Source organism: Lontra canadensis, unplaced genomic scaffold (genome assembly GCF_010015895.1).
Source record: "Lontra canadensis isolate GAN:19392208 unplaced genomic scaffold, GSC_riverotter_1.0 scaffold64, whole genome shotgun sequence".
Taxonomy (NCBI): domain Eukaryota; kingdom Metazoa; phylum Chordata; class Mammalia; order Carnivora; family Mustelidae; genus Lontra; species Lontra canadensis.
The window spans coordinates 4,315,975-4,388,063 of NW_022631058.1; positions in this window are offsets into that span (position 1 = coordinate 4,315,975).

Consider the following 72,089-nt stretch of genomic DNA (forward strand, 5'->3'; position numbering starts at 1 on the left):
TCTCTGTTGTGTTAGATAGTTACATTTCTCTGTTTATTTCCCAGTTCTGCTTTAATTTCCAGCAGACACTTAGCAAAATAAGAGCCAGACTGCTAACACTTATTACTTATGTACTTTTTTGATTGTTTAAGCTCCATTTTTATTTTTAATTATTTTGTTTCATATTATATTTGTCTAAGCACTCTCAAATCTTTTAGGTGTAGATTTTTTTTTATATATATACATATGCACTGTGGTACTCTCTCTGAAACAATCAATATGCAGTAATAATACACTCAATGTTGAAGGAAAATAAACCTACTGAGAAGAGCTCTTTTCTCCGTATCTTTGAAAATGGATAGATTAAGCACTCTAAGAAAGAAAGTCATAGGGGAGGTAGGAGTAGTTTAGAAAGTAAGATGGGAGATGACAGGAAATCATTAGAAAAATCAATATGTTTAAGTGATGAGAGATCAAAGCATCGTATTTCTAAGAAATGTACAAATATCAAATAGAGAAGTTTCATTTTCAAAAAGCAGGGTTATTCTACTCTGGGGGAAAACATAGGATCAGGGTATAAAACATGGCAATAAGGGACCTAAAGTAAAATTTAGTGCTTTGCAGAGAGTGGAAACAGTGCCGAGTTCCAGGAAAGAAGAAAAATTGTGATGGATTGCAGCATTCCATTTGAGAGTCCTGTTAATAGCTGTTCATTTTAAAATCTGTATCTATATGTGTGTTTGTGCATGTGTTGTGTACATTTATGCATGTGCTTCTGCAGGAGAAAGTGAAAAATAGAAAGATCTGAATATGTGAGTTTATACAACTTTCCCAATTTTTAAAAAATAAAGTTTAATATACATATATTCTAAACCAGTGATTCTAATCCTAGGAACTTATCCAAGAGAAATTAATAAAGATGTCCACAAAGTAATACATACAGTAATCTTTATAATAGTTTCCTTATAATAACTCTAACCTAGAAACAGCCAGTGTCCACCAACACAAAAATGGGTAAGCAAGTTGTGGTATTTATTAGTAGAAATATTAATTTCATATATTTTAAATTTATGCATTTCACTGTATGTTACCTAAAAAACTATAAAGAAATATTAAATTCTAGTTAATAATATGAGGGCTCAGGGAATTTTGGAGTGAGGCATCTAGTTGTCTGAAACTTAATAAGGCATATTAATAATGGCTACATAGAAGGGTTTGTGTGCAATAAAAATTACGAAAAAAAACTAATAATTATGGAATTTAAGTTGTTGGAATATGTCTATTTACTGGGCAGTTATTTCAACTTTTATTTATGTTTAAAATATTAATGGTAAAATGTGGGGGATAAATTGAAAGAAAATAACTCAAAAGAAATAAGATCTTTTATTCTTATATCTACATCTATATTTATATTTGTACACATCCAATACATCTAGCAATAAGAGGTAATTTTAGAATTGTTTTTACAAATTAATATATAAGAAAAAACATAAAGGCAATAAAACTTATTAAACTTTAGAAAAAATATATTTAGGGTTGATGTGCATTGTTATGCAACTTTCTTTGAAACGCTTGAGGTGGTACCTTCTGGGTGCTGGTCATCTCTACTGGTTACCTAAAGTGGACCCTTCTGTGCATGGGTCTCCTTTACTAGTTATCTAAAGTGGGGACTTTAGGGAAGGCCACACACTTTAGTGTGTGCCATTTTAGGGAAGATCAGAGTAAGCCTTCCAGCATTCTGGTCAAGGCATACATGGGTCCTGGACCACATAGGCCTGAGGGAGGTCATTGTGTGGGCATGAGCAAGATGGATGTCCAAAGGTGGAGCCAATGTTGTCAACACTTCCACTACATGGGGCCCAAATTCTATTTACCAAAATAGAAATATGCTGGAAATGAAGCAAGAATATATTACTTTACCAATGTGAAGTTAAGATGGATAGCATTAAAAGGTAATTAGAAGATATCAAATATTTGGAAATTAAGTACAATATTTAATGAAAATTATCAATTGATCTGTACTCAGTGAAACTTAAAATATGACATTTATATACTTGTTATGAAGACTTTGCTATATTTAGAGGAATATTTTGTAGCCATATATATATATACACACACACACACACATATATATACTGTTTTAATATAAGTAAACAATGTATATGAAGTCATATATATGTATATATATAAAGTAAAGAAAGAATAATTATATCACTATTTTATCATCATTCATTGTAAAAGAACAATGATTTAAGTGAAAAATAATGGAATCAAGGAAATAAATGGAGAAGGTATGTTTATCAGAAGCGAGCATATGGATGGCATGATGGAGTGTCAGTGATGTTCATTTTTTTATCTTGCTTGTTTTTAAATGTATAGTCATTTTATTTTCTAATAATTCACTTAGCTATGTTGTTTTGATTTATGGAATTATCTGACAGAATGCTACATTATATGAAATAATCCAAACTTTGCTATTTTGATGTTTTTCCTTCAATAATTCTCCAAACTTCTTCCCATTCCAGATTGACGAGATCTAAGGGAAAAACACATCTCAAGGGTGGTGACATGGGATTCGGAGTGGGTTAAGGATGCCTCTTAGTCACAAGCACAGAGGGTGTAAAAAAGGAGGGGGCAATCATGAGAAACAGGTTTTTTACATGCTGTTATGTAAAGGCAAGAAAGAAACCCCAAACATGGAGCAGTCCAGCCAGGGAAACAATGGGATTCAAATCAGGATGGAGATAGAAAAACAGGACCAAAGGATTTTTTTTTTTTTTTTAAACTGCAAAACCAGATTATGAAAAAATGTTATTCTATGGCTTGTTCTCAAGCTTGGAGATCTTGGGAAAACACTAGGCCCTCAAGAAGCAAAAATATTTGTGTTTACCTTGCAGAGTTTCAACTGTTCTGTTTTTGTGGTGGCTTTAATTTTATTGGCCATTACCTGTCAAGTCATGAGTAATCTGGAACTCTGGTCGTCTATTTATCTCTTCTCTCCCATTCCACCCTCTCCTCTAAGAAGTATCTTTCCTTATGCTTAGAAGAATGTGTACCACATCACTTCATGGCTAATAATCTTTGGTATGGCTTCATAGAAACTCATTATATCCATTTTTCTAGGATGAACATTGGAACAATATTGGCTAAAATATACACATAACAAGTTAGATGTTTCAGAATACATGTGAGCTCCATCACCACCATCACCACCATCATCATCATCATTACCTCAAAGACTTTCATAGTCCTGTTTATAAATCAAAGTCTGCTCTGAATGCTCAATCCTCCCCATTTATACATGAAGACATGTAGGCAGGAAATGTTAGATTTCCCTGGCAACAGAGCTAATAAATGGTGACCTAATTTGAAACAAGTTAGTCTAGCTTAAAAATATGTCCCCAGCTACTGCGTTATACTGCTTCTTACAGATGTAGAATACACAAATATGCCAAATATATGCATTTTTTTACATCAACTGCTAACTTTTTTTTTCCCCCAGTTAGGATCCTTGAGTTTGTTAATCTAATGATCCTAATTTTTTACTTTATTAATTAAAAAAAAAAAAAAGAATCTTTGGGGCACCTGAGTGGCTCAGTGGATTAAAGCCTTTGTCTTTGGCTCAGGTCATGATCTCAGGGTCCTGGAATTGAGCCCAGCGGCATCCGGCTCTCTGCTCAGCGGGGAGTCTGCTTCCCCTCCTTCTCTCTCTGTCTGCCTCTCTGCCTGCTTGTGATCTCTGTCTGTCAAATAAATAAATTAAAAAAAAAATCTTTGACTTTACTGCACTAGGTTTTTTTTTTTTTAATTAGAGAAAGTTAACCAGAAAGTGATTAAATATTTACTGACTAGCTCTTTGCCTTTTACCCTTTAATCACATGTTAGTATGCAGCTAGAAAGGCAAATGCCTGCATTCAAACACCTTGACTTCCCAGTCTTAGGGATCTTGCAAGTTACACAAATGTCCATTAACTCTGGTTCCCCCATGTATAGAATTAATATCATATTCCCTGTTCTTGAGGAAAGTAATAAAAAATAACACAGGTAAACATGTAAAAGTCTTCATGCAGTGCTTAAAAGAGAAACACTGGGAAAGATACACTGAAAGATAAAAAGATACACTGAAGCATATTAAACATTTTAAATTTATTTGATTAAGAATGAATTCTAATTGGGCATAATCCAGTCTAGTAGACAGAAAGGAACTTGGAGGAGCTGTACCAAATGAAAGGCTTTTATGTTTCTCCTCTTTCTTATTCTGAAACTGTTTATTTTACTTTCCTTACCTGCTTTTTATGCATAGTAGTGTCCTTTCACCCTTATTATTTCTAAGTAGTCTTAATTACAGATATTAGAATCCTTAACTCTTAGATTCCTAATTCTTGTGAAAACTGAGAAGGAAACAACTGTGAACTTTGTTACAAATTGGCAAATTTATACATATGTTTCATAATTTTTAGAAGCATATACTTCTTCAAAGTCAATTTTCAAAAAGCAAAACACGTTTATTAATAGATCCAAGTATCTTTAGTTCTTCTGTAAATGTAAGCCTAAGGTGAATAAACCTATGTTCAATAGTTAATGTTTCAGCATTTTATCTGGATATTTGATGAATATCTAGATCATTTAATTCATCTCAGTGTTATTTGAAGGTTTCAAGTCACCAAGAATATCTTGGAACCATTTTTAAGTAGATATACCATCCAATACAGTTATTGTTGCAAAGTTTATTTTAAAAAAATCCTACCTACATCTATTTAATATCCTTGTTCTCAATAATTATGGCAATTTCACGAGCCATCAAACAGCTAAGGATCATTGTAAGTTTTTTCCCTTGCTGACAAATTCTGTAACAGAGATATCTGACTTTTAGTAAATCGAGGTAGAATGTAAGTCTTATATTTAATGCTGATAACTCTGAAGACAAACTTGATTTAATTAAGTCAACAAACTTTAGTTACCTTTATTTACTGAAGATTCACTAGATCATGTAAAATTGAAAAACCTTCCCCCCTTACATTTCTGGGAGTAGACCTGTTTGTCTTTAAGCTAATTAATAGAGTTCTTTACTAATAGATTTTGGCAATACCATCAGAAGTGGAAAAAGAATCAATCACACATCTATGCCATAACTACATAGATATAACATAAATATATAGACAGATATAAAGAGATCTTATGACTCTTGTTTAAAAAGATTTGGCTATGAGACAGGTATGAATATACAAAACTCACTAATTTATAAAAGAATAGTTAGATCCAAATTACATTTCTGGCAAATGGAGTGAGTTAAGATTACCTGCTCGGGGGAGCCTGGGTGGCTCAGTGGGTTAAGCCTCTGCTTTCGGCTCAGGTAATAATCTCATGGTCCTGGAATCGAGCCCCACATCAGGCTCCCTCCTCAGCAGGGAGCCTGCTTCCCCCTCTCTCTCTGCCTGCCTCTCTGCCTACTTGTGATCTCTCTCTGTCAAATAAATAAATAAAATCTTGAAAAAAAAAAAAGATTACCTGCTTAAATAGCTTTTTACTAATCATTGTGAAAGAGACTTTTCAGATTTTTTGTGGGTCTAGTTTTCAAAATAATCTTCCTGTCTTTCCCCTCTCTTTCTGATAAAAATTACCTTAGATTCTAGAGAAGACAGGGAGAATACTAACATCCCAAAAGGCACAGAAAAAGAATGCAAATTCTACCAAAAGGACTTTTTTTCCCTCCCTAAGTCCAGATCTTTCATAGTATCTGCAAGCCTTTAGACATGGGCAGGGGAGGTTTAGGGATTGGTAAAAAGGATAGGTAGGTTTTGAACTATTTCTAGACCTGCATTTCTGTTCTTGTAAACATTCAATTTATAAGACAAATTGGTTGTTTTTAATTCCTCAAAGATTTTGGTTACAAATCTTTCAAAACTCACCCACCTATCTAACTACATTAACTTTAATTTGGGAAGAAGAACTTTAGCTAAGATAGAAATCAAAAGATTTTTATGTTCTAGAGTAAAAACTGTGTATCTTTGGAATGTTTTAGTAAATTCTTCCATAAAGTCTTAAGAATATTTTTCTTTGCCTTTGGGTACATAGTTTCACTTTAGCTTAGGGAGAAGGGCTTATAAAAACTTCCTATAAGGCTCTGAATATCAACTTTTAAGTTGACTAACTTCTGACAATACAGCTACTTAATTTTTTTTTAAATATTTTGTCAGGTTTCAACTGAGACAAACAGTAGAATATTCCAGGCACCATCGAATAACTCCATGGATGTAAGAGGCATCCCCCCAAAAAAGCGCAAAAAGATACTACTCTCCCCAGATCCAGAGCCACTCCCAAAGATAAACAAAAGAAAAAAAATGACTTAGACAAGTCCCCTACAAGAACAGTCCGTAGAACCCTAGCTGTAAATAGAGTGCAACCTACATTTCTGTTCAGCCATATCTAGTGGCAAATGTTCAGAAATTCACATTTTTGTCTGGCCATATTTGAAGGCTTCCAGTCTGACAGTTGCAAAGCGAAGTTCTCAGGACACGAAATGAGACAAACATGAGGGCAATAGCTGTCCCTGAGAGAAGAAGTCTCAACAACTATTAGGTACCAAAACAGAAATTCATGAGATAGTTCAAAGATCTGCTTGTTACAAATGTTTTTTGTCTGCCAATCTGGATTTGGGACAGGCACCGGAAAGGAAAGGTAGTATTTTACCTTATTTTCTCACCTAGGCACCAGAGACAGATATCCAGGGGCACTGATTTTTATAAGAATTCTCACCCATTGCCACCTTATGTCACTTTCTGAGGATTCCATCTTTAGGCTTTGAAGTGAATGGGGTGGGCTATTGGGTCTCATTAGGGTCACCAGAAATTGTAGAGGAGGAAAAAGAATTTTCCCTTTACTGTTTATGGTGACAGATGTTTGGCTGAGATCTTTTTCCTCTAGGGCATCTCATAAATGAATAAATTTATCTAGATTAATTCTTCACTGCAGCCACTGTAATTCAAGATTATTTCTAATAAGGTTAACTTGCTTGTTTAGGCTCAAAACAAAATTTTATTATCCTGATGCTTTGCAGTAGACCCAGTCCAGTCTAATTTGGGTCAGTCTGGTTTCCAAGTTGGTCTAAGTCTGAGCTGGACCAAGTCTGGTCTTTAAGTAAGATCCAGTCTAACTCCAATGTTTCCAAACCCAGTCTAGAAAAAGAAATGCTCAAATAAATTCTGAGAGCTCATAATGCAAAAAGGATAGAGCTAGGATGTAAGAGGGTACTTACATACCACCTCCAGAGGCAGGGAGAAAACTGTGAGCTTAAGGGGATGATTATTTGTTGATCCTAGCTAGGGGTCATTAGGGTTTCCTTCACTCTCCTTTTCTGACACCAGAACTGTTTAAAGATAAACAGAGGGACATTAAAGAATTTAAGAGTTTGAACAATTGACTCAAATTGGGTAGCATCCAGTCTAGGAGATAGAAAGGAGCTCCAAAGAGCTGTATGAGATGAAAGATTTGTATAGGAAGAAGGAAGTTATACTGGACAAAAGAAGGTTGGTTATTCCAAGGTTACTTTCATTTAGGGGATGGCAGGTGTCTGTCGGCAGATTATATAACTAGTGCTGATCAGGTGACTCCTTATTGATTTAAGATTCCATTTCTGGGACAGCTGAAATTATAGCTAAGTCTCAACTTGGTGACATAGAGCTTAGGGTAAGTCACTACATTTTGAGCCTGTTGGCTTGTTTTTTGACAGAGTAAACAATGAAAAATCAGTAAGTGAAAAAATGTATTATTACACTGGTTGACACAGTGCTAAGTGCTATGAAAGATATAGAAAGAAGTATGGTCTAACCTTCACAGAGCTTCCATTCTAGTTGAGCTATGAGATCTAAAAAAAATTTGAAATAAATCTACAAGCCAAAATTTATAAGGACATATGAATTACAGTGTATGTGGGGAGTCCTTACATTTAAATATATATGGTTTATAAGACTCTATAGCTTGGCCTCTATCTAGACCAACATTTTTGGTGCATAGACTCTGTCACTTGTGACTATTTTGTGACTATTCTCTGTCACTTGTGAATTTTTTAGTGTTGCCTCAATGAATGATAGGTATCGTCTTAAGGTCTTTCTTTGAGGAAACTATTGTTATCTAGTCTTCCAGAAAAAATTCTTTTTTTTTTTTAAGATTTTATTTATTTATTTGACAGAGATCACAAGTAGGCAGAGAGGCAGGCAAAGAGAGAGGAAGGGAAGCAGGCTCCCTGCCGAGCAAGGAGCCCGACGTGGGCGGGGCTCGATCCCAGGACCCTGGGAGCACGACCTGAGCTGAAGGCAGAGGCTTTAACCCACTGAGCCACCCAGGCTCCCCTCTAGAAAAAATTCTTAACTCTCCTTTGAGTTCAAATTTAAGTGTCACCTTCACTATTAACTTCTTTTTAACCTGTTTAAATTTTTGTTCTAGTGTTTGTTTGGACAGCTACACTACATCAGCAGACTATTCACTGTTGCACTAAATTGGAAGATGACTTTCTAAATTGAAATTCTTACGCTCGAATCATTGAATCTAAAAATTACCAGTCAAATGACCATAGGCAAGTTAGTTAAACTGTTTACAGCTTAGTTGATTCATCTATAAAATGAAATTAAAAATTCATCAAAATCTTAGGGGAAGCATGAGATTATGTTAGCTAGACCTAGGGAAGTAAACAATAACAGCTAACATTGTTGAGTGTTTTTGGATCTGATATTGCTCTAAACTCTTGCATATATTACTTAATGCAAACTCAGTATTTGTATTATTGTTTTCTACGTATCACCGTCGAGAAATCTGAGGTCCAGAGAATTTGTGAAGTCATAGAGCAGTGCCATAGTTTTAAGCCCTATAATGTTCCTACAAAGTCTACGCCCATAGCCTATCTAAAATTTTTGATTTTTAAAATGATATAAGATGCACAAAGTGATATATAAAATAAAGTAAAAATGATAGTAGATATTTTAACTTTTTGGAATCCGTTTTCAGAGAGTTAAGTGTAACATTGTTTCCTTCTTTTGGTTTTCATGAATGAGAACATACTGTCTTTTATATAAAGAACCAACACTTATTTCTAGTTCCCCTCTGAGCCCATGCAATTGCATTATGTTTCTCCAGTTAGGAAGCAACTGTGTTTGAACATGATCAGGCTTGAACAGTCAGATTTTCTGATTTAATAGGCATCACTAAGTAGTTTATAAATTCAATCTATTGTAATGAGTTCACTGAGGAAAATTGTGTTGTTTAATATTATCTAACCTGAACTAAGAGGTTCATCAACAGTTATTTTGCAAATGAACTATGCTATGTTTTACATAATCATGTAAATTACCATTTTATTTATCTATTCTATGCAGTGAATGATTTCTAAAGTGATTCTGCACTTGTTAAGACTTAAATTGTAAGGACATGTACCAGTTGTCTTATGGTAGAAGTCAAATAAACAAAAGTTATCAGGCACATTTAGGAAATATAGATATAGATATAGATAGATGATAGACAGATAGATAGATATAAAATATCAAACCATTTAGTGTCATCTTAAGGTACAGTTAACTTTATGAGCCATGATAAAGAAAAAATACCCTTCAGATGGATGTGGGAAGACACGGATTACTTTCTTAGAAAATTTGATCAGATAATTTTACCATGGTTAGTATGTCAAACAAATAAGTACTACCAAACTCCCTGGCACTTTGTAGAAATATATAAACCAGATTGGAGTTTAACACCACTCCAGTGTTATCTAATATATATGTGTACCTAGCATTGGGATATATATATGAATGCCGGCTCTGTAGGCTCACGAGGAGTTTATGATATAGACCATCACTTAACTGATTTTAATATCTCTCTAACTGAAAATTCCTTAACCACAGGGGCATATTTCTATTTTCATAACTGATTACCTAATATTTAATTATGGGAACAATTTTAGAAATGCCTATAGCATAGATTTTTTTTGCCCAATCAAATAAAATTTTCTTTCCGTTCATATAATTTCTGAAATGAGCCTACCTAGCATAATGTAACAAAGTCTTGTATGATTGAACTAGAATTTTGAGGAGCTGGGATAAGAGAACTGCATGTGTGTGAAAAAAAGATGTATGAAGTCTATATATGGGAAAGGACTTGGTGCATTGAAATAATAATAATAATAAAGAATCTTGTATATGTGGGTCTGGGAGTTAATGTGAAGCAGAAGTTATATAATAGAAGATGAAGTCAGAAAAATTATTGTGAAGAGTTGAGATGGATCCTGTTGGCTATGTAAATAAAGAGATGGAAAAACATTCTATGCTCATGGATTGGAAGAATAAACATCATTAAAATGTCTATGCTGGGGGCGCCTGGGTGGTTCAGTGGGTTAAGCCACTGCCTTTGGCTCAGGTCATGATCTCAGGGTCCTGGGATCGAGTCCCACATCAGGCTCTCTGCTCAGCAGGGAGCCTGTTTCCCTCTCTCTCTCTGCTTGCTTCTCTGTCTACTTGTGATCTCTGTCTGTCAAATAAATAAATAAAATCTTTAAAAAAAAAAGTCTATGCTGCCCAGAGCAATTTACACTTTCTTTTTCTTTCTTTTTTTTTTTTTTAATTTGTTAGAGAGAGAGCGTGAGCACAGGCAGATAGAATGGCAGGCAGAGGCAGAGGGAGAAGCAGGCTCCCTGCCGAGCAAGGAGCCTGATGCGGGACTCTATCCCAGGACGCTGGGATCATGACCTGAGCCGAAGTCAGCTGCTTAACCAACTGAGCCAGCCAGGCGTCCCCAATTTACACTTTCAATGCAATCCCTATCCAAATACCACTGACATTACTCACATAGTTGGAACAAACAATCCTAAAATTTGTGTGCAACCAGAAAAGACCCCAAATTCCCAGAGGAATGTTGAAAAAGAAAACCAAAGCTAGGCACATCACAATGCCTGACTTCAAGCTATATTACAAAGCTGAAGTCATCAAGACAGTATGGTATTGGCACAAAAACAGACACATAGATCAATGGAGCATAATAGACCCAGAAATAGCCTCTCAGCTCTATGATCAATTAATCTTTGACAAAGCAAGAAAGAACATCCAATGCAAAAAAGACAGTCTTCAAAAATGGTGCTGGGAAGACCGGACAACCACATGCAGAAGAATGAAACTAAATCATTCTCTTATGCCATACACAAAATGAACTTAAAATGGATGAAAGACCTCAATGTGAGACGGGAATTCATCAAAATCCTTTAGAAGAACACAGGTAGCAACCTCTTCAACCTCAGCTGCAGCAACTTCTTAGAAACATCGCCAAAGGCAAGGGAAGCAAGGGCAAAAATGAACTATTGGGGCTTCATCAAGATAAAAAAAATTTTGCACAGCAAAGGAAACAGTCAACAAAACCAAAAGATAACTGACAGACTGGGAGAAGATATTTGCAAATGACATATCAGATAAAGGGTTAGTATCCAAAATTTATAAAGAACTTATAAAACTCAACATCCAAAGAACAAACAATTCAATCAGCAAATGGGCAGAAGACATGAACAGGCATCTCATCTTTAATTTTATAACATTTTGCTTACGTGTTAAATTTAGAACAAGCATAAAAGATGTCACGTTTTTAAATTTTGTTATAACTTTAATTTTTACATTTCTGTCCTTCATATTTTTGTCCTTTTATGAAGAATTGCTACTTTCCAGATTTATTTAACTTATTTTCTCTTTCTAAAGCTATATTAAAACATAGAATAAAGGGTTCATAGAAAAGAATCAGTGAAAAAACCCTCTAAATATCGTGCTGACTCCTGTAATGTGAGTAGTTTGATTGAGAAGGTTCAGAATTCAATGAAGGAAATAAAATTTTATTGAACTTAAAACGATTCAACTGCATGAAGAGAGTTGGTATAGGTGACAGAACAACTTCTTGGCATACAAGGAAATTTTTATAAGTAGAGAAAACTAGCTAGTGTTAAGTCAAGAGTCTTTTCTTGGCTGGATGTTCTATATCACTTAGGAGAATCTAATAGAAGGTCTTCAAGAGGATACTCTTCATTCCTGTTTCCAAGAGAAATCACACATGGGGCATAGATAACTTGACAGACAAGATGCAGAATTCTTATGCCATAGAAAAGATGTAACAAGTCCCAGCTGTTGTAAAGACCATTTAGCAGTCAAGTGTGACATTTTGAAAGCACAGAAATAGAGTCATGGTGACCGTGGGCATCCTATTATTAGCTATGGAGTGTGATAAAATCAATTAGTATCATTGCATTTAAATTTCTTCATCCTTAAAATTAGTGTACTCTAATCATGCTACTTAATGCACTGGATTATTCTAAGGAGCCAGTTACATTAATTTACATAACAGTATTTTTAAAGTATAGTCCCATTGCATTTATATATTTTTTACTGACAAAGGTTTTTATTGGCTATGCATTAAAAAAAAAAAAAAAAAAGGTCATGAACTGCAATGGGTAAGGAGAGTGACAAGACAAGAAGGTCAAATAAAGAATAAAAACACATGATCATTCAGGAATGGTCATGAATGAAACACAATAGGAATAATGAGAGAAAAGGCTTTGAAATGTAGGAAATCAGTTCAGAGTGGACTTTGAATGCTAGGTAGAGTTGTCCGCATTTCATAACATGTGAAATAAGGAGCTCTATATCTATTAATGGAATCGTATACAAAAGTAATTTTTTTCTTTTATTTAAATTCAATTGGTCAATATCAGTAGTTTCAGAAGTAAATCTTTTATAGGCACTCTAGTAAAAACCAACTGAAACATTTTAAATTTATTTTTATTTACTTGAAATTTCTAAGTTTCGTGTATTATTTTGATGATATAATAGCTTACAATTCAAAAGACTAACTGTGGTGATGAACTTTGACTAAATGCTTCAGTATCTTACAATTCTTTATGGTTATTTTCATTCATTTGTGAGGAAGCTAGCTAGTGGTTGGAGCGCAGCCTGTTTCCATGGAGCAGAGCAAAGCTCATTGACCTTTAATGCAATTAAACCTATGAGTTTGCCTTATTAGTCACATATTTAAATTACAAAAGTTAGTATATTTATCTAACCTAATTACCCTGTAGTCTACATTAGAGTAAATAAGGTACAATCAACTTTGTAAGATTATTTCATGCAATATATTCCTACCTTAAAATAATTAATTTTTTAAGATTATTATGCATTTTGTTTTTATGTAATTTTCTCATCCAAAACATACAGAAAACCTGCATTACATGGAATACAGCTTGAAAGATCTAAATTTCTTTTGAAAATAAAAATCCTAATGATCTTGAGAACTATAATACAAATATTAATAATATAAACATCTCAAGATTACATTTTCTCTTTCAAAGTCACTATGCTCAGCTGCAGATGAGCCCTGAATTTGGTAAATACTTTCATAAGTGCACTGATATTTCTTTTTTTTTTTTTTAAGATTTTATTTATTTATTTGACAGACGAAGATCACAAGTAGGCAGAGAGGCAGGCAGAGAGAGAAGTGGGGGAAGCAGGCTCCCTGCTGAGCAGAGAGCCCAACGCGGGGCTTGATTCCAGGACCCTGAAATCATGACCTGAGCCGAAGGCAGAGGCTTTAACCCACTGAGCCACCCAGGTGCCCCATGCACTGATATTTCTGACATGTGTGCTGGGTTAAATGATGGGTCACATAATTAAACGCATAACCTGATGAGTGGGAGCTATTGACATAGTAAAAATTTGACATAAGTAGAATACAGTAATGGTAGCATTAATGGCATTTTGAAACTGAACATTAATATTTATTCATTTTTCTTAACTTATTGAAAGCACAGTAATAAGTAGCGGACATTTCTTGATCAACAAATCTATCCCTGGCAATGAACTAGAATCTTCACCTACAAATAATACAGATAATTGAGGAAGGGGTCAATTTCATATTTTACAGATTAGCCATCTCAGGAAGGGGAAGTATTGTCATAGCCTCACCTAGCTCCTGAAAGAGAGAGTCAAAATTGCCATGCAGACATGGTGAATCCAAATTCAAAATTCTTAGCATTTTGATAATTTTTTTTCAGACTTAAAATGTCAAACTACTAACATGAGTAAATGCAAAAGTGCTTGTATTTATTACGTACTTAGTAATATATAAATGAACTATAATGAACTATTGTCTACTGGTGTATATATAGAAATAGAATAATGCCACATTTTATCAGGAAAAATGGCACCCAGATTGCAGGTGGTTTTGGCTTGAGGCTCTGAGCCGGAAGCCATGTGCCTCTGCGGGCCTCTCTTTTCATCTGATCACCAGCAGGTTATTTCTGCTTTATCTGTTTCATCTATTTTGATGTCACATAATATTCAGTTGTAAAAAGAGTGTGCATACTGACTATCACTATTTGTGTTATGTCAGGTGAGTTGCATGTATAGTTCCTTTTCTGAAAATTGGGCATTATCATGATATTGATGACAATGATCTTAAGGATGGTGTGAGGATTAAATAGTATAACTAATATAACACGTGCAGACTCTTTAGAAAATGTCTGCCACAAAGTATTCCCAAAAAAGCCTAATTTTTATAATTATAATATATATTATTATTGTTTATTGTTTATTACATTACAGTCTAGTAAATAATCACTAAATTTATAGAATTGCATTTAGATAATATATTTATACTTTTATTTTAAAATGGTGAAATATCAATCTTCATGTTTCAACTAATTTTCATCCTGATTAATTAAAACGTAAAATTCCTACTTTCCCCATCTCCTGACTGCTCACTTTTGTAAAAGTATTCTAAGAAAATACCTAGTATATTAAAGATAGTGCATATATAAAATATTAATTTTTTTAGAGTTATAATGCCACTTTATAACAGCATCAAGTCTGGCCAGAACTAGTTCTTTTATTCAATTTATTCACTATTAACAATAGAAGAATAACAGAAAATGTTCAAGTATTTTGACTCACCCATAGGTATACAGGGAATATTTTAGTTTCTTTTTTCTTCTAATTTTTATTTATTTATTTGAGAGAGAGAAGGAGAGAAAGCACGAGCAAGGAGAACAGCAGGCAGAGGGAGAAGCAGAGTTCCTGCTAAGCAGGGAGCCAGATGGGGGGGTCCCTGCGATCCTGACCTGAGCTGAAGGCAGATGCTTAACTGACTGAGCCACCCAGCTGTCCCATGGGAAAATTTTACTTTTGTGTAAGCTTGGAAGGAGGAAAAGCATCACTTACTACTCCATGAACTATGCAACCAAGGGAAATTATTTCTCTTATCAAAGTCTAATAAATGTATGTTATGACTAAGGCTCATTCAGAATATGCATATTTTTCATTTCCTAAAAATTCAGAATCAAGGCCTCATTTAGTAAGTTTCTTTTGAGTACTGCTCAGGGCAGGCTGGACACTGCACGATGCTTACAGCCCAGGGCAGCTTGCTGGTGTTCATGCCTTCAAGTGAGACAACAACAACATAGAATTACAAACCTTATAACACTTCAGTGGTACAACCAGCAGGTGTTAGAAATAGTACAGCTATGAACGCGCAGAATAGAAAGGACCCATTGTATCATGGCATGGTAAACAAAGTACAACATGAAAACACACTGGTCATTCTCTGTGGGTATAATGGAGAATTGGTATGATTATCAATTAGGGATGTTTTGCTAACTGGTTGTCTTCGCTCATTCATGCTGCTGTAACAAAATACCACAGACTGGTATTTTATAAATAGGTATTTTATATTGGTATAAATATAAAATAAATATAAAATAACTGGTATTTTATAAAAAAAATAGGCTAAAAAATTATAGCCTATTTCTCACAGTTCTGGAGGCTGGTACATTCAAGCTGAAGACAGGGGACGATTCCATGTGGTGGCAGGTGACGGTCTTCTGCCTCTTTAGGAGATAGGACCTTCTTGCTGTGTTCTCAGGCAGTGGCAGAAGCAAGGGATCTCTGTGGGGTCTCTTTTATAGGGCACTAACCCAGTTCCAGAGGGCTTTAAAACTTCCCACAGTCCTCATCTCCTAACGCCATCAAGTTTGGAGATTAGGATTTGTCACATGAATTATGTAGGAGACACGAATGTACAGACTATATAACTGGATTAGGATAATTCTTTAAGTCGAAGTTTCTCAACCTTGACACTATTGAAATTTGTAGCCAGATATTCCTTTGTTTGGAGGGGGGTGACCTATTCACTGTTGTAAGATGCTTAGCAACATTGCTGGGCTCTACTCACTGGACGCCGGCTGTATTCCATCATGACAGTCTAACATGTCTCCAGACAGTGCCAGATGCCCTCTGGCACGCAAAATCCTCCCCTCTTACACACACACACACACACACACACACACACCCCACAGTTGAGAATCACTGCTTTAACATAGTAAAACATAACATACAGTCATTGAAACCAATAGATTTATTTTGCTCCCCTGAGAAGAAGCTGCTGCTCACATTGGTTCAGTGGCTTCCCTCTGTCGGGCTCTAAGAGTCTCCTGCATTTTCTCTCACTCATTAGGATGACTCCCTTGGCATCAGGCGTCATGTCGATATCGGAGAGAAAAATATAAAGTGTGGCACAGTGAAGTTGTGCCTTCCTAAGCTTTGAGATGAGATAGGAATACAATGTATTTTTAATTTACAATGTTCTTACTCTATCATGATTATATTTGGAACTGGTTTCCTGATCCTTATCAACTTGAGTTTGATTTTTATCCCTTTCTTTTATGAAAAATCATTCCTATATCTGTGTATATCCTCCTCCAGATGATATCTGCTGATCCTACCCAACCAGATGAAATGTAAATCTAAATTTCTGAAATCTAGATCTCCACCACTATTTGGGGTGATTATTTTTGCCACCTACTCTCTGCATACGATCTTAAATTTACAAGGATATATATTTTTACATTTCTCTCAATTTCCAGATATTAAGTACTTTAAATAGCCAAAAAAATCTTCCCACATACTGCAGTTTATGACCTATTTCATAGTAAGGGATCAATATAATGAATAGGTTGAAAAATGAGATGGGAAAGACTAGAAAATAGCATGCCCGACCTATAATCTTACTAGATGTCTTCTTTTTAAAAAGATGTACCTATTCTATTTTTTTTTAAAAAGAGAATGGCACCACTGTTGAATCCTAATGGTACCACTTTATAAAATAAAAAACTCTCCATCCAATATCAAATCATAAAATGAGACCAAATGTTGGAAACGAAAAAGCAAACAAAGTTCTATGTAGATAAAGAATGTTCTTCAATCCAGTAGTACCTTCCTGATTAAGGACAAAAAGGAGATTGAGAATAAAACACCCTCTCCTCCAGAAGGAAGTAATTTTGTCAGATAAAGCAACCACTTAGAATGGACATGAAAGATCAATGCTTCCACCAGCCTTCACCACTCAGGATTCCTCCCATCCTTTACAGAGCAATGGAAAAGGAGTAAGCAATAAACCAGTCAAAGGGACTGTGTGAGATGTAATAAAAACATTCCTGAATTCCTGATTCTCTCTCTCTCTCTTTTTTTTTTTTTTTTTTAAGGGGAAGACAAAGGTTTCCTTTCAGGTGTGTAGCCCTGGGTGTCCCACTATTCAGTGTCTTACAGACTCTAGTGCTGGTTTGAGAGGCAGGAATGGTTTTTCCTGGAATTAAGGTGATGACAGAGAGATATTTTGTAGAACTGATTCTTTGGCTGGTAGATTTTTTTCAGCTGCCTCTTTCCTCCCAAGGAGAAATGCCCTGAGGCCACGAATGTGGAAATAGAAGATGAGGAGAAAAAAAAAAAAAGTCTTTCCTTAGTAATTTTAATTTTTGGTTTGTGGGTGTTTTTGAAATGTAATAGGGACACAGAGACCTGGCTTCCCCACTGAGCCTCTTCTAGCAGACATCCAAGCAAAAAGGCACTGTTGTGAGGGAAATTTCTCAGTTTTCTCCTCTATGGTGGGGTCCTAGAGGAAAATATATATTTTGGTATATATGGATGCAGAATTTTGTCAAAATCTGTGTCTCTGACTAGGAAGGCATCTGACATTAACAAGTTTGACACAAAAGGAGCACTAACCCTGGGCAGGGGTTTTCAATCCACTGGTTCTGCTCTGATAGACCAGACTGTCAAAACTCATAAGCAGTATAGCAGCCAAAGTCGTACCTGATATCCAGTGAGGGATTAATAGGACTAGAAATAATCTCAAATCTGTCCTTTTTGGTTTTGTTTTGTTTTGGGGGGGAGTGACTGGGTGATAGACATTGGGGAGGGTATGTGCTATAGTGAGTGCTGTGAATTGTGTAAGACTGATGAATCACAGACCTCTACCCCTGAAACAAATCATACAATATATGTTAATAAAAAATTTAAAAAAATCCATACTTGTTTAAGGAAAGACAAATAATTTGCAATTTTTTGTGTGTTTTTATTCTTAGTAACAGAAGACATGTCACTTACTCCCCCCATTCCCTGACATATCAGTGGGATGTGACACCTGGGCAAGAATTGCTGAGATAACAGCATGGTATCTTGGAGCAACTTTCTACAATCCACTGTTCTAGTTACTTCTGGAAACTGCAGTCATTAGAAAAACTGATGTCTGCCCAATGCAGCATGCTTTTATTACAAAGGTCGAAGACAGGGATTTTGCTTTTCTCTATCAAGCTGTATCTCTTTATCTGGGCCCTTAGCAAAATACGCTTTGCTAACCCTTTCCAAATTCTGTAGTTGTGTATGTTCTCTATTAACATAGTTCCATGACACTGCCTGATAGTCATTGCTTCTGGCACTCTTTCTATATATTTTTATCTTTTAAATTTCTCAAAGATGCAGGGTGTGTAGGGGTGTGTGTGTGTGTGTGTGTTTCTCTTGTTTTTCTCCTTGCATGGAGTGATTTTTTAGAGCACCGAAGAAAGTAACTGCTTCATATTGGAATCTTCTACCTAGAAAAGTATTACTCTGGAACTTATTTTTGTTATGAAAGGGAAACATCCATGTATTGAATAATTTATTAACTTCACATGCATTTACAATGGTACCGCTATCACTTATCAAGTTGCACGTCTGTAAGAATCTGGTTCCAACTCTAATCCAGAGTCCATTACTCCGTTTGTCTCCAAAGTGCCAAACTACACTGTCTTCACTAGATTGTTGATATCGTCTGCCTTGATAGCTATGAGTACATACCCCGTATCTTTGCTTATGCCATTATCTTGACTATTTTTGGCATTTTGTTCTTTCATATGAATTTGAAGAATGTCTTGTCAAGTCCTAAGAAAAATAATGTGTTATTTTTATTGTAATTGTATGGAAATTATAGGTTAATTTGGATAGAAATGGCAGCTTTATCATTAATCAACATGCTATATATTTTTAGTTTTTCACATCTTTTTGTCCTTCAATTATGTTTTAGAAAAGTTTTCTGTCAAGAATTTGCAGTTTTGTTTTTTTTTTAAATAACATTACATCTTATTGGAAATATATTTTTTAAATTTAATTTTTCTAGTTGGTAATTAATGATATGTGGGAGCCAACTAATTTCTACATGAATTGTGAGATAAGAATGTTTGAAAAATTTTTATTTGACTTAGTAAAACTTGACTTTAAACTGTCTAGCACTTTTATATGGTTATAATAGCAGCCAATAAATAAAGTTATTCTCTTCTATCCACATGATTTTTAAAAATTTCCAAACTTTCTTCATTAAGTCTTCAATAAAAGAGAAAATTAATTATTAATTAATCAACCAAATGGATGTACAGCAGTCACAGAAAAAAATGCAAAAGATTTTCCATGCTATGAGTATGCTGCAACCAGTATTTAACTTAACTTTTTATTTATTTTTAAAATGATAATCTTCTCTGTCCTCAAATCAAATCTACTAATTCTATCTTAGGCAATCAAGTTGCTGTTAAAAAACTTTATGGCTAATCTCTGTTCTCTCTGAACATTTAAACCCTGTTCAAATATGACCTAATCTTTGTCACTCAGCTCAGATCCTACTTACTCTCCAAACCTTCTCTAATGTTCTTAGACCAATTTTCTTTTGAATTTCTACAATGATAATTTTCTGGGCAATTCTTTTGAATTAATCGCATGTGACATTGAAACAATTATTCCATCGTTATAGTGATATTACATTTAAGTTATGATTTACACTTTTTACTTTGACATCTTATTTCTCAAACTGTGTTTTAAAGGCCTTAAAGTGAGGGACTATTCTTTGTATATTTCTCACTAGGTGAAAACTGTGATTTTCTCAAACAGATGCGCATCACAGGTGTAGATATTTCTTCTACATCTCTACCTAGAGTTTCAAGGATGGAGCTGACTGGAGCTCTAGGGTGCTGGATCCAGGTGGTGGATCATAGAGAGGTTTCACTAGGGCAATGCCCAGTGGAACCATAAAGGCAGGTTTGCCCTCCAAAATTCAATCCTATAGAGCCACCAGTGTTAGGTTCCAGCACAGGAGAGCGATAGGCATAAGACTCCAAACCATGAAAACCACAAGCAGTCTGTGTTCAGAAAAGCCTTGAGTGCAGGAGCTACCCTAGTATGTTCTGAGGAAGAATCCCCACCTCAGTGTATCCAGAAAGTAAAATTGTAGCTCCAGTATGTCCAGAAGACAGGACTCTCCACCTTGCTGGGCCTCAAGGTTTTGGAATTGTTCAGGGTCTGTCAGTCCCCCCTTTGAAAATGGGGGGGGGGGGGGGCGTCTATTCTATGCCTGCCTAACAGTTGTATTTTAGAAGTGCATTAGATATTTGATTTCACAATTTCACAGAGAAATTCTCACCCATATCTGGTTCAGATGATATACAGATGAGATTTTAGATGTAGACTTTTGAATGGCATGTAAGAAGGGCATGAATTTTGTGGAACCAAAGGCAGAATGCTATGGTCTAAATGTACCCCCAAAATTCATGTTCAAATCCTAATGTCCCCGGTGACAGTATTAGAAGATGGGGACTTTGCTAGGTGCTTGAGTTGTGAGGGTGAAGACTTCATGAGTGGGATTACTGCTCTGATAAAAGAAACCTCACAGCGCCCCATAGTCATGTTCCTCCATGGAGAGCACAACAAGAAGTCACAGGGAAGCTGTCATTTGGCAACTGGCAAGAGGGCCTTCACCAGAACTTGTCCATGCCAGCGCCTTGGTCTTGGACTTCCAACCTCCAGAACTGTGAGCAATGGATTTCTGTTCTTTCTAATTCAATCAGTCTATGGTATTTATTATAGCAGCCCAAATGCAGAACACAATTTTCCACTAGGCAAAGACTGTGATTTGTTGAAACACTCAACATACCTGTAGATATTTCTTTTGAATGTTTTGTAAAGCTTTCCTCGAGGTCTTCTCAACTGGGGGCATGTTGAGTTAGCACCTCTCTAGCTAAAGGGATGGATTCTTTAATTATTTTCATAGGCTAAAATTGCTGGTAGTTTAAAAATATATGAAATTTTGCATTTCTAAAAAAATTATTTGAGCATGGGATTTATGATGGTCTAACCCAGGAGTAGAAAATTTTTTTAAATTAGGTGGAGGGCTCAAAGAGAAATTCCCCCTCCCAAGTTCTTTTCCTTTTTAAGGGGTTCATGGAAATAAACAAATAAACAAAAAAATACATATTTTGCATAAATATAGCAAACACATATCTTGGTTTCATTCTATGTCATTTTAACATGTGACCCAGTTTAAAAAAAAAAGACAAAATAGGAAAATTGAAAGATTCCTGTATAAATGGGATTAAGAAAGTAGCATTTGCTCTTTTTTATTATAGACTCTTTCGTGCATTTTAATTTTTTTTTCAAATACAGAGTGTGTAGCCCAGGAGAAAATAAATAAGAAACCAAATTAGGACCTTCAAAACAAGACATATGCCAGGAATATACGGGAAAATGTCATGGTGTATGGCAAGTGAACAAAAAAGAAAATAGGCTTGGAAATAGTGAAGGAAAAGTAAGTCAGGAATAAATGAGTGGAGAAACCTGTGGTCAAGAGATCAAAATTGCCACATGAGAAATGTTTCAAAACTGAATTCTTATTAAATGTGAGATAATTTGAGTATGGTTTTGTGTGTGTTGAATTCTGTTCCCTCTGTGGCAGGACACTGGAATTCCTTCCCTTCTATGTGAACAGTGTTTTTCACTGTTGTCACGGAACAGAGGAATTATTTTGAGTTTCTGGCAAGGTCTTATGACTGTCTTACTTCTAAGAATTTTGAATCTCCCCCAAACACACACATACACACACGTTTTTATGTATTTCTGATAGGATGAGGACAGCTAATTTGGAAGATATCACTAGAATGTGTCAATTTCATTTATTTTGAAACCTTATCAAGAGATTGTGTTCAGGGGCGCCTGGGTGGCTCAGTGGGTTAAAGCCTCTGCCTTCGGCTCAGGTTATGATCCTGGGGTCCTGGGATAGAGCCCCGCATTGGGCTCTCTGCTCAGCAGGGAGCCTGCTTCCCCTCCTCTCTCTGCCTGCCTCTCTGCCTACTTGTGATCTCTCTCTCTCTGTCAAATAAATAAATAAAATTAAAAAAAAAAGAGATTGTGTTCATTCATATTAAACAGATTCTGGAGAAATCTATTTTTTTTTTTTAATTTTGACTGGAACAGGATTTTTTAGTTATGTTTTAAAGAATACAGTTTGAAAACTTTCAGAGGGTTAAACATGGATTCTCAAATCAAGAGAAATTATAACTAAATGATGAATCTAATGAAACATAGGCCAGATCCCTTTTCATTCATTCATGCTCTAGTTGTTTAACCAAACCCCATGTTTTGATTTGTGCTCCAACTTCATTTATTTCCTTATATAAATGAAACCTTATGACACAAATACAACTCCGTTCCTCTGCAAACCAAAGTCATGAGCAGAAGAAGAAGGGTCTGCACATTCCCGACAGTGCTGATTTAAGGGTCTAGGTGCCTGGTACTTTTCTTCTTCTCCTCCCTTTGTTTTAGTTTCCTGGCTAGAAACTCACATTTTCCATTCATTTTAGCCTTTCTGATATTGGCACACAGACACACAAAACAGTTTCCACAGCTTTAAGACATCAATCTTCATTTAATACTGTATCTTAAAGAGTACAAATAATATGCTCCAAATATGCTGATGAAGAAATGATACTAATATGCATATATTTATTAATTTAATTTAATTTATAAATATATATATATTTTAATTCGAGAGCTCTAAGAGCCTGGGGATAATTGTACAAATTTCACAAATATATTCTCTACTTTGAAAAATAAGAAAGATTGCAAGGTCGAGCTTAACTTCCCTTTCTCCTTTCCTCTCTTTCTTCCTTGAGAGAGTCCCAGAAGCACTGTAAGGGACTTCTTCTCACATCTTAGCCTTTCAAATTTAAAAAGCAAAATGTGAGGATTAATACAAATAATGTAGTTCAGACAATTGTTCTTTTCTAATTTCCTAGGAAAAGGTAATTTACATTTATATTTACTTGGGTGCTAATGATCAGAAAATATGGATGCCTCTCTATAGGAGACAATATTACATATTCCAAGTCCTAAAAGTTTAAGTTTCAATTAACAAATAGATTCTTACTCTTTTTCTATTTTGAACAATCGGCCTGAGCCATTTATATATTCTGTGTTTCATTCAACAGATACTGTGAACTTTTTCAACTATGTGTTAAAAATATTTCCAAATTGCCATTTTATTTATTTTTTTAATATTCTACTTATTATATATAGAGAGAGAGACAGAGAAAGAGAGCTCAAGCAGGGGAGGGGGAAGAAGGAGAGGAACAAACAGACTCCCCTCTGACCATGGAGCCTGATGTGGGGCTCAATCCCAGGACCCTGAGTTCATGACCTGAGCCAAAGTCAGATGCTTAACTGACTGAACTACCTAGGTACCCTTAAAATTTCCATTTTAAAGTTTAAAAAAAAAAATTTAAAGTTTAGCTTATGCTACAATTTTCAACTTTTCTCCTGAGGAGTGTCCAGAGGCCTTCTTTCTCCAACTGTTATCTTAAGGTGTCTCCTCCTGTTGATGACAAGGTCATTCATGGAAGAGATCCTAGATCAGACCATGTATTACAAAAATTCTCTGATTTTGAGATAGAAATAGACTGGTACAATATTCCCTAATCCCTGGCTGACAACGTCACCCACCTTAATTCCTGCAGTAGTTTTTTTGTGACAATATCCATCACTTTTTATTTATTTATTTACATATTTATTTATTTATTTATTTATTTATCTGAGAAAGAGAACTTGTGAGTGGGTGGGGGAGGAGCAGAGGTAGAGAGAGAGAGAGAGAGAGAGAGAGAATTTTAAGCAGGCTCCTCGTTGAGCATGGAGCCCATCACAGGGCTCAATCACATGACCCTGACATGACCTGAGCCAAAATCAAGAGTCTGACGCTTAACTGGCTAAGCCATCCAGACATCCCAATATCTACCACTATTAAAAGATCTTTTTAAGAGGACTTTATAGGTTCAAAACAAAATTGAGGGGAAGGTTGAGTTTTCCGATATATCCTCTGCCCCCACACAGGCATAGAACCCTCCCTCCCATCCCCATTATCAACCTCCCCACCCAGAGTGGAACATTTGTTACCACTGATGAACCTACATTGACACATCACCTTCACCCACAGTCCAAAGTTTATGACAGAATTCCTTTCAGTGTTGTACATTCTATGAGTTTAGGCAAATGTGTAATGACATATATACATCATTATGATATCATACAGGGTATTTGCATTGCCATAATGTTGGTGCTCTGTCATTTATTTCTTCCCTCCACAAACCCCTGATAACCCATGATTTTTTTTTACTATCTCCACAGTTTTCCCTTCTCCAGAATGTCATATAGTTGGAATCCTATAATACATTGCTTTTTCAGATTGGCTTTTTTCACTTAGCAATGCATATTTAAGATTCTACTATATCTCTTTATGGCATGACAGCTCAGCTCTTTTTAGTGCTGAATATCCCATTATCTGTATGTTCCCCAATTTATCCATTCACCTACTAAAAGACATCTTAATTGCTTCCATATTTGGGCATTTAACATAAACTTGCTATAAACACCAATGTTCAGGTATTTGTGTGAACATAAGTCTTCAACTCCTTTGAGTGAACTTTAAGGAGTGCAATTGATGGATTGTATAGAAATAGTATGTTTAGTTTTATAAGAAATCACCAAATTGTTTTCCAAATATATCTATTATTTTTAAATAAAGATTTTCTGCTTTTGCTTTTATTCCCCAACAACATTAGCAACAGGAACACTGTTTCCTAATGGTGAAGTCCATTTTAATTTTTATTTATTTTATTTTTTAAAGATTTTATTTGTTTATTTGACAGAGAGAGAGAGAGAGAGAGAGCTAGCATGAGTAGGAAGAGTGGGAAACAGTGAGAGAAGGAGAAACAGACTCCCCTGCTGAGCAGGGAGCCTGAGGTGGGGCTCAATCCCAGGACCCTGGACTCATGACCTGATCCAAAGGCAGACACCCAACTGACTGAGCCACCTAGACCCCCCAGTGAAGTCCATTTTAATGTTTACTTTTTTTCTGTTTTTGTGTGTGAATGCTTTCACATTTAAAATGAATTTTTGGTGTTAATGATATCCGTACATTTTCATGCTTATGGCAGATACCTTCTATTTATTGAAGGCCTACTCTGATGGATAATCTTATATGTCAACTGGACTACGGTAACTATTTGTTCAAATACTAGTCTCGACATTGCTGTGAAAGTATTTTTAAGATGTGACTGAAGGGGAGGTGAACCATGAGAGACTATGGACTCTGAAAAACAATCTCAGGGGTTTGAAGCGGCGGGGGGTTGGAGGTTGGGGGAACCAGGTGGTGGGTATTAGAGAGGGCACAGATTGCATGGAGCACTGGGTGTGGTGCAAAAACAAGGAATACTGTTATGCTGAAAATTAAAAAAAAAAAAAAAGAACAGGTAGTCTATTAAGTATAACAGTTATAATTTTTGAAATAAATGATAGAAAATCATAGATTTTTCCCCCCACTTTAAAAACTGGGCAGATATTTGCTAATAAACAGCTTAACACATATCCCCAAGGGGGGGGGGGGAAGATGTGACTGAAAGAAGGTGAAGTACAATACACACTTAGAGTGATTCACAGTATTTGGGGGTTTTCTTTGTTTGTTTGTTTTCGGCCATCCACTGTCTTAGGGTTTATAAAGCACATTTGTACATTCATTAATTCCATTGAATTTCAGGAGAACTCTCTAAGGTAAGCCAGAGAGATAGCTTCTCTCCTTTTTACAAATATGGAAACACATCTTAGAGAGGAGAAATGAGGTTAGGTCATAGAACTAATAAACACTAGAGCTGGAATTTTCCATAATACACTTAGTGCAAAAAATGTTGTTAAATATTACTTAACTCTTATATAATGCCTATGTCCTATAAGGCACTTGTGAGGAAAATAGTTATCTATACCTATCTATATCTTTAGGACTCTATATGGTAAAGAAAGAGAGGTTTGAAATACTAGCTTGATATCAGAAACACCTTAGATCTTTAACATATAAACACATTGAAATCTTTCCCATGTATAGTGTGGACTTCTAAGCTAAGTGTGGACTTCTAAGGGCAACTATTTAACTCAAGAAGTAAGGCAACATTTTACTATATGACCACCTCATAGTTAATTTTCCTTTCTGAAGAATATAATTAGACATGATATTGTTTGGGGGAAAGTGGAGTAGGAAGAAAAATTGGTAATCCAATTGAAACAGCAGAATATACCTATAATACCTATCTTGAATTGAAAATAGCATATTAATGCTTCTGCTGGAATTTATTTATTTATTTTTTAAAGGATGTTATTTATTTACTTGATAGAGAGCATGATCAAGGAAAAATGCAGAGGGAGAACAAGAAGCAGACTCCCCATTGAGCAGAAAGCCCAACGTGGTCCCGGATCCCAGGACCCTGGGATCATGACCTGAGCCAAAAGCAGATGCCTAACCAACTGAGCCACACAGGTGCCCCGCTTCCACTAAAATTTACTGAGCATCTTGAAAATTAATAATGAGGGCAGTATTAATAATTGACATATAAATAATTTCTGTAATAATTTAGCTTGGAAAATATTAACTTTCATGAATTTTTATTGTATTGAATAGTTTCTCACATATACAATAAAATCTTGGGATCCATCTCTCATTCTTTATTTATCATTTTCCATGGGTAAACATCATGGCTACATGAGGTGAGGCATAATTCATAGTGATTCCTATTGGATTTCCTCTCTGTAAAGCTGAATAAAACAAGTGATACTTTGAGTCCTTTTGCACAAATGCAGTGCCTACACCCTGCTGTTTTTCAAAGCTAATTTTGAATTACTGTTTATAATATTTCATGTATTTAACTACAAATTACTTAATACTTCCTAGATGCTTATCAATAAATGTCCTTTTTTTGTTTAGTAGGATAAAGAAAGTTCAATATGGTCCAATTTATTTGCAGAGACACTGAATCATGTTTTCTTTGGACACATTTATCTATGCTCTAGTTAGACAGGCAATGATTTGTACATTGAGCACTTGATCAATTTGAATTATCAACAGGGGATGTGAATGTTTTACTCTTATGTGTTTCTTTTGCTTTCCTAAAAAAAAGAAAAAAAAAGAATTTCTATGAATTCTAAACATCGTAAGGATGTATAAGTTTAGTGGAATATCTTCATTGTTTATGACTGAACTTAATTCTATAAGTGAAAAGGAATGTACTTAATATTGGGGGGATATAATTTTCCAGTCACTTAGTAAATTACCTCTCCCAGTGAAATCACCATCTACTTATTCATCAAATATTTATGTAATGTCTTTGATGTGTGAGTCACTATATATGTTACAATGAATGTTATTGATAAGAAACTTAGTTACAAAATAAATCTTGCACAATTGTGAAAGATCTATGGAGGTGAAGATCTGGAGAAATAACTGATGGGTCTTTTCAAGTCAATCGGAGAAGGCAGGCTCTTTCAGCTATCAGCATGGAAGAGGGAAACTCATGGGGAAGTCTGTGGGAAGCTATTGACCTCTGTAGCTGCCACTATAATGAGTGAGCCTACAATGTAGTGAGCCTACAGTCAAGCTCCTGTGGGTGTTCTTAGTTTTGCTATGGTCAACTGGGCTGACAGTTAGAGAGAAGAGCTAGAAGAGGGGCAGAGGAGATCCAGAAACTTGACTGGCATTTTTAAATTTGTTCATAACAATATCTGAATAGATATGGTATGGAGAGTAATGGTAGCTACTACACTGCTCACCAAGTCTGTCTTAAAGCCCACTGTTGACAGATTCTGACGAAGAACCATCTATGAACCACCTTCACTAAGAATTATTTTACATGTGAGATTAAAAAAAATTACCTTCATTAATCAAGTTAATAGTTTGTTTTTTTTTTAAATTACTCATATTTTAGATTGGTTTTCCCAGAAGTAGTTTCTAGGAGCAAGGTTTGAGAGTGATTTGCTAAAAAGTGTTTGGAGGAGGGGCACATGGGTCTCTCAGTGGATTAAGTGTCCAACTCTTGATTTCAGCTCAGGCCATGATCTCAGAGTTGTGGGATCCAGCCCCACATCAGTTTCTACACTCAGTGGGGAGTCTGCTTGTTCCTCACCCTCTGCTCCTGCCCTCTGCTCCTCCTGCTATGTTCTCTCTGTCTCTCCCTCAAATAAGTAAGTAAATAAAATCTTAAAAAAAAAAAAAAAGTGTTCACAGGAAAACCTGATAAGAAAGTAGGAAAAGAGAATGAAGAAGAGAAAGAGATCAAGAAGGTATGTGTTACTACACTAAATTCCATAGTGGATGATGACATTGATACCCCTTGGAGGTAGGGTCTGAAGAAAGTGTAGGTCATATCTCCAGTCCTGATTAGGGGCAAAAGAACTGGGATATTTTCATCTCTATCTCAATCAGATTTTATTACAGGATGCTTGTGTAACTGGATGTAATACACAAGCTTTTGTACATTTACATAAATTCAGGAAAAATGCACAGAAAGTTTGAAATAGTCCTCTAACAAAGAGAGATACAGTTGTTGCTACTGATACTGAAAGCATAGATGAAGGCAGGGTGCATAAAAATGGCAAAGGGGTCCATGGGAGAATGGACAGAGCATCTTCTATACAAGTGACCCTAATCCTAAGAAATAGATCTGCTACCATGTAAATATAAAAAATATGAAGTACACTTACATAAGGGCAACTAGGAGGCAGAAACAAAAAAGGAGGGAGAAGTATTATTTTATTTATCTAAAAAATTAAGATTTTTAAACATTTCTAAAATATTTTTTAATATAGCCATATTAAAAAAATAGTAAAGAAAAGAGAATGGAGATCTGGGTGAGATGGTGCAAAGTTTTCTCAGATGTTACTGAACAGACTTCAGGAGTACAAGTGAGGAAGCATGTGACTGCAGCTACACAATACTGCAGTCAGTCTACATATACAGTGAGAGCTTCAATTACAATAACAGAACAGTGGCTATTGACGGGTCTCTTAGCACCTGAATATACACACATCTTCACGTAATTCCATCTGGTACTCCAATTATTTGATCAGTTATCACAGGTCTTTGAGGGAAAAGGAAAAATAGAAGTGTCTAAATGAGATCCTTGACAGTCCCATTTGCCATTCGTTGAGGGTAAGGCTATCTTGTTGATTGACCATGATTATTTTAGGAGATAACATTCTACTGGTCTAGGACATTGCATTGAAAAACAGACAGAAATCTAATCATACTAATCAGATAAAATGTGAAAGTGGAACTGGTACTTTTATGAGGCATATTTGAGTTTTTTGAGGACTGATTTTATAATGGCTATTCTCATATTCTCAAGTAACTTGTGAGAGCAAATTTCTAAAAAAATGTAAAATTTCTGTGATACAGTCAAGAAAGATTTTTACAGCATGATGGACCTTGGTTTTAATGGAAGTATAGATATTCCACTTTAGGAAGAGAAATTATTATATTTTAAACACCTTTTGAGATTAGTGGGACTGCCCTAGAATAGGATATATAAATACACGCACATACTTACTCTATACATGCTATACAATGAATACTATACAATGAAATACCTTACCTCATTTAAAACATTTCACTGGTAAACATTTTTAAAAGGTATATATAAGAAGTAATCTATAAAAGGTAGCATTTTAGTCATCAGACAAATGAAATCTATGATCAATATTTAAGTGAGTTCCTACTGATGTGAAGTTTGTATGTGGAAAAGGTAGTTGTATGACCTCTTAGAAGCAGAGGTATGTATGTGCCTATGTTCTGTATTTGTTTGATATGATTTTCAAATCCACCTGTTAACTGAAGTTGTAAGTCATTTGTTTATGACAAAGACAAAAATAAATATCTAAGAACAAAGCAGGTTGTGTCAGGATGTCATCATCTCCTCTGTTCTCACCAATAAGAACTCAGTAGTCAGCCACTGAGGGGGACTTCTGGGGCTTACCAATGAAAAACATGTGAAGATGCAACTATGCAAAGGGAACATGTAGGCTATAAATATCAAGAGTTTGTGATGACTATCCTAGGGTGTTTGGTCTGACCGAGGAGACATATTGTTCATCAAAAAATCTTTCTGAAGACCTTTGACAATTAGCTCCTGTCAAAAGAAGGCAACTCTTTTGCTGGCAATGGCAAAAGCCTTGCAGTGACCCTTTGAAGATCATCCTGCCCATCAACACCAGTGGCCTTGCTCTTGTTAATGTTCTCTAGCAATGTGCTGTAACTACAGGGGACTTGTTCTTCTGCACTGGTACCTGGATGTCAGCTCTTGGTTGACTAAGCCCTCTCTCCTGAGCTCCAGCTTTTACAAAGGTACACCTCAACTAAATTTTGATACTATTCCTTTCCTCTCCCCTTGCTTGGAACGATAGTGTGATTAATCTATCATTGGTTTGGAGCATGCTCTTTCTTTATTGGCTTACTGAGAGACATTATTCTGCATGCTCTAGGCTTGTGAAATTCCCACAGTGAACCTGTGTTAAATAAACTGCAGGCAAATACAAACTCAGTCTCTGAGCATAATTTTGTCCTCCAAAACAAAACAGCATGTGAAAGTGAATAGCCAAAATTTATTTATATACCTTGGAGAAATATATGTCTTAGTGTGTTTAGGCTACCATAACTGAATTCCATAAACTTAGTGGTTTCTAAACAACAGAAATTTATTTTTCACTGTTCTAGAGACTGAAAAGTCCAAGAGCAACATTCTGGCAGATTCAGTGTCTGATGAGGTCTGGCTTCTTCCTTCATCGAAAGCCATCTTCCTGCTGTGTACTCCTATGATGAAGAGGCAAGGGCACTCTCTGGGGTCTCTTACAATGGGGCACTAACCCCGTTCATGAGGACTCCACTCACATGGCCTAACATCTCTCAAAGCCTCACCTCCAAAGCCATCGCATAGGTGACTAGGTTTCAACATTATAAATTTTTGGGAAGACACAAACATTCAGTCTATAACAATATATAAATATGTTATAAGTATTAAGGGCTATATTATTGCTCCTTAATAACCCATATTTTAAGAAGTTTCAAGTAAGTTAGATTGATGCAATATACCTGGAAACAGTTCATTGCTTTGTTGGGGTTTTAAAAATGGTATTTAATTTTATGGAAAATAAATAATATATCTAAAATTGCTAAGGATTTACCAATGTGTTAGGTAAATCTAAGGACTTACCAACAATATGATGGTAAAGCAATGATTATATGTCAAAGTTTTTACATTTGGATGCAGTGAAACATTTAGACAACCACCATAACTTTAGTTATTTCATTTAGAATGTGTACATAGAATATGGATTGACATCCATGATTTAGGTATACTATTTCACTGAATGTTCCTTGGAACATAGCTCTTACTCCTATTGGCTATAAGATATGATACATAGTTTCAAAGTACAGTTTTTTCATGTTGGAGGCAGAATTTGAAATTATTTTAATCAGATGCCAGATTTGGGACATTTTCACGTAAAAAAAATTCCTTGATAATTCATGAATCTAATTATTTCTTCTACTTTTGTTTCTTTGTTCAACAAATGTCTGTTGAGTGTCTATTATGTGCCAGGTAATAGTTAAAAAAAAATAACAATAACAAGAAACCAAAAAAAGAGATGTACCTGCTTTCACACACAAAAAATTCATGCTAATGGAGGAAACAGATGGTAATTTTAAAATTTAAAAATCTATCATTATAGAGGACACCAGGTAGCTCAGTTGGTTGGGCACCCAAATCTAGATTTTGGCTTAAGCCAGACTCTCAGGGTCATGAGATCAAAACCCCCATTGGGCTCTATGCTCAGTGGGGAGTTTCATTGAAATTCTCACTTTCTCTCTCTTCTCCTCTCCCCCCTCTCTCTCTCAGATTAAAAAAAAAAAAATCTATCCTTATAAAGTCAGTGTGTAGCTGGATATATCAGATAAGCATATAATAAAAAGGTGTGCCTAATCCTTTGAAGACATATAAAACATCTCTATAGAAACATGGTGAACTTGGGAATTGTGTGGCTGTGCATGGTGACAATCTGTATTGTCTCTCTCAGATAAGCTAGAAAATGCAGAGCCTTTGAAGCAGCCAGAGCAAGGCACACTTGAAAAGCTGAGTGTCCATGTGGATGTCACAAAGGAATGGGTCATGGCTGATGGGATGGGGGTTGAGCAGCAATGTCTGACTAATGATTGCATTATATGACATCCTAAGGATTTTTGTCTCTACCCTATGAGAAGTCAGGTACTTTAAGTGGATCAGACTGGAAGAGAGTTTGATTTTGAAATGATTGCATTTTAGATCCTTTGAGATATCCAAATAGACACTGGTTAGATTTTTCTTTTATTCTGGAGATCAGAAAAGAAGTGTGGAATGAAACAGTCACACAGCAGTTAGTATAAATATAGCTGACTAGACATGTATTTAATACACATATATCAAATTGTTTTGGTGAGTATACCTGTTGTGTGCTAAGAGACATAATTAGAATTTCGACGCCAAAAACACTTATATAGCATAATCCTATCATATGACAGATGAATCAACAATTTTACATAACTGTTAAGGTTTGACTATTCTTCAGCAAAGATCACAGAATATAATGGGTTTTTTTAAATATATTTCTAATATCTCATCATTTTATAGTTGGAAAAAATGTTATTTGGTATTAAAATGTAATGTTTGGAACCTAGTTCACAACACACTAGTCTATGTGTGAATAGTTTAAAATACATATGCTTATTTTACTATACTAAAATTGTTAGTGCATAAATGCATAGTAGAGATCTACCCTTGTACCTTTGTACATACCAACCTACCAATCATCTGTCGTGTATTTATATTTAAGGTTTCATATAGGGACATATCCGTTCTTGTAAATACTAACTTTGGAAAACATGCCTTTTTTTTTTTTTTAAAGAAAAAGAAACTTAGTTACATATATAGAGAGCTAGGTTTGAGTATTCAAACTGCCAGAAAGTGTGCTTTCACATAAGTACTACCAGCAATGTTAAATAATTGCAACTGATTTGCTATCGTATATTAAGTAACATTGTGCATTTAGTGAAAGATATTGTAAGAGGTTTCCATTTCTAGAATGTAATAGATAACTGTAGGCTAAGGGTTCTGCTGCATCTACTAAAAATAGCTGAATATTTATTTGTTTGTTTGTTCATTTATTTAAAGATGCCAGGGATCTCTGGACCAGTTACCTTCCAGAAATGATAAAGCCGTTCTAAGGTGAGCTACAGATCGCTGACAATTTTCCCACTTATGAGGCAATTGTTATTTTAGGTACTGGCAAGAAGTTGTTTCCTGAAATTGCTACTTCTGTGACACTTGTATGCTTTCACATTACCTTCTGAGTTGAGTAGTTAACAAGTGTATATCTAGTTAGCAAATTCTTTATATTAACTTCTCTCTATTCGAATAACTGCTATGATTTATATCTTCTAACTAGACTCTTATTAACACAAGTGGGGATTTAATATGTTATTTTTTAAAATTAGGAATAGTATATTGTCAGGTAGATTGAAGGTAGAATTTGGGTAGATTTCTACAGTTGTGAATGCCCTTTACTGAGAACATTAATTTGCACATTTTTTTCATAAATTTTCTCCTGCAAATAGTTAGGTGGTGTTAAGATTATCACTCAAACCAAAGTCCATTTTAGAAGTGATGAATGTTCAGGTGTATTTGAAAGAATTTTACAGTGCTGATATAAGTATCTGGCCCATTTTGTGGTATTGTGGGTGTGAAAGAGACAAGAAGGAAAGGTTATATGGAAGGAAAGAAGAAAAAGCAATTCTAACATTTAAGTTGATGTATTCATTAACATAAATACTTTTTGAATTATATTCAAAGCCATATTATAACTATTTTAATTATTATCAATTGCTACGCTATTTATTGGCCAACAATGTGATTCACAATGAATATGTTAAAAACAATATCCTAACATAGCAGATGTCCCTGAGTGTGAGCTTAAGGATATATATATTTTTTGAGACTATAAAATAAAGATGTAGAAAATGGGAAAATACAAAGACCTTTCGCTCTATTGTATTTACCTTTCCTTAGAAATGGTTTATATGGATTTTCTGGAAAGCATATTTTCAAAATCATATATTACTATCTTAATTTTCTTTCTATAACCAGTCTCTTCAACTAAGAACAATTCCTAAATTTCTTTGCAATATTTAAAGTAGTCAAAGTTATTTGTCATCTCTCCATTTTCTCCATAAAATAATAAAAATTATATTAAAATAAATCTATGAACTAGAAATAAAATATGGTCGGCTGTGAAGACTGAGCAGAGCAGCCAATATCAGGATCCAAGTCACTGAGCTTTTCAGCATATGTTCCAACATCTCATGACTTGTTACTTACAGAACAATTCACTTCACTCAACCCTGTCATAAAAATGAAAATATATAAATCATTCATCTTTCCAGGTTTTCAGACATAAACCTGGAAACATCTGTGGCTTTTTGGTTCACTATGCAATGTCCAGATTAGTCATTCAGTGTTTGACTTTTGTTTTTTTCAATCCTGGAACATGTTTTCATAATAACTACTACCTGCTACAAACCAGAACATTTTGACAGAGTTTTTGGTTACTTTCTTAGTTTTCCCTTGGTAAGTTTTACTTTTTCCTTAGGATTTCTTAGCTAATGACAACTATGACCTAACTGCAGCAAAAGCACTACCATGATTTTTGAAGCAAATACAAGTGGTAGAGGAAAAGCCAAAAGAAAATATGAGATATTTTACCACTGAAGAAAATGCAAGATCTGGAATTATAAACTGTGCTAACAATACAAGGTGATATTAGTTTTAGTTTTAGTTTAGTTTAATTTTTTTTAAAATTTATTAGTAATGACACTATTCACTGTCCCAAAGTCAAAGAATAAACATATTCACACAACTTTTTGGTAATATGGGTATGAAGTAGAGAATTTTATGTTGGGTGTATTAAAGATGGAGGCAGAAAAAGCTATATAAAATGGTAAAAATCCTATTAGCAGGATTTTTGTTAAAAGAAGATTGCCTTAAAGTTGAGATCCTAATGTGTTGAAGATAATATGTTACTATATGGTCTGAATTGGTTTTAAGAGTCCTTTATTTTTTTCTAAGACTTTATTTAATTATTTGTTAGAGAGAGAGCATGAGCAAAGTGAGAGGCAGGCAATCCCAGGCAGGACCCTGGGATCATGACCTGAGCCAAAGGCAGCTGCTTAATGAATGAGCCACCCAGGTGTCCCAAAAGTTCTTTTTTCTTTTCCCCCCCTTAAATCTGTTATTTATTTTGAAAGAACAAGCCTTTATAAAATAAAGAAATGGTTTCAGATTTTTTTCCATTATTTCTTCTCTCAAAATCTCAGCTATAAATCTGGTTGTCTCTCTTAATGAGGCACTTTGCAACTTCAAATTTTAGTAAAGATTTCCAGGAAAAACAAAAAGGCAACCAGAGGCAAATATTTTAATTTTTATTTGTCTTTTGTTGTCAGGTATTAAGGGGAAGCAAATTTTCTTGCAAAATTGCAAACCAAGAAGACCAAATTAACAGAAAAGAATATACATCGTATATTCAATTTTTCAACAAATAAATCAAGGTTTCAAAAAACACATAATAAGAGCTGAATTTAAAAGATGAAATTTCCCTTTCATAAAGGAATTCCTATAGAGAAAAGTGATATACAGATGGACAATAAATTATTATACACATCAAAAGAAAGCTATTTACTAGGAAAAGGAGAAGAGTGAAAGAATATTGATGAAGACCTCCCTGGGATGGATGCTAACAATGCTTTACTTCAAAGGTCATACCTTAACTGGGTCTCTGATTTTTTTTTTTTTTTTTAAGAATGGCTAGAAGGTCACCAGCTAAACAAACCGAAAAGATATTTTACTAGAGGACAAGATAATATAATCTAAAACAGAAGCATGAAGTGGGATAACATCTTAAAGGAACAGATTTTTTTTTTTTTTTAACATCTGTGAGATTAGGGGTCAGAAAACTGTTCTGCATTGGTGAAATCCAGCCTGCCAGCAGTTTTGATATTTTCTGGAATGCAGCCATGCCCATTAATTTACTATTGCTTATGGCTACTTTCTTGTTACAAGGCAGTGTAAGGTAGTTGAGACAAAGAGCATAGGGTCCTCAAAGCCTCAAATATTTACTCTCTGGACTTTCACAGAAAAAACAATTGCTGAGCTTAAGTTAGAGTAAATGTGTACATAAAAAAGAGGCATTGGGGCACCTGGATGGCTCAGTCCATTGAGCATCCAGCTCTTGGTTTCAGCTCAGGTCCTGATTCAAGCCCTGAGTCTGGCTCTGGGCTCAGCAGGGAGTTGGCATGAGGTTTCTCTCCCTCTGCCTTTCTGCCCCACCCCCATTTTTCTAAAAGTGGAGCCTGAAAATGGCTTGCATAAAGGCAGTTTACTTGGGAAGTATTTCCACAGAGCAGGAGTGAGAAACAAAGTCATGAAAAGAGGAGGATGGAAAGGCAATTGGAAGATGTTTCTGAGTTGCCCACTGGCAGTGTTGAACTTTCCCTAAATCCTGTGTTCCTGGCAAACAGCAATGGTGAAGACCTCCTCCAACTTGTGTTTGGGAAAGTACTTACTACAAAGAACAATCCTTCCCTACACAACTTAGATAAAATTCCAAGATGGCTCCTATGTTTATCTATGACAAGACCAGACACAGACTCTCCAAATTCCCATTCTTTATTTCATAAATAATTAGGAGAACTGTTTGTTACCACTCACTAATCTGAACAAAATGCACACTAACTTGATCCAACTGTAGTTAAGTATCTTCCTCCCCCTTCAGGCACCAGAACTTTGGCTTACCGATGGAAACAACCTCTTGTTAATAGCCTTCTGAAAACTGACTGACCTCGAGAGAAAACACTCTCTGGTAAATTCTTTCATCATATCACTGGTTCAGCCTACTCGCTGATGTCTGGTTCTTTCTAGTAGGTTCTCATGAAGGCTACTTATTTGACACCATGTGTGTGGGATGCTAATGTTCTATCCCATGAGACCTTCTGAAAGTCATATGATATTCTTCTGAAAACTCTCCTCCAGTGAGATAAAGGCAAGGGGAGCATTTGTTGATCTGTTTCATCTTCCATTGGTTAAGAGTGCCTTGTGGATGTTAACTCCTTCACATTTCCCAGTTACACATTGAAGAGGGTTGTGAATTCACCTCATCACCAGCCTCTCCCCTCCCCTGCATTTTTGGGGTTTGAATGGGAATATGACAAAGGCCTACAACTGTATATTTTATAAAACTTAGATGGTGGTGTTAATTTCATAATTCCCCCCTGGGAGACAGTATTGTTTCTGATATACTTTCTTTCTTTTTTTTTTTAATTTTATTTATTTATTTATTTGACAGACAGAGATCACAAGTAGGCAGAGAGGCAGGCAGAGAGAGAGAGGAGGAAGCAAGGTCCCTGCAGAGCAGAGAGCCCGATGTGGGGCTCGATCCCAGGACCCTGGGATCATGACCTGAGCCGAAGGCAGAGGCTTTAACCCACTGAGTCACCCAGGCGCCCCTCTGATATACTTTCTTGCTAAGGAACTGGAGAAATCAATTTTAGGGTTCTCTACGTAACCCTTTCTTCCAAAAATGTCTCACTTCACAGTTCAGAAAAATGATGTGATATTTTTTCAAATTACTAAGTATACCTATCTTGATTATATACTTAGGTACTAGAAAATAGCCAAGGGGTTAGGTCATGAATGTATTAGACCCACTGTATGATGGATTTGAGTCAGACTCCTTCATTTATCATCTCTGTTTCTAAATCATCATTGTATCTCGAAAACCATGATGGGACTTTCAGTCCTGTGGTATCAGTGCCAATTCAGACACTATGTCCAACAGTGTCCAGAAAGTCTGGATATTTTGCTTTCATCCCGTACATTGCAAGGATTTTCCTCTAGCACCTCAGCATCCCCATGGGTAGCCAATGGCACTGAGGCAGGGTAACTGACATTTAAAAACTGAAGGGTTGATATTTTTCACCATGATCACTGATGTCAACTTTCTTCTCATTAACTCTCATTTCTTTTTTCCTAGTTATTCAAGTCAAGTAACACCTATCTAACTGTCTGTCTTTCTCACTCCTCAAAATGCCAGGATTCATTAATCATCTTCACAGATCCCTGCAGGTTATAGCAACCTAATTACCATTTGGCCCTTGTGATCCATTATGGTCATTAATCCACCTTGTCCTCACGCATGGAGTGTTGCCATCTGGTCCCAGCCATTCCAGAGTGTACCACCTCCCATTCAAAATAGGCATCCCAGTCAATAGGTGTATCCCCTACATTTAACCTTGCCCTGGGCATCCCAGTCAATAGGTATATCCCCTATATTTAACCTTGCCCTGGAGAAGAGTGCTTTTACCAAGATTTTTAAAGATGCCAGTACCCCCTTACCTATACATTTCTCACTGCTTTAGCAAAGGGACTATTCTCTGTTTCCTTCCAAGGAAGTCATTTTTTATTTCCATGAGGCTTCTGACTCCATCCTCAACACTGTAGTAAACCATCTCCACTTCATTTGCTGTAAGTTAGTATTTCTTAAAACTTAAATATGATACAAATTATCTGGAGTCTTTATAAAATACAGATTCTGATTGAGTACATCTGATGGGACTTAAATTTTTGTATTTCTTTTTTTTTTTTTTAAGATTTATTTATTTATTTGAGAGAGAGAGAGAGTACAGGGGAATGGGCAGAGGGGTAGGGACACAGGCAAACTCCCTGCTGAGTGGGGAGTCTGATATAGGTTTGATCTCAGGACCCTGAAATCATGACCTAAGCCAAAATCAAAAGTTGAACACTCAACCGACTGAACCACCCAGACACCCAAATTTTGTATTTCTAGTATGTTCCTAACTAATACCCATGCTACTGATCTATAGAGGACCATTGAAAAACAATGCTATAGGTGGGCAGCTATTACATCCGGACTGCAAAAACAATCTCAACTAAGAAATGTTCCAAATGCTTCTAGGACAATAAATCTCTTATACTTGGATCCCCTGGACTGATACCCACAAATCCCATTTCACATTTTTTGTTGATTTCTTTCCATTACCTATTGGTGGTCCTGCAATTTCTTCAGTACGCAATTAATTTCCTGGCAGAGCAGAGACCATATTTTTCTGCTAAACTGTACTGAGCCTGGATCCCTTGAAAGAGAATGAAGGACAATAAGAATCAAACAGAGGAAGAAAAATGCCGACCAGTGCTCAATCCACTGTGATCTTTGGAGGAACTTTATGAAATGCTTCTCAGACCTTTACACTCAAAGAAATAAGTAATTTCTTTTTAAATATGTGCATGATAGCTCGATTTGTTTGAACTTCCCTGAACTTCTGAGGTGCACATGTATAAAGGCTAGAGGGGTCTCAGTGGGCTTTCTTTATGGCTTTAGTGAAGCCTTGGGAGAAGAGGTAAGGAGCTGTCATGTTACACAAAGCTGTCACAAAAGTAGTCACTGCAGTACAGGCTAACACAAGAAGTGAAAGTGAATTACTTGAAATGGCACAAAAGAGTTGTCCAGTATATCTTCCATCTATCTTTCTGACACCACCTCCCTGTTTGTGTTCCTTCCTCCCCGTTCTTTCTTCTACTCGTTGCTCCGTGCCATATGCCAACAACAACCAGCTGATAATCAGATATGGTTCTTAAATCTTTCTTTTTCTAACAATGGGCCTGTCTCTTCCAGTCTCTGCACTGAGGAAACAAGCTCTTAGGTAATCCTGCTGAATTAGAGTTCTGGACACCAAACCCTGCAAACCTGTATTCCAGTCAAGTTTTACCCCTCACTCTCTAGATTTCAACCCCTTATTCTTTGTCCGCGTCTGGAAAGCAAGGTTACCCTTGTAAGCAAGTACTTGATAGTACTTGCTAGTGTGCAGAAATTCCATTGTGCCATGTGCAAAACTGTTCTGGAAACAATAGAGCCCCAAACAAAAATATAATCTGTTGTTTTGATGCAATAACTAATTCATAATACATAATGATGAGAAAAGCCTACAGAATGCTTAAAATATGTATTTCTCCCAGAATTATATGTGTTTAAAGTAGAAAAGTATAACTGAATTGAGTAAATGCTTAAAGTTGGAATTTCTAACATTTCAAGGGAATCTTCTACTGCTTGTTCTTTTGCTTTTTTAGTGACTTTTGAGTATCAGTACAGACACATAACTGCCCTTCTCTGAGTACTCACCTGCGGCCAGCAGCCCTACTACCTGCTTTAAAGATCTTACTTTATGTACTCCTCACAATAAGCCTGAGAAATAGGTATTATTATGGTTCTATTTTACTTATAACAACCACTAGTCTTTAAGTCTTAAATTATGTTCTAGTTAAGACAAAGTGAGTAAGTAGAGCTTAGATCCAGGTTTGAATGAGAAGTCTTTTAAGTTCTTTATTCCAGTTTGATTATACCTCTTGAACTGTCTTGGATAAGCCCAGTTTATGTCTGTCTAAATATTAATAGTCTCTTTCACTCCTTAAATTATCCTAATTTTCCTTCTTTTTTTTAATCCTAATTTTCATTAGGTAAGTATTTGGTTACCCTATTGTTCCAACTCTTTTGCCTTATCATTAAATACAATAAGAATAGATCAAATATTTCATATTTTTCAATTTGTGTCTGTGTGTTTTAAAATAGTAACAGTCGCATTCTCTAAATCTTAAACACTATGCCTCAAGTGAGCAGCTACTTGGCTTCTTAAGCTCACTCGTGCATGCATCATGCCACAAAAATGTTTGGCATGAAGTAATTGATGTGATCAATATCCTAAAATAGCCAGCCCAGGTTTGGTGCTGAAACAACAACAGCAAAATCTAAGAGAGACAAAACCCAAACCAAAATATTGATATACCTCATATTTCTAGTACTGGCATACAATTCTTATATTTCTCTGACATTTCTTTATAAGTTTGTGCAAACATCCAGGGATTATAACTCAAAGGTTTTTCAAAGCTAAACATTTCTGATATAGACTTGCTAAGAAAAATCTTTTAACTGTATACCAAAGAGTTCAGTAAGCACTGTGGACCATCCGGTATTTGAACTCACGTTTTCCTGCTACCTTGGGAAGAATTCAAAGTTTTGCACAACACGTTAAAAAAACAAGTTTTTAGTAAAGCCTAATTTGCATAGCCAAAACCCAAGGATCACTTTGGGGTTCCTGAATCATTTTGATGACTGTCCTCATAGGAGGAAAACTATTAACAGACTATACTTTTTCTTCTGTGTCATCTATAAATGGATCATGTCTAGTAAATTCTAGTTTGCGACTGTTGATTCCAAAGACATATAATATCACAAGTCACAGCTGCAGAACTGAAGACTTCAGTCAATAACTCCTAGTTATTATGTTGTGCTAGTTGGTCACTTTGACCTGAATTAAATTGAAGAAGAGACTTCACTAGAAAATGAAAACATTTTATGGGTATTTACATTCCTATGGTACAAAAATTGCCAACGTTTTTACTTGGATAATTAAATTAATAGTACAGATTTCTTACATGCTCAGTGATAAATATATTTTAAAAGAACCCTTATAAAATGAGTTGATTATATATTTAAATACATTGTTCACCTAATATATATCTGTGACATTGTAACATGGTATAATATATATTGGAATTTTTTAAATGAAAAAAATGTTTTCTATGTAGACTCACTCATGGTCATTTCTATTGAGAGTGTAAAATGGAGGATAGTAGAGGGTAATTTCATCTTATATAAAAATATCTAGAATTATTCCCCATGAACATACTGCTATTAACTTCAGTCATTCCTTTGTTTTAATACATTAGTTTCTTATTTCAGCAAATATCCCTGGTGTTGTGATGGTACTTTGATCACATGTCTTTCACAGTGAGTACATTTTAATTAAAAAATCACCATGTACATTTCTTTCCCCAACAGATGTTTTAAAGAAATGGGCATGGACTAGAGTTCAGAAAAAGTGATTACTATTTCTTATTCTCCCATTGCTACTTACCCAATGTGTGACTACAGACAAGTTCTTTAAGACTCAGGTTCATGACCTTTTTCATCAATTGCCTCACCTCAAGTAGATGAAATTATTCTAGAGTCCTGATACTGACCTTTCTAGTCTCTCTTCTCTCCTCCATTTCTTTGTTTTAGAGAATGGGGCAAGCCTAATTGCTCCATTCCTGACAAACTTTTATTTTAGGAATATACTATAGGATCAAGGACATAAGAAATGAATGTTCTCACTCTCTACAAGCTTTAGGAATGATTGGATATCCATACTTATAGCCACATTTATTTAGAATCAATCAATTTTACAACCTTTGCTCATAATTAGTGTTGAAAGGATAAATTATATGTAATAGACTTATAAACCTCAAGTTACTTCTTGTGACTAGTGAATATCATGACTCAGTTAAATGAAATGAAAACCCAAATCAAATTGTCATGAGTGTAGACATATTAATGACCTCTCAAAGATGTCCACAACTAGTTTCCAGAACCTGTGAATATTATATTACATGGCAAAAAGGAATTAAGGTGGCAGATGGAATTAAGGTTGCTAATCAGATGATATTAAAATAGGGAGATTATTCTGAATTAGTTGGATATGCACTAGGTGGACACAAGGATTCTTAAATGTGCAAGTTGGAGGCAGAAGAGTCAGTCTAAAAGTGAAATAATGTGAGAGAGATTTGAAAGCAATTGCTGGATTTGAAGATGAAAGGAAACAATGAGCCAAGGGAGGTGGGCAACCTCTTGGAGCTGGGGGGATAATTCCCAGGAGCCTTCAGATGAAACATAGCCTTGACAATTTGGTGTTAGACTAGTGAGATCCATAGAATTTTGACCTCCAGAATGATAAGATGCCAATAGATTTGTGCTGTTTTAAGTCAATAAGTTTGTGATAATTTGTTACAGTAGCCATTGGAAACTAATAGTCATTAACAGGAAACTAACACAGTCATTGCTGAACTGCTACTTCTAGACAATAGGCTGTCTTAATTATTAGTAATTTTTAAATGTTTTTCCAGTGTTATAATGTCTAAAAAAATTATAATACAAATATCATTATAAAATATTGTGTATGCAGTAGAATGAAAATCATGGACTTTAGAAGCATGGAAACTATCAATACAAGCATAAAAAGACAGCGGAAGTGTGCTGGGCCCATAAAATATTGTGTATGCGGTAGAATGAAAATCATGGACTTTAGAAACATGGAAACTATCAATACAAGCATAAAAAGAATACAAAGTAGCATGTATTTTTTAATTGTAAATCTATAAAACATGAATTTATGTAGAGAAGTTCTGGAAAATGACAAATACAAATGCAATACAAAGGCTAAAATATCAGTTCTTATGTCTTATGTATTTTTATTGTTAAAAGTTGTTCTGGTTGTTGTTTGTAAAACTGGTATAAAATAAATAAGTTGGCCCAGCTGGGAGTTAAGCCTCCACAGCCACTCAGCATTCATGAGGCAGTATTAGGTGGTACAAGGTGGACATGTCAACACTGCTGTCCCCTTCCCTGATGTTAGCTTAGCCCAGTGGGGAGCTGTTTTTTCACCCAACCCCGTATCAACAAGGTGGAATAAGGTTAAATACAGCTGGCATTCCACATTTTCCTTTCATTCCATTCTGTCTTACTCTACACCTGGTGCCAATGGAACCCAGTAAAGTGTTGAGTTTCCATGTCAATTCAAAAACAACAAAACAATGAGAATTTGCTCTTCATTTACTCTCTCCCTGGTGTTGGAGGGTCTGGCGTACTGAAGAGTAGGTTTCTACTCTCTCTGGGAAGGTATCAGTAGGGTTGAGGGGGAGGTGAAAAATCACCACATCTGTCTGTAATGAGACAGTGTGAGTCAGTAGCTTTAATTTGTCAAGCTGTTTGTGGGCACAGAGGCAAGTTAAGCATATGAACGCATCTGGTTCACTTCCGCAGGGAATCATCCTGCCTTTTTTTTTTTTTAAACAAAAACGGTTAACTCTGACCCAGTATCATAATATAATATCCCAAATGTTAAAATATAATTGAAGAAGTATTCATTATACAAAGAGCCAAGAAAATCACAACATGAATGAGAAAAGATCAACAGATACCAATAGCGAGACAAATCAGATATCAGAATTATCTGACATGCCTTTTAAAACAGCCACCATAAAATGCTTCAATGAGCAGTTTAAATTCTATTGGAACAAATAAAAAATAGAAAATCTCAACAAGGAAGTAAAACTTTAAAAAAACATATATATATACACACACACACACACACACACACATATATAACTAAGAAGTAAATCATATCTATATAATATATGAAAAACAAATTACAGATAGAAAAATGAACAAATAAATGTCACTGGTGAACTTCAGATGATAGAGGATAAAACATGATAACAGATCAATAAGATTTGTTCAATCTGAATATTGGAAAGAAAAATAGCCTAAATAAAATCAACGGAATCTCAGGAACCAGTGATGCAATAACAGAAGAAGTCACATTTTTATCATCAGAGTCTCAGAAGGAGAGGATAGAGGGAATGGAACTGAAAAGGTATTCAAAGAAATAATGGTTGAAAACTTCTCCAGATTGGCAAAACATAAAATCTTTCATTCATGAAGCTGAATGAATGCCAAAAAGCATAAAGTCACAGGAAACCAAGAAACCAAGGAATGTAATTAAACATATGAATCTAAAGACCAAAGAAAAACCTTAAAAAGCAGCTATAGATAGCTAACACATCGCTAATAGGGAACAGTGAAGAAACACTGCTTCAAAGGATGGCAGATTTTGCATCTAACACCCTGGAGGCCAGAAAGTAATGGGACAACATTTTTGAAGCACTGAAAGAAAAGAATGGTGAACTCTAATTTCTATATCTGGAGACCATCTCCTTCAGGAATGAAGGAAAAATAAAGATTTTTTAAGAGGAAGAAGAAACAGATAATTTGTAGCTAGCAGACCTACCTTTAGAGAATGGATAAAAGTAGTTCCCTGAGTGGAAAAGAAAAAAAAAAAAAAAAGAAAGAAAGAAAGAGAGAGAGAAGGCTTGAAATTTTGGAAAGGAAAGAAGAACATCAAGTGAGCAAAACTAGGAGTAAACATAATAGACTACCCTACTTCTGCTGAATTTCTTAAATCATATTTGATGGTTGAAACCAAAATTATATGAAATATAATATAGTTTGTTCAATTATATGTAAAGAAAATACTTAAGACAATTATATTTAAGAAGTGGGAATGACAAAAGGACCTAAATGGAAATGTTTTCTACATTTCATGCCAAGTGGCAAAAAGTCATTACAAGTACACCATAATAGGTTAATTGAGTAAACTTCAAATATAGTAAAGCCAAAGAAATCTATGCTGAGAACTATGAAATTAAACTTCTGAAACTGAATGCAGAAAAGAATCTCAGAAGTAGGTATAGAAATATATATGGTAATTTCTACAGCCACTGCTAAGAAAACTACAAAGCAATATACTCCAAAATATAATAATTAAATCAAGATGGAATCTTAAAATGTGCTCAAGTAACCCACTGGAAGATTTAAAAAAAAAAAAAAAAAGGAGAGAAACAGAAAAAGAAAAAACAGGAAAAAAAATATTCTGAATAAATAAGTTCACAGACACATAGTATAAAAAGGTTCAGGTCAGCTTTTTGTAGTAGCAAAAAACTGCTAACATGTTTTAGTGATTGTTTAAATGAATTATAATACATTGGTACTATGGAACACTACTCAGAAATATACAAATAGTAGTGAAAAGGCCAATATTTAACTGTTACATAAAATACAATTCCATTTATCTAATAATCTTGAAATGGCAAGATTATAGACACGAAGAAGAGATCGTTGCCAGTAGTTGTATGTTTAGGGGTCATGGTAAAGTCTGTGTCTACGGACAGAAAGCACTAAGGATCCTTATGATGGCCTATTCTGTGTGGAATGGTGATGATGGGCCCATGAATCTACAGATGTGATAACATAGGACTCAGACTTCCCTCTCCCAACACAAATGTAAATGAGGGCATTAAGTCTGGTAAAATTTAAGCAAGCTCAACAGATTGTATCAATGTTAATTTCCTGCTTGTAATATTGTACCATAGAAATGCAAGATATTAAGATTTGGTAAAATTGGAAGAAGGCTCTGTCTATATTATTACTTAAAATTGCATGTGAAGCTATAATTACCTCAAAATGAAAATTTGATAAATAATACAGGTCAGTTAAATTAAGAAAAGAAAAACTGAGCTTCAGGCTGTTGTCCCTAGGATGGGGTCTTAAAATTCCTACCCTAGAAAGCTAAATGCTGCCAGGAGAATGATGATGGGATCTTAGAACAGTTGCTTTGGAGGACTTGCAATTATAAATCCTTTCTCTGCCCCTTTAAGATGTTAATCTTCAACCACCCAGAACTCTCACCTCAAGGATCTGAGAGTTCTCTCTTTGAAAAGCAAATATTCAGGGAGATAACTTCCCCTCTTGCCTACCAGTTCCTATGGGAGGGGAGGGGCCTAAATTCTATGGCCTACTTGTTCCAACTTGCACAATGACCCCCTGCCTGTCATGAGCATACAAGAGATTTATTTCATCTCTGGATAAGTGTCAATTGTCATATGCAGATGACCTACTCTTCTGGATCAAATCCTTCCTTTATGTCCTTGAGGGTCTTTCCTTTATCATATCCCAGCATTTAAAATTTTCCCACCTTGTGTTTCTGTGAAGTTGTGGTCAGTCTATGCTGCGTTCTCTTCCCTGCTGCAGTAGTTACCACTAAATAAAAAATGGCGTTACCACCTTTAAGCACTCTCCAGCTTTATTTCTCTTTGACAGTAGCAGTCAAACCCTTGCCATTTCCAAGTCCTTGCTGGTTTCACCAATTTTTGCAATTCCCTCAGAAGTGAGGTATAGTTTTCATTTTGGTTTATTACATTCATATGTAGAGGGCTTTCATTTTGGTTTATTACATTCATATTACATTCATATGTAGAGGCTGTTCTAGTGGCTTCTATGTGTCATTTTCTAATATTTCAGCTCTCACTTCACAGGCTGGGGAAGCCATGAAGAGATTCTAACATATATTGACTGTATCTGTTTCAATTATATATCTGGAACTGGAGAAATAACTACAGGTTGGGTTCAGGGTCCTACTGGGTACACTGTAGGATTAACTGGAGCTAAACTCCATGGAGGACCTGACTGTTAGCCTCCTCTCTGACCAGAGCACTACACTGTTTGGTACTCAAGGACTTAGTTTCATCTCTTTTCGAGTATTTTGTAATCCCAAAAATGACAGTGTGCTTCCTTCCTTAATTCAGTTATCCTGGAAAATGTCTGCAGTTTTTTTTAGGGAAGGCAGGGAGAAAAATTAATAGTATAAAATTTTGGCAGTATAAGAGGTCTTCCTCAAGATATCCTGGCATTCCATTTATTCAAGACGGTCTAAAAAAAAAAAAATTCTCTAGTGAAATGGTTCAAGTATGAGAAGTGAATGAGTAAGAGGCAATGGTTCTTTTGTTTTGGTTATTCAAGTCAGACTTTTCTTCACTAGACCTAGAGCTTTCCTATTTATATAGATCAAGTCAAGCTTTAGTTTTCTTTTTTTAAAGATTTTATTTATTTATCTGAGAGAGAGAGAGAGAGAGCACAAGCAGGGGAGAGGCAGAACAGTAGGGAGAGGGAGCAGCAGATGCCCCAATGAGGAGGGAGCCTGACATGGAGCTTGATCCCAGGACCCTGAGTTCATGGGGGGGGGGGGAAGAAAAGAAAAAGAAAAACTATCTGTTAAAATACAGAATGTTAAAATCTTAACATTAACTAAAATTTCTTCAGCAGTTACTTGAATAAATGTTGTGATTGTTATGTACTAGGCATTATACTTATGATACACTGATCAAGAGAAATAGAGTTTTTCATGGCAATATTATTGTTATTTTCTCAAGAAAATGGATCAGTGCTTCTTCCAAACATAAAGCATTTCATGTAATTCCCATAGTGTTCAAAAGATAATGATTTATGTGCACTTTCTTTCTTACACAGTCATTTAATACATACTGTGTTGAGGTTATTTTTCCACTACACACACACACACACACACACACACACACACACACACACAAGATTATAGTACATTTCATTGTTTGTTTTTAATTTTTTTTTTAAGATTTTATTTATTTGACAGAGAGAGATCACAAGTGGGCAGAGAGGTAAGCAGAGAGAGAGAGAGGAGGAAGCAGGATCCCCGCAGAGCAGAGAGCCCGATGCGGGACTCGATCCCAGGACCCTGAGATCATGACCTGAGCTGAAGGCAGAGGCTTAACCCACTGAGCCACCCAGGTGCCCCTGTTTTTAACTTTTTAAGGAATAATCCTGGCAAAATGAAGACAATGGTTTTAAATCCTTGCTATTAGTGGTTGTTAATACATTTTGGGCAGTGTAGTTATTATGCTAAAGAGACATTTCCTTTCTGTCCATTGAATCAGTTCCTCCCACATTCTTTTCATCTCAGTGAGTGCAATTCCATTTCTAAAAGGTCCCATTTCCTCATGCCAAAATCTTAGAATTACCTTGATTTTTCCTTTTCTCTCATTTTCAACAACAAAAACACATCCAGTAGCTCTACCTTTAAAGCCACCACTTCTACTGCCCCTTGAGTCCAAATCATCATCTCACACCAAGTCTCTCTACATCAATACCTAATATATTCCAAGTGTACCAAGGTAACAACTCTGTTTATGTTCAATGACACCCGAAGGAATTAGAGTAACAGGATAGTTTCTGGCATTGAACAGACTCTTGTTTTCCCATGTGACACACAAACATCCTTAATTTCTATGTGGGCTTCCTAGGATGGAAAAGATTAGAGATAATTGGGTTTAGTCTATTATAATAACTTGTAACAGTTTTCCTGTTATATCTACTGCTTCCATCAGTGTATTTTGCACAGAGAAAAATAAGCGATTTTTAAAAAATAAAAGTCAAAGATGTCTACACCTGTTCAAACACTCCAAACACTTACCATCTGTTATAACTTCTCAAAAATTGGCTCAGATATAAACACTGATGGTACCACACACACCAAGAGAGTTGAAAAGGGTTTATTAGTCACATAAGGTGGCTTTCTGGGAAGAGCAGGGCCACTCCCAAGAGAGTCTGAAAATGTCTTAAAAGAACAGGAAAAGGAGAGTGGCTTGGAGTTTTTATTGTGGTTAAGCAATAGGGCCAAGGCGAGGATTTTTGCTTGCAGATAATGGTTAATGTAGTTTGAATCTCCTGCTGGCACCAAAAGAGGATGCCCAGATGTGAGGCAGAAGGGGGAGAGAGAGAGGGAGGTTAAAGAGCTCTCGGCAGTCCAACATGAAGAAATAAATAAATAAATAAAAGTAGAGTCAGACTCTTCTTTACACCATCTTACAGAAACTCCTTATCATGGCCTTGCATATTCTGGGGTTGGCTCCCTGCTACGTCCCTGAACTATGTTCACCAACCTTCTTCATCACACACTGTGCTTCACTCACAGTGACTTCCTCCTTCTCCAACAAACCAAGCAATCTTCCAGCACCTAGAATAATGCTTAGTCAAAATCTGTGGAGTGAAGGAACACAATTGTTTGTTCTAACAAAGTTAATCAGTCTACTTGTCCTGATCCTCACACACAGAATAAGATTGAACTATTTATGAAAAATGTGTCTACCGCTGTTCTTATTAATGACTTTTGGAAACTTAATTATAAAGTCATGATTCTAGCTTCTAGTTTATATTTGATATTTAACTAAGAGAGAACATACATTTTACCAGTTTCTTTTTGTTTTCTGATTGCTGATGCTAGGACTTCTAGTACTATGTTGAACAAGTGTTGGAGAGGGTGTGGAGAAAGGGGAGCCCTCTTATACTATTGGTGGGAATGCAGGTTGGTGCAGCCACTTTGGAAAACAGTGTGGAGATTCCTTAAGAAGTTAAAAATAGAGCTACCCTATGATCTTGCAATTATACTACTGGGTGTTTGCCACAAAGATACAGATGTAATGAAAAGAAGGACCATCTGTACCCCAATGTTCATAGCAGCAATGGCCACAGTTGCCGAACTGTGGAAAGAGCCAAGATGCCCTTCAACAGACGAATAGATAAAGAATATGTGGTCCATATATACAATGGAGTATTATGCCTCCATCAGAAAAGATAAATACCCAATTTTTGCATCAACATGGACAGGACTGGAAGAGATCATGCTGAGTGAAATAAGTCAAGTAGACAGAGTCAAGTATTGCATGGTCTCACTTACTTGTGGAGCATGAGGAATAACATGGAAGACATTGAGAGATGGAGAGGAGAAGTGAGTTGGGGGGAAATTGGAGGGGGAGACAAACCATGAGAGACTATGGACTCTGAGAAACAAACTGAGGGTTTTGGAGGCACTGGGGGTGGTGGAGGGTTAGGTGAGCCTGGTGGTTATTGTGGAGGGCACATATTGCATGGGGCACTGGGTGTGGTGCATAAACAATGAATCTTGGAACACTGAAAAAATAAAATAAAATAAAAAATGTGCATATACAATTTTTAAAAAAGTTTACCTACACTTTTATAGTATACTCTTTTGTGGCAGTAATTTTCTATAAACAGTTTGAAAGAATGTTCTTTATCTTCTGCCATGTGTTGTTTCTGATGAGAGGTTTGTGTAATTATTGCTCAGTTTGAGGTAACCCATCTTTTCTCTCTAATATTTCATTAAGAGAAGAATAGGTATAGCTTTATTTGTTTGTTTGTTTTTAATCCCTACCTGCTTTAAGCAAATTGTTGGCCATTTGTTTGCTTTAAACATTGATTTTATTTTCCCTGGTCTGTTATCAGACCACCCTAGAACTTCTCATTGCTTCTGGCTGGAGTTCTAAATCATACCCAGGTCTTATACTGATGGGTTAGGGCTCCAGTACATGGGTGTTTTTTGGAATATGGCTGATTCAGTTTAGTACAGGAGCTGGGCGCCAGGCTCTAACTTTTTTCTTTGACTCTCTGGGTATAGAATTTAAAGCCTTAAGGCTCTCAAACCAGAAAGAAGTGACAGCATTTTCAGCCTTTTCCCATTCCCAAATTTTATGCAGTAATGGTAGTTCTATATAGTTTCTTTCTTTTCACAGAGTACTTCTCATTTCTAATTCTCAGTCCAATTTATGTTCCATGCTCCCAGATTCTACATCGAGGCTCTAGCAGGTCCACAAACTCAACCCTGCTCCTTGAGTTACTTTTCCAAGTAGATTTTTCTTGGAACATAGCACACTAATTTTTTTTTTAATGAAAAAAAAAATATTTTAAAAGAATGACAGACATGTAAGAACACAGATAACAAATTTACATATAGATAAACCATCCCAAAGAGAATACACCCCATGACTGATAATCAGATCAAGAAATAGGATGTTACTGGGGCACCTGGGTGGCTCAGTGGGTTAAAGCCCCTGTCTTCTGCTCAGGTTATGATCTCAAGGTCCTGGAATCAAGCCCCTTATCGGGCTCTTTGCTCAGCAGGGAGACTGCTTCCCTTCCTCTCTCTCTGCCTGCCTCTCTGCCTACTTGTGATCTCTGTCTGTCAAATAAATAAATAAAATCTTAAAAAAAAAAAAAGAAATAGGATGTTACTAACATCCTAGAAGCTCCCCTCATTTCCCTGCTTAGTTACTAACTACACCTACAACCCCAAAACTCTCCTGACTTCCTCCAGTTTAGGTGATAAAAGGCTATGACTTTTCAACTTTATTTTTTTGAATTTTATTTATCAATGGTATGAATTTGTAGCAGAGGTCAGAGGGATCTTAAAGTGAGAACAATGATGATACCTCTCGAGGAAGTAGATCCAAATGGACATTTCTTAGACAATGCTTGTCTTCAAGGCCCTCCATTATGAGGTTCAGGACCAAGTCCCAGCCTTCATGCCTATGTGTTTTCACTTGTCCAAAAGACATAAGACACTGGAACCAACCTTTAATAATAGGAGCCAGTAAGCATAACATTAACTATTTTTGTGCTTATATGGACTGAAAATATCAGGTTTAAGAGCATTTGCATTGATGTGAATAATAATGATAAAACTTCTTATTAAATGCTCAAATGTGCTTTTAACTTCCACCATAACACTTCCTTTGGTCTCATTTTCAGAGATAACTGAGGGCCAGGGATATTGATTTTTGAGTCTTGCGTTTCTCCAGTTAGTCCTGTCAGTGTAAACAGATGCCATTTCTGTCTTCCAGATTACTATTACAATAAGTGACTTGGGACATTGCACATGTGAATGTGTGTTTTTTAAATGAAATCTAAAACTGGTAAAAATTATTTTGATTTGACTTTTTTTTTTTTTTTTCTATGTAAACCCTAAATAGGGCTCATGAGTAGTGTCAGGTGAACTTGGCCCAAGTTTTCAGGAGAACTCACTCCTTCCCAAAGGATATAAAGAGAAGATTTATGACTCCAGGTGAAAAGCATAAGAAAGCTGGTGACTGTAGATGACTTTAGCTTTGGGTTTCTGGTTCACTGGGAGTCTAAAATGAAACTTGGCGATTATAGGGGGCATGCCACCTTAAATGAGACAAAAGTCCTTGCAGAATCTGTACAAAATGAACTTCATTCTGTGGCTGTCTATTCATATACACTATGTCTCCAAAGACCATACAGCTAACTTGTAGAAAGTAGACTGTATTTTCATCTTGTGCTTAGATGTTGTCAACAATATTTTATGAATAGTTTGGAATTCCCAGTTTCCTCAATTAAAGCAAATCTTGATAACATTTTGCTTTACTTTTAAGTATGCCTGAAACACTACCCTGAAATGGACTTAGTTCACATTGTAATATGACTTGGAACAGAAAATCAAGTTATGTCTGTCTGTATATCTCACACCACGTACATAATTCATTAAGGAATTAGAGCTCTGAGTTTTTGGAGTATTTTTTTCCTTGTATGGAATTTTTAATATATAAGCCTGAATCAGAATGTGTGTTTATGATTTAAAAGTCCCCAAATTGAAGACTTTTGCAGGTGCATGTTGGCATGTGGGTGGGATCTAGACCATGGACGAGCTCACATTTCAGCGCCAAAGAAGCAAATGGGCATGGAATGAATCCTCTTTTGCCCCATTAACAACTGGCCTCCTAGGCAACATCTGGAGTTCACATAGGTATTTTATGACTAAAATAGCAGAAGTCACACCACCACTGGCTATAGTATTCCTAGGCTAAGAATGACAACATAGACATTGAAAGAACAGTCTCCTCATTGATTAAAAAGGCTCAAGTATATTTCTCCTCTAATTTATGAGGAATTATGCAAAACTGCCATTTATGGACATTGACTCTACCTTCTGTTTCTAATTTAGTACATCATAGTGCTTGATTGTCTCTTGCCATGCAGGCAAAGAGAAATGAGCAATACTTAGAAGGAGCCTCCTCCTTTAGCTGGTCCCTGATCCTTCTTGCCTTGCTGTGTCTCCTTCCTTGATGTAGTCTCACAACACATGGGCAAACTGGCAAAACTGATAGATGACCAGACCATGGACTTTTTGATTTACCATGACAAAGGCAGTCAGTGTATTATGAAATTGACTTAAAGGCCACATTTAAGGCTGCGTAGTTTCCTGCATTGGTTTTCTTAAACAAATAAAAGACCATTTTCCTCCCTTGTTCAGATCAATTAAGTTGGATGAGATAAAGTACCTGGAGAATACAGAAAATATGACATTTTCAGAACAATATTAAATAGAGAGAGGTCCCTGCATGCTTGGATTACTTATTCTTGCTGAAGGAAGAGGTTCTTGTATTTGAAGAGAGAAATTAGAAAGTGTTTTCTCAACCCCTTGATGACATGTCAAGAGTAAATACTACTCAGGAGATTGTCATTACCATGCCATAGAGTTAATATACATGGAATGCTCCAAGAAGCAGCGTCCTTCTTCCATGGAGATCCAAAGACTGAATCAAGAAGAAATGACACATGACATAGGAGCCCAGGAACCCTGAATCCAGACCAATCCACTTCTAATGAATATATAAGGGTTACTGCTTCTTTTTTTAGTTTGTAATGGCAAAATCTACATTTCTCTGATGATTTCTAATAGTTCAGTCAGAATATTAGGTTCCAGATATATAAAAATAAACATCGTGTCTGGAGTCATTAGCCTCACTGAGTCTACAATCTAGTGAAGGTACCAGTGAGCAAGCATCTGGATGTGTTTAATGAGTTAAATTACCACAGTGCTCTGACAGAATAAAAACAGAGTGAGAATGGCCAGGAAAGACCTCTCTGAATAGGTGAGACTTATACAGATAATGGAACAAAGAAATGTTAGTTTTTCAAAAAGCAGAGACAGGAAATTTCAAGGCAGATCAACATGTGTGAAGGCCCTGGGGCAGGAAAGGCCAGTGTTGGTTTGAGTAATTGAAAACTGTTGGAACTAGAACCTAAGTGAGAAAAAGAGAAAGTGGCAGGAAGAGAAGTGGGATAGATTTTCTTTTCCTTATCATGGGTAGTTAGAATTTTTAATTTAGAGGATATAGGAAACAAGAGGTCCATTGAATTTTGCATGTTGCCAAGGGATTCTGAAGACTTTGAAGTCTGAGTAATTTTCTCCTGAGTAGTCACAGGAGACTAAACTGCTTCTTTAGGAATGTATATTGGGTAGAAGACCATTCTGAAAGTACTTGACATTTGCATAGAGGCTTGAATTGACAAATATTTTTCACAAGGGTTATTTTCCTCTTCTAGAAAATGTTTCTAAGTGGGGAGGATTCAGGTTATGGCCAGCTTATCAAAAGGGATATTAATCCTTGAACACACAGGAAATGATGCCAATTAGTTGAGATAACGTTAGACAACTTTTATTTTTAAAGCTCCCTTGATAAATATTGACCTGGTTTTGAAACACTAAAAAATCTGCATGGGGGTTAAAAAACTATTTTCCTGGAGTAATGTTCTATGCATTGTAATGTTCCAATACATGCAATGGAATTCCATTTATATAAAGTTCAGGAATGGCCAAAACTAATAGTGGATGCCGCTGGTGAAGAAGGGTTAATTGGAAAGAGGGATAAAGGAATGTTTTGGGATGATGGACATTTCCTGTATACCAAATAAATAAATAAATAAAAATTTTGTGGCTGGATCCCTAAGAGATTTTAATGCTTGATCAGATCTGAAAATCCCAGTCATGGACAGAGTACCTTGGTTAAGCTTGGCAGCACAGAAACAAGAAAACAAAGCAAATGATAGAATTGCTAATTGTGGGGTTATTTGGTCAAGTTCATTTACTGAGGCAGGATATGCTAAAACCAGTAATACTTCCATTATCTGAAAAATGTTAAAAAGGCATATTTCTAGTTTCCACCTCTATAATCCTGCTTTAGTAAGCATGAGGATGCCTAAAGTAGTCACCTTTCTCCCAGGCATCCCAGTGATTATGCTACTGAAAAGATATTGATTTAAACATTTACTATACTTGAGATTATGGCCCACATGAAACTGTAAGCTTTGAGAAATTTTTGATGATTTGCTTATATTGAAGACACGGAAAATAGTTACCAGGAGTTTAGAAATTAAGAGTTGTACTTTATTGATTAGAATATATTTGATTTGTATGTGTATTGATTTATTTGCATTTATTGCTTATCATGTTGGGAGTTGAGAAAAGCATAAAATGTCTTAAAAAAAAGAGGTCATGGAGTAGCTGAGGAATTTAGCCAGGTCTTAACACGACATCTGTAATAATTGCCAGAAATATGTCTCTAGACATATCCCTTAGAAATATTAGGAATATGATTAACATTAGGAATATGATGTAGTTATTTAAGACTTTTCACAGTGACATGGGGGATTGTTACTCATTTTTATGTGTATGATCAGTACATTTTTAATTTTCAATTTTCCTAAGTCTTCTTTAAAGAAAATCATCTAATTAAAAAAACAAAACAAAATAAAACTTGCCTACTATTTAACAGTGATATATCTCACAATCTCACTAACTAATAGTGATATAGCATTTACTGTTTAGGGTAAAACTATAAATTGTGAGAAAACCGCTTCATCACCTCACATCCATTTTTGGATCTGAAGTTTTCCAGACTGCATTTCTGTATGCATGTGTGCTTCTACGTTCACATGTCTGTGTTCTTTTTCACTGAGTTTCATTGAGAAAGTTTCCAAAGACTGATGTTTCATCCATTACTCTTTCAGACCCTAAACAAGTTCTGATGTCAATTCTAAACAACTAATAGGGACAGGAAAGAAAGGAGTCATCTAAGACATCTTAAAAATGCTTTCAAACATAGGTCACAAAACAAATTTGTTCCTTCAGTGTAAACCTGTAGTACTTCATCTGTAGGCTTTTGTGGTCTCCGCTCTTCTGAAATAGCAGGAAATGTTTTAACAATTAGAGTGAGCAAATTGTAAAGGGAAATATGGTAGTGAGTTACCAGCCGAGTCCTTAAATAAAACATTCCTTTCCTAATGTAGTCCTGATGCTGCTCCATCTTCTCTTAGTTGGGCCACTGCATTGCCATAGGCAAGAATCAAATATACAGTAGTTTGATAATGGTAATACATACAGCAATAGAACAAAAACACAATTATGATAGGAGCAAAGAAGACATGAACTGCATTTACCTTCAGGCATCTTTTTGGTTTCTCTTAAATTAAAATGCAGACTAATTTCAGCAATGTGTGTTTGTCTCATTTGCATTCTTTAAAAAGTTCTAACTTTTCTAAAATCAGATATTATTTTTATTTATTGCACCAAGCTTGGAAAAAGAAATGTTTATATATGAGCTATATATCCACTTACTTTTTAATCGTGGGGGAAGACAAGGGTAGGTATTTGAAACTAAAAATGCTCAGTGAGTAGAAAGAGAAGAGGTTCAGGAGAATATCTTTTTAAATTTCTGGTAAAATAATAGACATATTGTAAAGCAGGTTTCATACATTCTTATTTGGATGAATTAACTCTTCTCAGCTCGATTCCACCTAGAACACAAAGAATTTGTTTTCAGTGGTTATCCCCCTAAATCTACCATATATAATATCTTTTATCTCTAGTTAGTTATTTATAGTGTTAGATGAGGAAATTAAAAAACTTATCCCAAAAGTTCAGTGGAGGTAGCTTCATTAAAATATTGGAAGTATTTACTGTATGAAAAAAAAAAAAAGATCCCTTTTTGAAAGTTGTTCTATGTGATGCTCTTGATATTAGATTTTATTATGAATAGTACTCTTACTCCTAAACTAATTATAGCATGATTTTTGACTAAGAATTAGCATCATAAACAACATAGGATTAGGTTCCTTTTGAATGAAGTACAATAATCAAGAAGAGTTCAAAAACAACTCCTAAATACATATATCTTTTTTTGAATATATGTGAGTCTACAGAAAGACTCAAAGTTAGTAAACTTGGGTTCAAATATGCCCTTTACTTATATCCCATTATAGAATATTTGTTAAAAACCTGGGCCCTGGGGTCAGACTTCACTGGCTCAAGGTTGTTCTCCAACACTTTACTAACTCTTTGACCTTCCACAAGTATTTGTATTACCAAGGCTCACTTTTTTAATTAAAAAGAAAAAAAAATAGGCTAATAATATGATCTATATTGTTGGTTCTATGAGGTTGATAAGAGAGAATTCATCTAAGGCATGCCACAGAGTATTTGCTTTCTTGTCTCTGTAAGTTAATGTTCAATTATTTAAAAGCAAATAGCTATGCATTTTATGCTAGCCGGTCTACCTTATTCTACCCCAGCCTTGATTTTAAATTGTAGTTCTAATTTGAGCATGTTCAGAAACATTTTGAAAAGAAAGAAAAGTAATGCAGTTATAAACAATTGGATCCCCACTTAATACCAGATTTAGTAAGGAATTAAATTATGTTAAATAGAATGAATCTCTGAATCCTGGAAGGATTGGTGATTTCTTGTTCCTTTGAGTCTCTCATATTACCTCTAGGATATCCATTGTTTTGTATATTCTAGTATAAGGTATAAATCTATGAATTATTCTTCAACATCCCACACAGTTTGATTTGCTAAACCTGCAGACACCTAATGGTATTCTTCCTGGATATAGTTCTTTGAACCTATTTTCAATTATTTAAATCCAATTTTTATAACATTTAGAGTTCAATTCCTTTCTTCCTCAAAGATATTTATCTTGGGAAACTGCTTTTTTCCATAACACGGTCACCTTTATTACCAGAAACGTAAATTAAGTACTCAGATTTATCTTTTATTTCTAGTTATAAATGTGTCTTCTGCTATATTTTAGTTTCCACCTTTTAATTTTTAGAATCCATATCACTTAACACCATTTCAGGCATATATTTGACATTAAATAAATGTTTGTTACCAATGATAGATATGTGATTAAAGAATAGATGGTATGATAATTTTAAGTTATTTTTTAGATGGAACATTAAGTTTACACAGCACCTCAACTCCAGCACTCAAAATGCTATACGTTTTAGAGATTTTAGTTATGGGGAATTTCCAGACATGCGTAATGTAAGTGATTTGATTTAGAGGAAGACATTTGTATCTGTTTGTTGTATCTGGAGAAACAGCTACTTTTTATCATTGATGTGAAACAAATAGCTGTATTCATTAGCAGATAGTCAATTTATCCAGAATTAAGGGTGCATTAAAAAAGTGTCAGGGAGAAGAAACAAATAAAAAGTGCATTAGAAGTTTAACAAATAATCTGACTCAGAGATCTGAACTTATTCTACATGTGGAATCCATCAAGCTGACTTTAGTGGCACTTGCAAACTTCCCTTTTCTGTAACTGTTCCTCATTAAACTCAGAGGGATCGAGGATAATTTTTTTCAGTAATTTATGACATTTGTGTCTATTTGCAACAGTTGTAAAAATACAGTATAACCAGGAAACATCATAAAACACTCATAAACTCTCCTAAAGTCAGCCAGAGAGCGAGACTTTCCACAGCAGTTAATGATACAAATGTGAGCGAATTATCCCTCAGCAGAGGCGGTGTGAAATCTGTGAACTATGTAATGCATTTTAGCAAATATTTAAGGCATAAAAATAAAAACAAAATAAGTTTTGTATAAAAGAAAACTTATATACAGGAAAAGTCTTCAATAATTTCTGTCAACCTCCAGTATGAATTATTACAGGAACAAACCCATGTTACGGTAAAATATCTAGTCTTATCACAATATTTTAAAATATAATGTTCTCTGAGAGGTTGTATATAATTTACTTACTTCTTAAAACCAAATGAGTTCAGTTTATTATAGGTGGAAAGTGAATTACAATTTCGTAAGAAATTGCAAACATGGGAAATACACATTTATAAAATTACTGATACATATGTATATGAATACATCACCTTAGTTTCATTTTATTGTGAATGACACATATTGTACAACTTTTAGAGTACTATCTGAAGGATTTTTGTGCTTCCAGGGTTCACATTTTACAGTTCCTTGCACTACTCCGTGTGAAAATAATTCCAAAGTAATGCTGGCAAAGAATTTTGCTACCCAGTTGATAGAGCTTGCTGACTTCAATTTATTTTCTACTTTCTGAGTTCCTGATATATTTTTGTATTTATTGGAATATGTGAGACCTTTCCTCCCCAAACCATACAAGAAATGCCTTAGACCTAAATTGCCATGGCCAGACTGATTTCTTCCTCAGAAACTAAGCTGTTGAGAAGATTAAGAAGAGATGAAGTTTTCATTGTTATGCTACTAGTTTGAATCATTCCTAGACCGAACATAATAAAAATCAGGTCACATTCTAGGTTAACTTGACATCAGCAACACAATTCCCACTGTTATTACTGGCTGGATCTTTGGGGATGCCTCTCTCTGGAATTCAAAGATTATTCAAGCACAGAGATGAAACTCTTGTCTCAGAGAGCCTTTCTAGTCCCCATCTGAAAGAAAAAAAAAAAAAAAAAAAGATAAAAAAGGTGGTAATAACTTGGAAGAGTTACTAGCCAGACTACACTTACTCTGATAGATCTCCTTCCCAAGAGATTCAGAAAAGTGAAATATTAGGGGAAATAGAAACACATTGTCATCACTATCTCTGCTAACATAGTAAAAGTTGTATGATCAGTTTCTTAGTGATTGCACACAGCAAGATAAAATAGGCATGCTAAACACAATGGCCTTTATGGAGAGTTATAGTCAATGAAATAAGTTTAGTTGACCTATATCCTTTCCAGAACTCCCTACATCTAACAAACCCTTAGTTTCTGAGCATGTTTCTCTGGTCATCGACCACTGAAGATTTTAAGATCTAAACGGTGGAGTCAGAGATAACAAAGAAGAAAATATTTTTTAAATAATAAAAGAAAAAAAGAGAAAGCAGAGTAGTGAGCTTCAAATTTCTCAGAAGTCATCAAGTAAAAGGAAAGAAACAGAAGAAAAGAGAGACACAAAGACAGTCAGTTGCCTTTATTTTCCTAAGTTGGAAATACTGATGGAGGAGATCACACCTCTTTCCATGAATACTCTATCACAAATATCCATGTAAACAAATATATTAAATATACAAATACTTACCTATTTGCATATATGTGTGTTTAAAATGAAACTGCTTAAGTGGGTTGGATTGGAAAATATGATTTTATTAAAAAACATGACAAATAACTAAAGTGATTGAACACTAGGATGGACATAATCCAAAAGTCCCCTGTAAACTCGGTTTCTTTGTTCAGGCACCAGCAACATAGAATATTGACATTACAGAATGTAAACACACTCATGACACTTACATCATTATGTCACATGCTGTTAATCACCTAGCATGCTGTGAAATCTGCTAACCTGCTATAAAATACACACTTTTTTTTTTTTGGAAATGTTTCAGCTTATTGCCTTTCTTTCTAAGAGTGACCTGAAATTGATGTTTTCAAGACATGGCCAAACATTTATGACACTAGTCACAGAGGAACACCATGATTGTATATAAGCTCATGAACATCCATTTAATAGCTCTCTGTTTGTATATGTGGTGTACCTCTAGATTGGAATCTGAGAGCTCTATTATAATGGGAGAGAGTTCTCTACCCTGACTAATCAAAAATGTGTTGAGAATTTATAGACAAAGAGACAATGAAGAGGTCATCACTGGTGAGATTTGTGCCCTAGAGTTCACTAGTAATAACTTGCATGTCATTCTCCATCCTTTCATAAAGATTATAAATATGAAAATATGAGAGTAACAGCTGAGATATTCTATTAGCTATGAAGGTTGTTTATTTTCTTTCTTCTTCAAGTCTGTTCTCTAGACCTCCAGATGGGGTCTTGAGTGTCTATCCTTTGAAACATGAGAGTGTCCAGAAAAATAGTTTTGATGGATTTTGTTTTTCCAATAGCCTGATATTTAAAATCAGGCTTAATATAATGAGGATAATACACTTAATTCTATTGTCTTTGTAGCTTTCATGAACTACCACAGAAATTGTATAATAAGGAAGATTTCTGATGAGATTCTGTTAAATGAAATGAGTTTTCACCCATGTCCTCAATCCATGGGTACCCAATGGAACAGATAGTTCTTCGTGCTCTCTCTCACTTTCTCTCTCTCTCTTTTTTTTTTTTTTTCTTTTAAATCAGTGTAATCTTGCAGCAAGAAAGCAGTAAGTCACTGCTTGCTAGTCCTCTATTTCAAGTGTCACAGATATTTCCTTTACCAACCACTATTTATTTACATCTCTGTAATAAAAATGCAGCAATGTGAGATGATTGGTTTTAAATGCCATTTTGTGTGATAGTAGAGCAGTGGAAATGGAGCATTCAAAGTTTGGGGCATAGCCTTCACCTATTCCAAAAGGCCTTTACATGTGATTTCAGGTAATAGTACAAATAATACACAAGCCAGTTTCCTATTTGATAACTTTTTTGTATTTTTCTTCTATAATTATATCTAGTTGGGAGGGAAGATTGTTAACATAAAGGACAAGGAGATCGCATAACTATTTGGCAGAAAAATAAGAGTTCCCTTTTAGGAGAAGAATGTTTAAAGGATAGATTTGTGTTGCTTTGTTTCTAGCAGCCTAGCTCTACCATACAGTGACCCAGGTTGAATGTGCAACTCCATTACCTAGATAGAGGGCAATCATCCTATGATAATGAGTGGGTAAAGAAAACAAACAAGCAATTTCAACCAATATTTGGAACTTATAATTTCAACTCAATTGAAGGGGAAACTTTGTGATATGTAGTTGAAGATAATTTATGAAGCACTTATGGATTTTCAAATTATTTTAAGTCTATTAAAGATGTATTTATTTGTTAAAAATTACTATTATCAATAAACTGGTCCTTAACAGAGGGAATGGGAAAATTTATCAAGTTGAATGAATCTTTAAAAATGTAATATAAAAATAATATCATGTGGTTTCTATAAAATGACCTATAATTTTGCTTAAATCCTATTTCTTTGGTATGATTGCAAAACAATCTGACAGCTATCATAGGGACATAAATATAAATATTCAGAAATCCAAGTAATTAAGGATCACTATAATTATAATTTTTAGCTCTGCCATTTAGATAAGTTTAATGGTATTTTTAAGCAAAATCTAAGGCCCATAATGAATAGACTACAAAAACGTTCTTTATTTTTAAATTCTGAACTTACACAGAATGCTTTATATAGGAGCTGATATTAATCTTTCCAATATATTAAGTGAGGTTCATGGCCTTTCTGCAGTTAAATTAAAAAAAAATAATTTTATATATATATATATGTATATATATATATATGGAGAAACAAAAACAACAATAATGGTAATGGGTAGAAAATTATCTCAGTGAGAAAAGCAGAATTTGGAGAATCTCACTTTATAAAATAAAAAGATGATTGGAAAAGTAATAGGAAACATTAAAAGCTGTATATTTTATACTGTTTCTTCACGAGTGGCCAAGAGAGAACAAATTTTAAACTAAAATAAATCATTTTTAAACAGGATTAATATAACAAATGTCCCTGGGTCACAAATATATATTGAATGTCCTTTTACCCTCCATGAGAATAAAAGTCATTCTAAGGGTCACTTTCTATCTCATGGATGCACAAAGCATATTGTTGGAAGCAGGGTTACCCAATGTAGTTAATTTAAAATCATAATGTAGTGGATGGCATGTACTAAGTTAGATTTGGTTGCACTATAGCTCCTACTACTTACTACCTGAATAAATCTTGGAAGACAAATATTGAATATGTGCCACTTGTTTTAGCTGTAAAATAAGTAATTCCTGAAAAGAGCTTGATTAAAAATATTAGATTAAATGAAATATGCCACATGGCTTATTTTAGATTCTCATAAACCATAAAATCTCTTCTTATCCTTGTCAGTTATCTCCTGAGATATAAAAATATAACAGTTTAAATTGATTTGGAAACTTTGGTTTCTATTTATGATAGAATGGTAATACCAAAACTCTCTTTAGGATCAACTTGATATATCAGAAAAATCTGTTTGAAATATGTGAGGGTTCCTGAGGAGCCAGAGCTTTTGAGGCCAAGATAGAAAGAGGAATCATAAAAACATGATTACATATTCTTTTAAATTTTTTTATTTTTTTAATTTTATTTATTTTTTTTTAACCATTGGGCATTTGTTAATTCTTGGTGTGAGACCAACATTTGACAATCTAGGAAGTGTATAAGAATCCAACAATTTTCTTCTATGTTGTGGGTCTGGCTTACACAAAATGTGAATTTTGAAATGTCAGGGTATACATTACATGAGCATCCATTTTTCTGGGGAGAAGAGAGGTATAAAGAAGCATGTAAGTATTCAACTCTTTTTCTCCTGAGGCACTTGGTGAATCTTAAGCTTCACAAGGCAAGAGGCTAAAAAAAGTCAACCAAAAAGCCACAGAAAGGGCAGTCAATTTTTCTGCGGCCTCGTGGTGTAGACTAGACCAATTTAGAATTCAGAACCTTCCAAGAAGCAAAGGGGCTTTTTGGGCTACACCTGAACAGTGATATACAGCCAGAGAAAGCATTATGAGAAATGTTCCCAGACTCAAATACATTCACTAATTATCTCTATTAGGGTAATTTTTCCCATTCCAATTTTGGAGAAGCAAACTCATAAAGAAACATAGAGTTAGGATCTTTCAGAAATTCTATACTTTTTTGTACATAGAATTTGGAATTTCATCAAAAATAAACAGGCATTTAAAAAAAGGTGGGGGAGACCAAGAGTAGAAAAAAAGAAGATAAAAATGCAACCTATTTATTACACAGATTTGCAATTATAAAACATTGTTTTCATTTATGTGATTCATGCAAAATATAGATGGCAAGATGAAGAATTCTAAACAAGGTAGTCTGAAAAGAGCTTCCATGTAATCTTTTTACCTCGGTTCCTAAATTTAACTATAGTAGGCTGATTTAATTCCAACAGATACATTTATTTCAAATATGCAGAGGTTTGGAAATTATAGAAAACAAATAATTAAAAATTTGAGAATTATAAAATGTAGCAAATAAAATTAAGAACTAAGTAGATGGACTTAATGACAAAGTAATTCAATAAGTAGGTAGATTAACAGAGCAGAATGAGAGTAGACAACATCTTGCTGAATCAAAAACAATAAAAAATACACCAAAAACCCCTACAAATACTCATATAAACACACAGGCACACATACAAGAATAAAAGATGCACGAGACATAGTGGAAATGTGTGAGATGTTTAAAAGTGTATGAGATATTTAAATTGAGTGTTGTAGAAGGGTCCAAGAGAGAAAATTAAATGAATCTCATATTTGAATGTCACCTTTTATTTTTTACTAATGAAATACCTCAACTCACAGAGTCAACTTGCATTACATATCCAAAGTAAATGACACGAAGGCACACCATACTAAGACTAAACCAAGACTAAAGAGATCATCATATTACTTGAAAAACCAAGACTAAAGAGATCATCGCATTACTGTCATGACCTAATAGTCATTTTATCCAAGGTATGTTTGTATATATCTGCTCAGATCATTTATGTAGTAATTTTGAATTTTAATACTCAACAAGAAATCTGATTATCCTTATTTCTAAGTTCCTAGAGAACATTTCAATTTACCCCCTTTCCCTTAATCTCTCTAGGATTCATTTTCATTATCTGTAAAATAAAGTTATGCAACACACACACACAAAAATGACCAGAATTATATTATTTTAAAGGAGCAACAACAAAATTGATAGCTCAGCCTTCGACAGAAACAATGGAAGCTAGAAGATATTGAAAACATAGATTTAAAATCCATTATTTAAATGGTGGATGCTAGTTCTTCAGTATACTCTACTTCTATCTTGAATTCAGGCTCACAATGAATTAGAACGTTTTTCACAGACCTTAAAAGTAGTTTCTATATTTTAGCAGATGATAGACTTTTGCTTTTATGACTTTGAAAACCATCCTATTCTTTAGTGTTCTTAGGAAAGCTAAATTACAGTCACAGGGCTATCATGGAAGAGGGCAACACTGTTCTCTTGGTCAGCTATGATGACTTGTTCCTATAAGTGGGTGGCTTTTCGAAACTTCTGAGTTCAAAACAATAAAGCAAAATATGGGATGTTTGTTAGTGTTCAATTGCTTTTTCCTCTTTATGCATTTTATGTTTAGCTTGTGTTTTTTAATAGTAGAAACGAAAAGTAATCCTATCAATTACTGCGTAAAGATATGCTTGAAAATGACAACTTAAAAAAAAAGTAATGGTGGACAGTGCTTGTCAAGACTTGAATAGAACTAGAGAGTATGTGTTTCAAAATATGAAATAGAGCCAATACTTCCTTATTCTGTAAGGGCCTATTCAGCCAGTGCAGCCCCACCCGTTGAACTGCCATTTTGTTGTTTATGCAGTAGAACTTAAATTGACCCTGGCCCCCTAGGGGAACTTACTTAAAAGCGAGTCTGGGAAACCAGTCCCAGGTAACAAAGCCCAAATACAAGGGTGGGTCAGGTCAGGTAGAGACATTCAATCGGTGGGGGCGCATACTGTCTCCTAGCTACCAAGGAGTATGGGCCCTGCCCTTGGAGTGCCTTTTGGGCGCCCATTCTGACTAAGGTGATAGGCTAGTTCAAATAGCTACTATGAGGTGAATTGTAGTTCAATTGGCCACCGTGTGTGACTTAGCATGACTGTGCAGCTTTCTCTGTGTATTGCAATGTCATTGGCCACCTGTGTGTGGCCATACTCAACCACATGGCCTTTGCTCTATAAAAGTTAGTCTGTGAGGCAGGGAGGGGTCTCGCTCTCTGTAAGAGGTGTGGCCCCAGCCAGTTGGGTTTGATTCTCTAGGCTTGGCGCAAAATAAAGCTTTGCTTGACCTTCGCTTTGTATCAGTCTTGCTCCTTTAATCACGGATACATTATTGGGGGACCCAACATTGAGGACCCAACAGTTCCATTCTCTTCTTAGAGTCAGCTTAATTTGAAACTCAGCCTTAATGTTTCAGGTTATAAAACATAAATAAATGAGAGTAAACATAAAATAGTACGAGAATTAGTATAAAAAAGATATATTCCAAAAATATATCACTGCCAAAATGGCAATGCTGGAGGAAGGCATAATGTATAAGATACACAATACACTCTATCTTTGTGGAATTTCTCCTAGTTGCATCTTGGAATATTTACTTCATCTTTGCTTATCAAACACTTCTCATCCCAAGAAACTTAAAACCTTTAATATCATTAGTCCTTGTAAATGTTGTGCTTACCTCAAGTTTTCTGCCTTGCCTCCCTCCAGTAGTCGTCCATTTAGCTATAATTGTGGCTCAGCTGGTTAAGCATCTGCCTTCAGCTCAGGTAATGATCCCAGGGTCCTGGGATCAAGCCCCACATCGGGCTCCCGGCTCAGTAGAGAGCCTGCTTCCCTCTCTCCCTCAGCCTGCTGCTCCCCCTATTTGTACTCTCTCTCTTTGTCAAATAAATAAATACAATCTTTAAAAAATAAAAAAAATAATAATTATTTAGCTATAACTTAGTAGGCAACTTCTAAATAAATGTAGGGGCTAACTCGGAATGCAGCCAGGTTAGTGCTTAAAACCTATCAAAGTGATCAGGTTATGTGTTATGCAACCCCCACTCCACCGCCCCAGTAGTTGTGCCTATGGATTGATACATCAGTGAAACTTCAACTACTTTTTCTTTTTCTTTCTTTCTTTTTTTTTCTTAAATCCCACCAGTTCTGATCTAATGCTTGAAGGACTAAACTTTCCACAATTTCTTCTAGACTTAGGCCAGTATTATTAAAAGGAGCTTTGTCTTAGAAGTTTCAATCGCATAGTTGGTGAGACACATTCCACAGAAAACTTCACTTCTCTGAAAAGTTAGAACTTGTTAAGGGTTTAAATTTCCATTGTGTTCATTGTAAACATCGTCTTAGCAGGTACTACTGTTTGAAAGTTGCACTTTTATTTGAACCTTGTTAATAAGAACAAAGCCCATTTAATTTGGTAAATAGAAAACTATCAACATCTTTCATTTGTAAAACAAACCACGTCAGACATTGATTTAAAAAACAAATGAGGTTCACAAAAGACAGTAAATCAGTGAGTGCTTTCAAAGAAACAAAGCCAAAAGGATACACATATAGATGTGCAGAAATATATTTATTATGAAGTTTTGGCTTATGCCATCGTGGAGGCTGAGAAGTTCCATGATCTGCTCTCTACCACTGGAGGCCCAAAAAGATGGATGTCCCAGCTTAACCACAGAGCAAATCTTTCCTTCCTTTGTCTTTTTGATCTCTTCAGGCCCACTACAGATTGGATGATGCCAAATGGCACTGGTGAGGGAGATTTTCTTTACTCAGTCTGTCAATTCAAGTGCTAAACTCTTACAGAAACACACTCACAGATGCACCGAGAAATACTGTTTCTTCCTCTATCTGGACATCTCTTAACCTAGTCAAGTTAGCACATAAAAGTAACCATCACAATCAGGAAGTTTGAAATTAGCTTCATAATAACTTTTGTAGGTAAAACAAAACAAAAATAAACAATGACATTCAGTACTGAAGATAACAGCTTTCCATAGAACAGAGGTAGTTTCTCAAACATGAATTCATAACATCAGTGAATAAAAATACTACAGACAGTTTAGTTGGGATAGGTAGTTACAGAAAATAGCATACCCAGTTAGAAAAACAATTACATAATGTTGACCTGTTTGGCATTATGGAAATATTGGCGTGGAAAACAACATCACATGACTGTATTTCATTGACGCAGGAAAGCCCAGCCTTACCTTATCCAATCTGAGTATAAGCAAATATGTCTTAATTCTTTTTTAGTTATTGATAGTATGTACTACAGACTGTTTTGGTTGGCTACAGGGATGGATTCTTGGTACTATTTGAGGTAAGAGAAAGTTAAAAATTATATACAGTTAAAGAGTCATAGTAAATAAAAGATGCTGAGTTCAAGAAGGACAGTTCTTGTTTAAGGGAAAGAACAACCCATTAACCCTTGCTTTGCTAGTCTGTCATTAATGATTTTATCCTTTAAAAAGGTGTACTTTTAGATGATTAAGATTGAATTGCTCTAATAAACTACTCAAATTGAAATAATAAGCCCTGCATACAGAATGTCCCCTGCCATTGTGACTAACAGTTATTTTGAAAAAAAAAAAAAAAAATCAGTTTATTAATGATATCATGTGAGGTTTACAAAAACATGGGTACTTAGATTTATGTAGAATATAGTTGATCAGGTACTACTAAATTAAATTTAAGAGAGTTATTGTATATTAGAAATAACTGCTTAATAAAACTTAGCATATTTGTGTAATCTTTTCTTGTTTTCCTTGTTAAATATTGGTAGATATATTACATCCAAATGATGATAATTTTTTGACTCTTTACCTATCTCCTAGGGGAGAGTGCTTGTTAAATATATCATACACTTGGTTTTATAAACTTGCATGTTAGATATATTACCAATACCTCTGTGGTGAATAAATGTTCTACTGATCAAATGTAAAAATTCACAGCTGCTCCTCCATAGCCCCCAGCTTTCTCATATTTTTCCTGTCATTGCTAAGTCTAATTGTTTGCACATTAGCTTTTAATATAAAACCAGCCAGATATAGCCAAGTAAGATTTAATAATAATGGTTGGATTTATAAGCCCTTCAAGAGCCAGGAAGCTGTATGGCATTCACATTCCCAAAATTGTATAAATGTGGATCCTGGGAATGATTGCAGGACATGTAGTAAGTTAATAGCAAATCTGGACAACAATAGCATTTTATATGCCTATAATTTTTACAATTCTCAGAGCACTTTCCCCAAATTATCTCATCATATCCTCATGATAACTCTAGGAATTAAGTACTACAGGCACTATTTTTTAATCTTCCTTCTTTTTACAGAAGTGTAACTTTGGGAATAGAGAGTCTGCAAGACTTAACCAAAGTCACAAGTTTAGCATGAGGACTAACTAGTAGAAAATCATAATCTCTTTGGGAATAGCCACTATTCCCTTAAAATATTTTCTGAATTCTACTATGGGCCAAACATTATTTTAAGGATACTGCTGTGATTCAACCGACTGTCTGTTCTTTTATAGCTTTATATTATAATGAGGAAGGTAGAGAGTAAACACGTTAATACTAGAATACCTATAATAATAAATGTTATAAAAATTGAAATACAGTAATGGGATGAACGCATCGTAGCTGAGGTGATAGAATAACAAAGGACAGACTGTCTGATGGGGAGATACTAACATAACCTAAATGATGGGAATGAGTAAGCAATTGGACAGTCTGTAGGAACAACATTTTAGGCAAAAAAACCCAGCATTTTTACAGGGGGAAGAAAGCATCTGAGGTATATTGGACAATGTGCTTTCAGACAACTGAGATTGTGGGAGAGTGGAAAAGAGGAGGGCAGACAGATGATTCAGGTAAGGTGCTTAGGTTTTATTATCAGGTGTGTTTGGAAGTCACTGCATTGTTTTAGCAGAGAAGGATTTTTTTTTTTTTTTTTTTTTTTTTTTTGAGAGTAGGAGAGAGCTTGAGAACCAGAGTGTGCTCAGGGGCAGGGGGAGGACAGAGGGTGAGGGAGAGAGTCTTAAGCACAGCACTGATCTCAGGATCATGAGATCTTGACCCGAGCCAAAATCCAGAGCTGGACACTTAATTGGCTGAGCCACCAGGTGCCCTAATTTTCATATCATTTTATAAAATCAAAACTAATTTAAAACTATCTTTTATCAAGGAAAATTATGGTCTTTAGAATCAGCTCAACATTCGAATCTTGGCTGCATTTTTGTATGTCATGCAGTATTCTAGAATCCACTTTATTCATTGGGAAATGGATGAATAATGAGTGTCTTAGAGGACTAGTAAAACACATGAATTTATAACATATATAACAGTCACTGGTATTTTTTTAATGAAGTAGCATTATCAGTTTAGAAAATGTTTATTAAAATTAGGTTTTAATTGGTTGAATATCAGCTATATATACATAATGATTAAGTACTCTTGATGTTTATTTTTTAAGTAATTATTTTAAAATATTGATGGACAAAGGATAGGCTATATAAGCTTGTCCTTTATATTTTGGTCTTTAAATTTTTAAATGAAATGGAAAATCTAATGCTGTAAAAAACATAAAATTATACCAGATGGCAGTAGCATATAGGTGCATCTCTGGAAAGCAGAAAGATATAACACACATTAATAATGCAAATTCTCCAAGAGAAAAACGTGCATTTGCTCATTTAGACAGTCAGTGTATTTGGTTATGAACTTATACACATCAGGATGTTTTTTAAAGATCATTAATAAAGAACTAGTGAGAGATGACATCAGTGGGAGGTGGTATTTATAAAAGGTTTTAGAAGATAATGGTAAAAGTCCTGAGCATAAAATTAGGTTTTTCACAATTTTTAAATGTTAATGAGTATTCCAAACTTTACTCACATTGTTCTGTAAAAATATTGGTTCACTTTCTGAAGTCTTCCTTTCCTATGAAAAAATGTAAAAATAATCTTCTCAAAAAAAGAAAAGATTGCTCCCCCAAATCAATAGCAACAAAGACAAATACCTTAGAAGACACATACAATTCTCAATGCGCTGAAAGTTTTGTAGACAAACACAGGTTTATTTTAGAAGATAAAGATAAGGTTTTTTTTTTAATGAGAAATAATTTTTATGAGTGCAAGTATTTATGAGGCTCGATGAGTTGAAGTTCATAGTGAGAACCATTATTCAAAGAAGAAAAAAGGCCTGGACTTTTACAAAACAACATGACTTCACTGTATTCACCATATTTCATGCAATTCCATTCTAAGAGTGCTTTATATGGTTAAATTACATAAGACCTTGGATAGTACATGTATATTATGTGATGTAAATGATAGGAGTGTGTAAATATATTGTGTTGTGACAAAATGAAACAGTCAATCACAAGAGAGCTGAGGGAGAAATGTAGAAAATAAAAGGGAGATATTTTTATATAGTATTTACAGTCAGAGAAAGAATGCCCTGTTGTAAGGATAAATAA